The sequence below is a fragment of the Vicia villosa genome, linkage group LG2 (assembly GCF_029867415.1).
Source record: "Vicia villosa cultivar HV-30 ecotype Madison, WI linkage group LG2, Vvil1.0, whole genome shotgun sequence".
NCBI classification, from domain to species: Eukaryota; Viridiplantae; Streptophyta; class Magnoliopsida; order Fabales; family Fabaceae; genus Vicia; species Vicia villosa.
The window spans coordinates 159782661-159854749 of record NC_081181.1 but is presented as its reverse complement, the minus strand read 5'-3'; the positions used below and the strand labels follow the sequence as shown (position 1 = coordinate 159854749).

The 72089-nt window shown below is 35.1% G+C and overlaps 5 protein-coding genes across 5 annotated transcripts in view; 4 read left to right on the top strand and 1 right to left on the bottom strand.

Annotated features, from left to right (window-relative positions):
• Positions 1-15758: 15758 nt before the first annotated feature.
• LOC131652733 (uncharacterized) lies at positions 15759-24562 on the bottom strand. Its single transcript, XM_058922680.1, has 12 exons — positions 18519-24562; positions 17928-18195; positions 17758-17848; positions 17531-17674; positions 17362-17452; positions 17121-17280; positions 16885-17042; positions 16690-16810; positions 16428-16598; positions 16303-16341; positions 16156-16209; positions 15759-16026 (listed from the first exon to the last, which is right to left on the bottom strand). The coding sequence occupies exons 6-12, from the start codon at positions 17217-17219 to the stop codon at positions 15862-15864; spliced, it is 807 nt and encodes a 268-aa protein (XP_058778663.1). The 5' UTR covers positions 17220-17280; positions 17362-17452; positions 17531-17674; positions 17758-17848; positions 17928-18195; positions 18519-24562; the 3' UTR covers positions 15759-15861.
• A 36528-nt stretch (positions 24563-61090) lies between these two features.
• Positions 61091-61591, top strand: LOC131650449 (uncharacterized). The gene has a single exon (XM_058920159.1). The coding sequence runs from the start codon at positions 61091-61093 to the stop codon at positions 61589-61591; it is 501 nt and encodes a 166-aa protein (XP_058776142.1).
• Positions 61592-61876: 285 nt separating this feature from the next.
• LOC131650448 (uncharacterized) lies at positions 61877-63448 on the top strand. The gene has a single exon (XM_058920158.1). It carries the CDS (start codon positions 61877-61879, stop codon positions 63446-63448), a length of 1572 nt encoding a protein of 523 aa, XP_058776141.1.
• A 4707-nt stretch (positions 63449-68155) lies between these two features.
• LOC131647247 (F-box/LRR-repeat protein 25-like) lies at positions 68156-70634 on the top strand. Its single transcript, XM_058917155.1, has 2 exons — positions 68156-69008; positions 69104-70634. Exons 1-2 carry the CDS (start codon positions 68292-68294, stop codon positions 69554-69556), a joined length of 1170 nt encoding a protein of 389 aa, XP_058773138.1. The 5' UTR covers positions 68156-68291; the 3' UTR covers positions 69557-70634.
• Positions 70635-70892: 258 nt separating this feature from the next.
• The window catches only part of LOC131647246 (uncharacterized), a 1254-nt gene continuing 57 nt past the window's right edge, over positions 70893-72089 (top strand). Inside the window, exons 1-3 of the mRNA XM_058917154.1 lie at positions 70893-71327; positions 71536-71604; positions 71750-72089. The exon at positions 71750-72089 is cut by the window's right edge and continues 57 nt beyond it. Coding sequence (XP_058773137.1) covers positions 71253-71327; positions 71536-71604; positions 71750-71866 — 261 coding nt within the window. The 5' untranslated portion in view covers positions 70893-71252 and the 3' untranslated portion in view covers positions 71867-72089. The remainder of the gene's footprint in view (positions 71328-71535; positions 71605-71749) is intronic.

The window sequence follows — 72089 nt, the reverse complement described above, 5'->3', positions numbered from 1 at the left end:
AGTAGTAGAAGCGTGATTTTGAATACTTGGAAAAAATAAAAATAAAATGAAAAGGTAGTGTGGGAAGTGTAAATGGCAACACTTTAATTTTTTGCTATTAAAATTAATTGTAGGGTTTAAATAAATATGAAAAGACATTTAGGGGGATGCAATACCTTTAGGTCCCCGATTATAATTCTCAAATTGGTGATTAGAGGGTTAATTAAAGAATTTATTGTGTAATCTGTTTTATTATATTAAAAGTAGATTTTGTCTTCCTTCTCATCTCCTCGCTAAGAATTTCGGGTTTACCCGTTTTCAAATAAACACCTCTGAAAGAACAACTCGTGATTGAAACTTGAAACGTCTCTCAAGACTTTGGTAAAGATATCAGTAGAAATAGTCTCAAAAGTAATCCTCAAATTTAATATTAATTTTCGACATATGATCAAGAAGCTCTTGAAATTTTTTGAAATAATCTAAAATAAAAGTCTCCTCCTTATACTTTTAAATTTATAAAGTTATTCAACAAAAACAATTTATTATTCTCCAATTTAGAGACATACAAGACTTTATCTTCTCCTACAATTTTTTTGCATGTATTTCTTTTACAATATAATTATAAATTAGCTTCTCACAAAGATAAACTTTTTATAAGTTGAAAACATCTTATATAAATATCATAAATTAGCTAACCTCAAAGGCTAAACGTTGTCACATGAGAAGAAACTAACTCTTTTTTTTTTTCTTCCTTAACTAGTCGGAAACCCGTGCGTACGCACAGGTTCTGGTATGTTAAACCGAATTAATGTACAGATAGTAGTTGATTTACATTTTAGTTTTAATAATTAATAAAAAAAATATTTGAAATATTAGATTGAATAAAAATAAACAATGTATATAATTGGGCCTTTCTGTATAAAACCAAAAGGGCGAAGGCCCAGACCAAAAATTAAAAAAGGGCGAAGGCCCATAAGTTAAATTATTTAACCTTTCTAAAGTGAGGAAGTGAAACGTTTTACAGGATTTACTTTCATTTAATACTCTTGTTGTTTCGGAAACCCATTTTCACATTTAAGAAGTGTTTATCATGTTGTTGAAACCATCCTCTTGCAAATCAATGGCAGGTCCTCTGGGAAACGCATCTGTTTCTGGGTAAGTTGATTGAATCTGTTTAAATTTATTACTTATGTCGTAGAAATGGAAAAAATTTGCAAGTCAGTTTAAACCTTTGCATGTGTTATTTGGTCTTAGATCATCACATGTTAGGGAAAAAGGGAAGCAACCTGCCGAAACAGAAGACGAAATAAGGGTTTCTCCAAAGCTACAAAGAGGAAGGAATGCTCGGGCGACTCAGCATTCCATTTCATCGGATGAAACCAGGTATAAAATATATTTGTAAATTGGTTAATGTTGTGGAACATGCATGTGTATTTTATATGGAAGAAAAATATAATGTTAAATCTTATAATTTCATAAATCTAATATACTTGTTTTATTATGGTGTTTTGTTTTCAGCTTTGATCTTGATGAGCCTGAAATTGTTGAACACAGATGGTGTAAGGAGATAACCTTTGGCTATGTTTCCAAAAAAAGTGTTATGGTATGATAAAAAAGGTCCCTTTTGATCTTTGTCTGAGATTTGCTAAAAAAAATTGTTGTATCTGAAAGTAGCAGTCATTATGAAATAAGTTTCAGAAAGTAGTTCTGAGTATGAATAAAGTTGGTAAACTAAATTTCTGGAATGAGATAGTGTTTTTGTTTTCATTTGTGTTGTAGTTTTTAGATCTGTGTGTATATGTTATTCGTATAATTATATCATTGCATTTTGTAGTTTGCATCTCTGAATCCTGGATGTTGTATATTTGTAGCATTTTCCCAGGTATGTTTCAAGAAAATGGTTAAAGGTGAACCAGAGATCAATTGTTTTTGTTGATGAAGATAGTGGGGAGTCATGTAATGCCAGAATTAAGTGTGCTAAGAGAAATGGAAAGATCATGAAGTTGGAGAAGCATATTGGTCCAGTTTGGTATGCATATGCGAAGAAGAAGAATATCAGAAGGTGTGACATCGTGCGGTTTAGGATTACACCATCTTCCGATCATCTTTATGTGAAATTGTTTAAGAATTCTCTTTAGGGCATGGATGTTGTTGTTGATGAAGTAATATCTTTTGGACATGTTTAAATATTTTGGTTTTTAGAATGAGAAAATGTAAGGTAGTAATCTGTTTTGGGAAATTCTGGAAATCTGTAGTTATAGTATGAGGTTATTATGAAATTGTTATGAAGTTATGTGAATCTATGTTAAAGATGGTATGTAGTCGACCAAGTTATTTATGTTAAAGATCGTACGTATTTTATTATGTTATAATGCTTTAAAGTATGATGTTGACAAACACCAACGAAAGTGTAAAAAGTTAAATGAATATCAGTAATTTAAATAAATTTCGAATGGATGCTATGCATATCATATAAAGTTTGATATTTACCAGAAGGAAGAGAAAAAGTTACAAATAAAAAGTAGTTTGAAAATAATATTTGTTATAAGTTTAGATAAGGAGGATGTTAAACTATTTTTAGATAACTGAATAACATATGGGTACTTATGGTGTTAAATAAGAACCGAATAAAATGATAAAAGAACCTTAAAAAAAGGTTAAATTAAAAAGATATAAACCAACCAACACCAATGGTTAATTTATATAACCATGGCCCAAAGGCCCAACCTCAAAATGTATTACAAGTTGAGGGGAAAAGGTGGGCATTATTTTCTATAAATTAGGTACATCTGCATTAAGATATTGCAGAGATACACCACACTCATTAGTTATTATATAGTAATATTTCTATAAAGGAATAATTTAGTTGGCATAACAAAGTTTGTGGTTACAACATTCAGGTAAATGGTTTGAATCCACCGCATTAGGTAAAATATAATTACAACATTCAGTAAATGGTTTGAATCCACTGCATTTGAAATTTCAAAATATATAACAAAAATGTTGTAATATGGAGTATATAAAAGATGGTAGAATAATTGGCTGCAACATTCAAAACATGAAACATTAAAAATATATAACAAAAATGTTGTAATTTGGAGTATATCAAAGATGGTAGAATAATTGGCTGCAACATTCAAACATAAATGAAAAGTGTAGAAATAGATATAATATTATTGATGTTTAAATGTAATGTTAAAAATAGGGAAATTGATATATGAGATATTTATAATCTATATATCTATATATAGTACTAAGTACAACACAAAAGTCAAAATGTGACCAAAAAAGAAATTATAATAGGTCCAAAACATAAAAATATACAGAGATGACAATAAATTGAGTTGCCCAAAAAATTATTCACAAAAAGACAAATTTTCCAAGAAAGTAATGTACTTTCCATGTTATGTTTTTTTTTAAAAAGGACAAAGAAAGTGGTATAGAAAATGGGCCCAACGATATGCACTTTAGGTTAAAAATAGCATTTTTTGGCCCAACATAGAAACATCTGAAAGTACGTATTAATGTTAGTTTTGTAAGTGAAAAGCCATTACCTCCAAATAGTACGTTAGGGTTTTGCTGCGGCGGTAAGGAGCAGGTTTGCGACGCTGCAAGAAATACATTCCCGGAGCAATGACGTATTCTTCGCCCTTCAATATTCTAGACCGGTAAGTTGCATGTTTTCATCGTTTATGAGTTGCATGTTCATTGTTGTGGTTTATAAGTTAAATTTGTTGCCTTTGCAAAATTAGAAACGAAGAGGAACTTGCAACGGAGAATAACTGGGAAAGACTGAGGAGGGAGGCCGAGATTCGGCGAGTGATGGAGTTGTTTACTGTTGTAGCGGAATGGAGGAAAGGTTGGGAAAGACCCAACCGTAGAAAGTGGAGGGGATGCTTGTGGAAACGTGAAAGTCATTTTAGGGTGATTATCGGTGCTCTTGAGAAAAGACGAACTTCAATCAAATGGAAGGCAGCTTGGCAAGCTCTCAATTCTGGGGTGGGCGGAAATCGATCTGGAAATACCGAAGGGAAGGCGGAAAAACAGGTTGTCCTTGGTGTTGGTGAAAGGAGAAGTATGTCCAGAAGAGAAGCACGACGTACTGTTATTGAATTATCTTCAGATTCAGAGAGGTAAAATGTAGAAATGATTTGTGTTACTTACATATTGATTGGTTTGCTTGTCTGTTATTAGGAACGTTTAGGCTGGACATGTTTTGATGCATGTAAGATATAGTTGTTACTTTGTAGGTAATAGATATTAGCATAAGTTATGTGAAATTAGTTAAAATGTTTATAAGACAGATGGAATAAAGATTTTCACCAAAAACATTCTCACAGCTTTATTAAAAACACACTCTCATAAGTCAGTTTCAGATCATTTAGTTATGACATGGAATAGCAGTCGATTTAACTTCTGTTACTGATGTTGTAACTATTATATTAACCTTGAGACATGTTCTAAGGCTGTTCCTCGGGATGCAGGGATGACAAGTTCGGCAAAGAAAGTGATGATCGCAAGAACCTCCGAAAGATTCATAAAGGACAAAGTTCAGGTGTTAAAGAAAGGTAAAACTTAGTATTTGGTAGTTAGATAAAGTTTTGATTCATGTATGATAAAGACCATAACAATTACATAATAAATAATGGCAATGATTTAGTCATTATAGTTGAAATGTTATTTACAAAGCTTTATTGTTGATTTTCTGGATGCAGGGAGGAGAGGGATGGAAAAGAAAGGAGTTCAGATTGGAAGGGAAAAGCAGTTATGGTAGAGGATAAAGCTGAAGAAGGGTAAATATATTAATTTATGTTATATATTTAGAAGATAAATCATAAAAAATTGTCCAATATAAATACAAGTGTCATTTTTGTAGTAGTATATTCTGGTTTAGTATTATAGTTTGAAATGTTTATTTGTTTAACAAGGAAGCTGATGAGGTTGTTGTAATTGAAAAAGAAAAAACCTGGACCAAGGTGGTTTCAAACCCAAAAGCAATGGGCAGACAAGTTCTTGTAAGTTATTTAGTAAGCCTGTCCCTTTGTATGGATTTAATTCAAGTGACTGAAAGTAATGCGTTGTGTTAACTCGAGTAATTTATATTGAATGTGTAGCAAATTCCTGCTGATGTCATTACTGGATGTGAACTGGAAGGCAAGACTTCCATCGGCCTATACGACACTGACCAATGCAAGGGCTACAAATGTGTCCTTAAGAAGAGAGATGATATGAAGGAAATGTTTCTTTGCAGAGGGTGGTATGAATTTGGGAAAAGCAAGATTTTCAAGAAAGGTGGATCTGGTATTTCAGCTGAAATTATGTTGTCAATATCTGGTGGAGTGGGATACTTGCTTTGTGGATGTAAAAATAGGAGAATATGAGCATGCGGCAACCCCCTTTTTTGGAATTCTATAGTGTAGATGTCTGAAAACCAAGAAAGCAGTTGAATATGAGATGAATGTTTATAGTAATAAGCAAGATGTAGTTGATAAATAAAAGATATCAGATGGGTTAAAAATCTTACAGGCCAGGACTTTTCCAAGAACATGTCGCTTTGTTATGTCAACCATTAGCTCGTCAAACTTCATTTTGAAGACCTTTGAAACTATGTCGGGGCGATCTGCTGGGTTTAAATTCCTCATGGATAGGTGACGTGTAATCTCAGACCATTTAGGATTGCAGGTAAAAGTTAAAAATAAATCAGGGAAACCAATAGCACTGGAAATAGCCATTCCATCGAAATACAACTGATCCATGTATCTCTTTGTTAGGAGTAAATTAATGGTAAATTCATGTGTTAATAGAAGTGATTTAGTCTCCAAACCAATGCAAAATGTGATGAATCCATAGGTTTTTATGAAGAATTGAACTGAATAAGTTTAGTTCATGAATAAAGCAAATTGAATCACTTGTGGGTGTTATTGTTGCAGGTTTTGAGCTGAATTGGAACTTAAGAAGAACATGAGGAGGATATAGGGCTTGAAGTCTCAAAGGCAAAAGAAAAAGATGGAAAGTGCAAAGGGCGCGCCGCGAGAGTTCCTAGGGCGCGCCGCGAAAATATCTCTGTTTGAGGGGCGCGCCGCGCCAGCCCGTTGCCGCGCCGCGGCCTCGGCGTTAAAAGCCCAAAAATTCTGTTTAAAAGCCCTAGCTTCCAAGAGAAAAAGGGGGGTTAGAGAACTTTGTGAAGAGCGAAATTAGGAGAGCATTCTGAGTTTGCAATCAAGAACAACAATTGAAGGCCAATTCTTTACCAATTGAAGACATTCCATTGATGAAGATGAATCCCTCTATTAATTCTTGTGTGTTCTTCATGTCTATGGAGAGTTAAATCCCTCTTGTTGAGTCTAAGGTAGTAGTTAACCTATGAATATACATTACCATTGATTAATTCCTGTGAACAATTGTTTGAATTTATTATCAATAAGAAACCTTGCTTTTAATTTACATCATTGTTGAATCTTCGATCGAAAGAGAGGATTTTTACTTTTGCCCTAGGTTACTATATTGATTCAATTATAATTTGCAGAGATGGAATTGTGATTGGGTTTTCATAATTATCGTTCTTAATTACTATTATCGATATTGATATTTGGAGAGATCGAATCTCATACCGGTAAAAGTTTATCTAATTTGATTTGCAGACATGGAATCTTATTTGAGGATAAGTGAAGATAATGATTCAAAGGATTGTTCTATTGTGAATTAATTGATAATTGTATAGGATTAGGTTGATGAACCCTAAAGGCTCAACATCTTTCTTTATTTGTTAACACAAAGTCCTTTACTTGCTTTTATTTTATTATTTGCTTTTGATATTATTAGAAGTATAAAACAAACCAAACTCAATTTTCCTAACTCAAAATAAACAACTATAGAACGGCAGTGATATTAACCAATCCCTGTGGATACGATATATTACCGAAAATATTTACCCAAAAATACTTTCAACAAATTGGCGCCGTTGCCGGGGATTGGTGTCAATATTGCACGCATTGCAATAGTTCTTATTTTGAGTTTTAAATTTTATTTTCTTTATTTTGGTTGTTTCACGTGTTTGCTAGTTTGTGCAGAAATTCGTGTATGCGCAGCAAAGTTCCCAGTGACCAACTTCTTTTTGATCCCGAGATCGAAAGGACCGCTAGGAGGTTAAATAGCAAAGCACGAAGAAGAGCAAACATAGCAAAAGCAAGAGACAACGCAACCGCGACATCGTCACAACAACTTGAAACCATTGACGAGTCGCAAGAAGGATTCTTCTTTCACGAACTATTCACGGAGGAAGAACCGGAAGTTTTTATACAACCTACTGTTGTCAACATGGCTGCTAATGGTCCATGTGCTAATAGTCCAAGACTCAATCCTCAGTTCGCTAGAACTGCCGCCAACGGGCGACCGACAGAACTGAAGACCGGTATCATACAATTGATTTGTGCAAGTCCTTTCGCCGGATTGGACCATGAAGACCCGTACACGCATCTTACTCGATTCTATGAGTTAGCGGGTACCACGGGTGTTGCTCAAGCTGATGAGGAAGCATTATTTAAGAGGTTGTTCCCACACTCTTTGCTATCTAAGGCAAAAGATTGGTACTTGGATCAACCTGAAGCAGTGATGACTAATTGGAACACATTGGAAGAAAAATTTCTGGAAAGGTTTTACTCTCAAAACTGATTCTTCGAAGCAAAAACAGCAATAGCAGTATTTTCTCAAGGTAGTAATGAATCTTTGAATGAAGCATGGGAAAGGTATAAAGCTATGTTGAGAAAGTGCAAAGGACACGGTTTTACAGACGTCGATCAAATCCATATGTTCCGTAACGGTCTCACAGCTACAAACAAGACACTCTTGGACGCCACAGCTGGTGGTTCACTCATGTCCAAAACACATGAAGAAGCTACTCAGATAATAGAGCGAATGGCTCTAAATGATCGTCAAGGAAACCATGATCGAACGGTAAGAGATAAGAAACCCGGAATGTTGGAGTTGAACAACAGTGATGCTCTACTTGCTCAGAACAAATTGCTAACTTCACAAGTGGAAATTTTGACACAACAAATGTCCAAACTACCACAACAACTTAAGGAGCTGAACGGGATATCCAATTCTTATCAGGTTGCGAAGTGTGAATTATGCAAAGGCAATCATCAAACAGGATTCTGTCCACCAGTCCTAGAAGAAGAAGTAAACTACATGAACAACACTCAAGGACCAAGGCAGAATCAATACCAAAATCAGCCATACCAACAAGGGTACCCACCGAGACATAACAACTAGGGTTACCAACAAAGGCCACCAAATCAAGGATATCAACAACAAGCATTTCAACCATACACTCAACCACCACAACAGCAACAAGAAGGACAATCCAAGTTGGAGGAGACCGTGAATCAGTTCATTCAAACGTCAATAACAAATCAGAAGAACCACGAAGCTGCAATTAAAAATCTGGAAACTCAAGTGGGTCAATTGGCTAAACAAATTGCAGCCACTCAATCAAAGGCAACATTCTCCGCCAACACTCAAGATAATCCTAAAGAGTATTGTAACGCAGTGGTAACTAGAACCAGTCAGAAAGGCGCTGAGAAAGAAGTTGAAATCAATGATACCGAGAAAGAGGATAATAATCAGGCTGCGGAAGATGAGGAGAATGAAATCATAGTGAGCACCATGAGCAAAGATGTTGAAGGAGAAATAGATGAGGCCAAGAAAGAAAGAGGGATGACAGAGAAAAGAAGAAATTCTAAGAAAAAGAAATTAGATCATGTGATACCAAGCCAACATCTACCATACCCCCATGCTCCATCAAAGAAGGACAATGCCAGGCAATATACCAGGTTTATGAGCATCTTCAAACAACTCCACATAAACATACCATTGGCCGAAGCATTAGAGCAAATGCCTAAATATGCTAAATTTATGAAGAACATGCTCACAAAGAAAAAGGGATACATAGATGAAGAAACTGTGGTACTTGATGCTCAATGTAGTGCTATAATCCAAAGAACTACTCCAAGAAAGGAATCCGATCCGGGGCGAGTAACCTTACCATTAAATATTGGAGGTAATTTCACTGGTGATGGGTTAATTGATCTGGGGTCGAGCATCAACCTAATCCCTTTATCCATTGTCAAGAAGCTAGGGAATATTGTGATGAAGCCCACTAGTATGACTTTACAATTGGCCGACAAGTCTATCACTTCACCCTATGGAGTGATTCAGGATCTGCTAATTAAAGTAGACAAATTCTTTTTCCCAGTAGACTTTGTGGTTGTTGACATGGAAGAAGATCAAGAGGTACCTGTGATTCTAGGAAGGCCATTCATGAAAACCGCTCGGATGATGATTGATCTGGATGAAGGGACCATGAAAATAAGGGTGCAAGATGAAGAGGTAAAGTTTACTCTGTTCAAGGCCAAGAAGCATCTTAAGAACAAGAGTGATATCTTCCAAATCGACACAACTAAGGGATCAACCAAGGAAGACAAAAATCAACCTCCAAGCTACTTCCAAGTTGGACAAGAGGTACTCCTGTGCAACTCAAAACTAAGATGTCTCTCGGGTAAAGCAACAACAAAATGGTCTGGACCACTGATAGTAAAAGATATATGCGACCAAGGTGCCATTATGATAGAGAATCCACTGACAAAAGAGAGGAGAACCGTTAATGGAAAACGGTTAAAAGATTTCTTCGGGGGAGTGGAGCTACATGCACCATTTTTAGTTCCTTGAAAACATGAACCGTCGAGCCATGCGACGTTAAACGAAGCACTTCGTGGGAGGTAACCCACACTTCTAATGTTTTATTTTGTTTTGTTTAATTTTATTTCAGGAAATAATAAGGGGACCCTTCTGGTGAAAGCTAGGAAGAAGCAATTGATATGGCAATACCCTTTGTGAGTCAACCCTCCCGGGCTTGTTCTAAAACATTGAGGTCAATGTTTAGTTCAAGTTTGGGGGTGGATTTACTCTTTTGCATTTTTCAAATTTTTTGTTTATTGTTTCTTTTACTCCCAGTTAGAGTAAGTAGTCTCATAACAAAACGAGAATCTCAAGCGAAGTATCAACAATGAAGCAACATGTATGAAAGTGGTAGGAAGTGAATGTTCAAAATTTTTCAGTTTCACTCTCTTTTTCAATAAGTAACAAAGCAGGTATGAATTTTCAAACTCAAACTCTTAATGTGTGCAATGAAACTTAAGGTGTTAGTAAATATTGTCAGAAGTTCTTTATGGTACATTGTTTGTTGGATCAGCTTAGCCTTAACCATTGTGAGGAAAGCTTTCCATTGTTTACTATATGCAGGAGACCATCAATTGTTTTGACTTGTTTGTATCATGCTAAACCGGTTGTTGCATCGTTTGTGGAAATCTGTGAAAGTGATTTAGGCAATTGTTTGAATTTGAGAGTTCTTTGAGCCGACTCCACCGTAAAAATTATTTTCTTCTGTGAGAGTGTGATCCTTTGCTAACCATTCTTTGAGCCTGAGGTCAAGGTAAGTATCATAATATGCACCAAGGAAATACCTGGTGAGGTTTGATCTCAATAAAAAGTTTTGTTTTGGACCATCAACCATAAAATTTGGTGATGTGTTTTCTCTTTGACCTGTTTAGAAAGTAGGGGAGCATTCATATAATCTAAATACAGGTTGATCTCCAAGTTGGGGAGAGTCACATTCAAAAGAAGAGTAAGTATATGTGGCAATTGGTGAAAGATTAAAGAATTCGTAGCTTGAAAAAAAAAAAAGAGAGAAAATTGATAGAAAAAGAACAACGTTTGAATATAACGGTTGTTGAAAAAAAGTGAAAAAGAAAAACCAAGCTACGAATGAAAAAAGATGAACGGGTGAGAGAATTAAAGTTATAGAGAAGAAGGAATGAGTTATGATTTGGATGCTTCCCTATATTAGGAACAACCCTTGATTATCTTCTTTTCTTTGAATCTAAACCGCATAACAACCCTAGAAAGACCTTCTGATTCTCAGATTCCACAGTACTTGATGCTAACAATTCGGTGAACGTATGATATGGATCTTTGTTGATTTAATTGTGTGGATGAGTGTTTAACCCCTCTTTTATTCATCATACTTTTTGATGAGAGTGATTAGTGCTGATTCAATTACAATTGTGTAGTGTTTTGAACTTCTGGAGGTAAGTTGCTTTCAAAGTTTGTTTCATGTGTATATTCTGAGTTTGCTGGTAGAAGAGGAGTATTTGACTTAGTTACTAGATTGAACCACTTGAGAAAAACTTTTTGAAAAACTTGTTGCATGATTGTCGGTAAACTTTGCTGGAGGTAAGTAATTTTGTTTAGGGACAAACAAAACTCTAAGTTGGGGAGAGTTTGTTAGGAGTAAATTAATGGTAAATTCATGTGTTAATAGAAGTGATTTAGTCTCCAAACCAATGCAAAATGTGATGAATCCATAGGTTTTTATGAAGAATTGAACTGAATAAGTTTAGTTCATGAATAAAGCAAATCGAATCACTTGTGGGTGTTATTGTTGCAGGTTTTGAGCTGAATTGGAACTTAAGAAGAACATGAGGAGGATAGAGGGCTTGAAGTCTCAAAGGCAAAAGAAAAAGATGGAAAGTGCAAAGGACGCGCCGCGAGAGTTCCTAGGGCGCGCCGCGAAAATATCTCTGTTTGAGGGGCGCGCCGCGCCAGCCCGTTGCCGCGCCGCGGCCTCGGCGTTAAAAGCCCAAAAATTCTGTTTAAAAGCCCTAGCTTCCAAGAGAAAAAGGGGGGTTAGAGAACTTTGTGAAGAGCGAAATTAGGAGAGCATTCTGAGTTTGCAATCAAGAACAACAATTGAAGGCCAATTCTTTACCAATTGAAGACATTCCATTGATGAAGATGAATCCCTCTATTAATTCTTGTGTGTTCTTCATGTCTATGGAGAGTTAAATCCCTCTTGTTGAGTCTAAGGTAGTAGTTAACCTATGAATATACATTACCATTGATTAATTCCTGTGAACAATTGTTTGAATTTATTATCAATAAGAAACCTTGCTTTTAATTTACATCATTGTTGAATCTTCGATCGAAAGAGAGGATTTTTACTTTTGCCCTAGGTTACTATATTGATTCAATTATAATTTGCAGAGATGGAATTTTGATTGGGTTTTCATAATTATCGTTCTTAATTACTATTATCGATATTGATATTTGGAGAGATCGAATCTCATACCGGTAAAAGTTTATCTAATTTGATTTGCAGACATGGAATCTTATTTGAGGATAAGTGAAGATAATGATTCAAAGGATTGTTCTATTGTGAATTAATTGATAATTGTATAGGATTAGGTTGATGAACCCTAAAGGCTCAACATCTTTCTTTATTTGTTAACACAAAGTCCTTTACTTGCTTTTATTTTATTATTTGCTTTTGATATTATTAGAAGTATAAAACAAACCAAACTCAATTTTCCTAACTCAAAATAAACAACTATAGAACGGCAGTGATATTAACCAATCCATGTGGATACGATATATTACCGAAAATATTTACCCAAAAATACTTTCAACACTCTTGCTACCTACAAATGAGGATGGTAAGACAATTCTTCTTCCAGTTTTAGAATGTGGTTGTTCTGTGGCGCTATCAGATTGTTCATTAAGCTTTGTATATTTCCCAACTCTTAGCTTGAATTGATTTTTTCTCAACCAGTTAAGACGTTCTGATTCCATCATGGTATATCCCTCGACTAAAAACTGTTGAAATAGTCTCCTTGAATGAAGAAGTGTCCTAGCCTCGCTTTTGCATTCATGCAATCGGAAACATAACCAATATTTGATAGTTTGACGATTTTGCTTTGTAACTTCCTTCTCATGTTTATACTTGTGTAGTATATTATCTTTGTATCCATCTTCTCCATATGCAAATATCATCGGATATGATAGGCTAGATAAGCTGAATGAAACTCATCTATCCTTTGTAGATGACCGTCACGGTGTTGAACAATAATGTCTCTCTTAGATACGGTGTCGACATCACCAACGATAAGAGCAGCAACCTCTGATACGGTGGGATGGTTATAGACACGACCATCTGAAGATCGTTCTGAAATAAGTTTCAGTTTGATATCTTGGAAACCTGTTTGTTTAATCATATCCCTTGCCATTCTAAAAGCTTTGGCATGAGGATTATATTCATCTAACATCAACTTCAACTTACTAACAATAGACCTGTCAACATTCTTGCTGTCCCTATCATGAGAAATATACTATGTTAATCTCTAAAAAGAAAGTGAAATGCAAAGAAAAATAATGAGAGAAGGAAATAACCAAACTTGAAACATTTGATTCTGTTGTCGATTTCATTGTCCGTATCAAATATATACAGTTGAGCATATTTTTGTAGTTCTCCTTGTTCAGGAAGCAAGCTGCCGATTCGGTGGCAAGTTTGTCCATGCAATCGTAATGTTGGAGGACCTCCGCCTTCATTGATGGAAGTGTCAAACTTCATTCCAGGGGATGTAAATGAAAACATTGCGTTGTAGGTTCGTATGTTGTTTGGGAAATTGTTTGCATCTTTCAAATTGGGATCAAAGAGAAGAGTGTTAAGAAGTGGTGGTGGTGTTACCAATAATGGCACAACAATTTTGCCTCCCTTACAACATAAACTGAAATTTGGAATAGTTGTATGTCTTGACTTCCCTTTACGCTCCTGATACCACATATAGGCATCACAGTGTTTGCACTCCCATACAGGATCTCCAATATCAGAGTAAACTATATTTGTCAAAGAGGCAAATTTGTTAAAAAAACTGCCAGATTATACAAATTAACATTAACAATATAAGGATAGGTGTGGTAATAAAAATAGACCTTCATCATGGCAATTGACTAAAGGAACCGCAAGTTGACCTCCATCCGAATCAGAATTGTTATCCATAGCATTGTGCTCCTCAGATTGGCTGCAAGAATCGTCGCTTGAGTAATCAGCAACAGCCAATGTTGTATAAAATTGAGACTGTGGGGTACGGGACTGCATTGTTTGTGGTGCTGTCTGGTGGTTGGTATTGGTATTTATAGTTGGTTTATGAGGATTAGTGGTTTTATTGAAGCTGTTTATAAGATTTTGTCTGAGCGGAAGAGTAAAAAATGGTGTCTTTGCAGTGTTTTTGTTTTTCAGGGGACGGCTAGAAGAAGCTGTATGACAGGATTTTGATCCAGTTGTCTGTAAAGGTGCATGTTCCGTGGATGGCATAGTTGGAATGGGAGTAGTTGATTGATTTTGCCTGAAATAAGGGGATACATTTTCCTTATTGGTATAGTCAAATGGAAGGATGTTTCTTATGTGATGGCTAGTTGATACAGGAAATTGGTGTTGGGTTGTGGTAGGAGGTGTAGTGTTAATATTTTGGTATGTTAGCAAATTTGGAAGGGGTGTGAGATGTTGATGAGACGATTGAGAGGAACTAACAATGCCAGAGATGTTTTTCTTTGTGTTCAACGTGAGTCTTCTTCTTTTCCTAGCCAGAAAAGCTGGGGTTTGTTCGTTGGTAAAATGTGGAGGTTCCATTTATTCCAAGAAAGTTACTTCGTTCACAAAAACAGTCAATTTGTTATTGTAAGAATATGACCAAAACAGGAATTTGAGAATGCAAAATAAGCTTGGAAGAAATACCTTATAAGGATACAATGTTGACAATGGAAACCTCCCAAATATTGACTCCAATTGTTAATGAAAACTTGCAGAAGATGTTTGTTCCCATTTAGTTGTTGAACATAGTTGAAGCCATAGTTTTGTTCATATTGGAATGATGAAAGATGAAAATTTGAGTGTTTGACTGTTGTTTTGAGTGTTGGCGGTTTATTGAAAGAATGAAAGATGAAATTTAAATTTTTGAAAACAAAGTTATTTGGATAGTGGGGTAGAGAGGCGGGCAAACCAAAAAGAAAATAACAGTTGACATTTAAAAAGTAGCATTTGGAAAAAGAAAAAAGTGTGACAGGTACAAATGGCCTGCATAACATAAAAGAAGTAAAAAAATTGAAATTAGAATGTGGGGGCAGGATCTATTGGTTATACGTGGCTATTAGAGTAAAGAAAGCTGCATTGGGAACACAAAGAGTACATCCACTCATGAGCTTTGGTATATGCAGTATAGATTATGGTGAAAAGTACCAATTTTGGAGAGGGCCCGACTAAACAGCCTGTATATTTGCATCAGTTGACGTGTAGCTTTGGAGAAGTAATTATAAAATGACTTGAAACATTGTAGTATGATATAATATGCTAAAATTTGGGTATGAAGATAAAAAATGATATATTTGTTATCACATTGTATTGTTTATTCGAAATAGAGTATTACTGTTGGCTTATTAGATAAAAGTGTGTAACACCAGAAAAAGAGAAGTGGAATTATATCTCAGCCATTTTAAAATTGTAGAAATAATTCAGGATAAGAAAGAAGCATATGAGAGTTATTGTGGGCTTATTCAGAAAAAGAGTATTATTGTTGGCTTATTAGATAAAATTGTAAAAAATTTATGATATACTTCTCCACATATATGAGAACCTTGATGAAATTAGATGGACATTATAAAGAGCAAGATAAGCAAGAAGCAAGAAGTACAATATTTGTTTACAACAATATGAAAACATAGATGAGAACCTGGATTTTGTAAAAACTTATAATTTCTTTCTGAAATTAGATGGACATTCTAAAGAGCAGAATGAGATAGAGTATGGTTATAGGGAAGTGGTAATAAAGATTAGGAAATAGTTCTACAACAATGAGCAAGAAGTATAATATTTCACAACCATTGTCTAGACTGAAAAGTAGTTATGTGTTTTGTGGGAACTGAAAACCTCATAACAGGTTACTTAATCATATTACAAAAGAAGGTTTTCACAAAATATTCATGGAAAGCAATCTAATTCTCCAGTTTGATATGTTTTTTCATTTTTGTTGAAGACTGTTGTCCTTCAGGCGTCTGAGACAAAGGAGTAATGTCTTGTGATTCATGCGGAGCAATCCGTTTGGCAGTTGATGTTGGTGTAAGCGGTTCCGACAATGTATTAGACGTAATATCGGTTTCCTGATAAGAAGAAGATTCCACACAATTGGCATATAGCATAAGTCAGTGGAATAATACAAATGTATACATATTAAAGAACGGATTGTATTAAATATTATGCGGACAAAACATCTTTGGAATGGGTATTACCGGAATGATGTCCCAATCGTCCAAATGAGAAGCTTCAGCAACACTCTCATTGTTCTTAAAGAATATAAAAGAAAAAAGAGTGATTTTTTCAAACAAATTAAACATAAATGAGAAATGTCAAATTTAAAAAGGCGTCATTAAACATACCTGTGTTAGATTAGGAGTGGTTATCATCTGGGAATCAGGCTAATAAAAATACACGTAAATTAGGAGTGGTTTATACATTTACAATGATTATATATGTACATTATAAAGCAGCAAAATACACGTACCAATTCCTGGCCAAACGAACGCAGTATATCCCTTTTAACAATGTCATCCTCAAGTATAGACATAACAGATCCATTGTCCCAGTCAGGTTGCCACTTGACTTTGAAAACCATGGTCATTCCAACTAAAGTATCAAGTGCCGCAGGGAACTCAAGAGGGTCCGTAATGCCAGCCTTTGATAACAAATAAATATGTGAGTAAAGAGTTTCACAAATGATAGAAGTCAACGATGTAAAAGCTCAAGGTAGAATGGTATGATAAAACCTCAATCAAGTTAGTGCGCATCTGAGCAGCAGTGACCTTCAAAAGTTGAAAAGCTTCACGGTCCCATATTACAAAGGTAGCTTTAGTTCCAGCATTAAAAACCTCAATTAAAATTTTATACCTGTTGTACATTGAGGTGGTGAGTATACAATTATGTATGAAAATGAAAAAGTCATAGAATAGGTATCATGTTACCTGTAAATTGCAGTCTCTGTTTTGTGACCAAGCGAACATTCATAAGGTGGTAGCATTCCTTTGGCAACCCTAGGACACTCATGACATGCTTGGTTATACCATCCACCTTGAGCAGCTTTCAGTTTGGTGATCGTTGCCACGGTAACACATTGAGCCAGCTGAAAATGAAACGATAGATAATGAAACAACTTTGGCCCAGTAAAAGGAATAATAATGAGATAAAAAGAAGTCAATACCTCCTTGAGTTTTTCAATATCAGCCAAAGGATATACAGTTGCCTTATACATAAGCTTATCATAAAGAATGTGCTGAGAAGAATTTGAGTATTGTGACATAGTTTGGGACTGCAAACTCAAAGCTTGGCTTGAAGATTCCGATTCAGTGTATTTTGGTAGGCTAAAAAAAAGATTAAAAAAAATCAACCATACAGGAGTTTTGATGTTAATCATATAAGAGAAATGGGAGATAAAAAGTAACCTTCCAATAAAATCTTTTATCTGAGGTAAGTCATCATTGACATGCAACCTTGTAACGTTGAAAGTGTTGGAAACAGACAATGGATACTTTCCTAATGTTGAAATCGAAGAATAAAGTTAGTTAGATTATTGTAAATATATAAATAAACAGTATGGTAAATATGTTGTACATGTATAATAAAATGAGAGCTTCTTCCTTGACTTTTGCATATTGCAAAACAATTATGATTGGAGTGGTATCCTTTCGATTCTTACTGAAATCATGGAACTGCACTGCATATCCTTCCCACAAAGTGCAATTCAAAATGTTGTCCCTAAACAAAATAAAAGAATATTCAAATGTTAGTATGACATATAAGAAAGGATTAGCAGCAAGTTGAATAATCGGTTTGCATACGACAAATCTTTCAACAATAGATTGATCTGCTGTTTCTTGCCCCCTTGTTGAAGTTGGATGTAACCAATTTCTGTCACCATTCCAATGACATCTGTTTAAAAAATCACAAAATACAATATAATAAGAAATATGTTGAGTACATCAAGTAAATGAAGTTTATCTGTTCATACCTATTAGAACATCCTTTTTCCAATTCCCAGTCATGATATCAGTAAAAGAAGTGAATTTAAGTGGCTTTGCAGGAATATCATGTTTATTCTTGTCTGTAACAGATGTACCACCAGTAAATGTCAACATAAACTTGTGATCTGAAGGCTTGAAAAGTAAATCATTAAGAGAGACTTGGAAGTTCGAGATTGTATAAGTGTTGTCAGCGGTTAATAGTGAATCATAGGCTTGTTTAAAAGGATGTGGAACTTTGACATGGATGTCACAACCCTGCATGATAGACGAAAAAGCAAACATTTAAAGAGCAACAATTAACGAAAAGTGGAAACACATATGAACAAAGATGTTAGTTGAAGAAAGTTACAAAGATAAACCACAAGAATGTTGGATATCAATATTTCTGTTTCCATCTTAGAGGATGTCAAACCGGGTTTGCAGAAAAAAAAAACAGAAACATGATATAAAATGAACAAAAAGCAGTGATTCATATAAAATGGAGGTTAAAAAAAGGACCAATACAAAGAGAGTTAATGATATAAACCCAACTCAAAAAATGCAAAAACATAAATAAAAAAAACGATAGAGATGCTTACATCTTTGTCAACGACAACCAACTCAAAATGTTCCTTGTTCTTATTAACAACTGTCCATTTGTGATGGATACGAACAACAAGTTTCCAAAGCTCCTTCGTATCATTAATGTTCTTCACCAGCTCAAACGGTCTAGCCATGAAAATCTACAAAACCAGCAAATGGGAAAAGTGAAAAGTGAAGGAAGAAAAGAGGAAAGAAAGAAAGAGAAGAGGAAAGAAAGATTGATACCTGTTATAGGTTTTTTGTGTTAGGTTTGATCCGGACAGACCAGGTAGATAGGAAATGTGAAGAAAGAGAAGAGAAAAGAAAGAAAGAGAAGGAAAGAAAGAATGATACCTGCAAACAGTGTATTCATTGGGAAGACCATGACTGCTGTTGCTGTTTTGCAGAGAAAACTTTTCTACTTTTTCTCGTCCATATGCAACTGGTTAATGGCTAGAATAATATAAAATAATGGCGGCAGCGAAGGAATGGCACAAAAGGTCCCAATTATGTAAATAATACCATCTAATTGCCTGACAAATGATTACTTTGGACCTAATTTGCCCCCATAAGTGAGATTTGTCACCTAATAAAGCTAGGGTTAAGTTGTATAATCCGGCACAATTTTCTTTCTTATATTATAGATTACACAAAATCCAAACCCTTAACCCCCTATAAATGATCCAAAATCCTTATACTCAACATTCTTATCAGTACACCAACTATAATGAATTGAAAAACTCTTACTCCCACAACTCTTACAACCCTCCCAAACAAAACACACGTAATAAATAAAAGGGATAATAAACATTTATCCCCTGCTATATAGGTAAGATTCGGGTTACTCCTTATTAATTAATTTATTTTTGAATTACTTCCTGTATTTTTAGGGTATCCCCTAAGCGTGTAAAAAATAGTGAAAACCATGGGGTAAATCAAAAAAACAACTTTACACGGAGTCCTAGGGGGTAAATCATAGAACTTTTCATATTTTAAGGGAATAATCCAAAAAAATAAATTAAAAGAGGTAACCCGAATAAAAACATCTCCTAAAATCATAAACCCACAAATACACACACATTCATAGAAACTCATAAAAGTTGAAAACTCACAAGCAAATCCCAACATGATGCTACTCAACAAAATCCATGTTCCTATTTTTATGTTGCGATCCTTCGAAGAAGATCGGTTGGGTCGAGATAATTTATGGTACAACTTTGACCAATGGTTCAATAAAAAGGAAGACGAAAACTCGGATGTAGCGAAGAGTGTCTGGAATTTTAGTGAATATGATAGGCTTATCAGATGTACATTTTTGTTATTGATTTCTGAATCCAAAATGAAGTTTTTATAGGCCACTTTAGTATTGTTTCATAAGGTAGCGACCCTTCCTGAAACGATTCCTTTTCCAAAAGTTACAATGCTTAGCCTATTGCAACATTTACCAAGAGTTGCATGTTTTCATTCTGCAACACTTCACGAAGTGTTGCCTATTTTTGATTCAAACTACAAACATCCTATTGCAACACTTCACGAAGTGTTGCCAATTTTCATATTCAAAATACAAACTTCACATAGATATTTTCTTGTCATTTTGGAACACACCTATGGTGATTAAATATTATTAAGTATTAATAATTTCCAATAATCCCCCACTTGTTCTAATAATGACAAGATCAATTCCAGAAAAAAGCGAAAAAAAGAATGTTAATACAATTAAGTATCTTTCGATTTTAAACTTAATCTTAGTAAGGATAACGCAAAGTCTAAATGCTTTTAAACCATTAATCCATATGATTATACCGGCGTTATGTTACACACATTCTTTAAGGGTTCTTTGCCTACATTTCTCGCCTAGCACTTATTTATGGCCATATGCTATCCCGTTTCATGAATTTTTCATGAGAGAAACTCCAACTCTCACTTTGAGACGACACCATCTCGAAATTCACATAGGTGAAGTTCATATTGTGTCTTTTTCCATGAGACACATACCCTCGGTTTTGAACTTCATCAAGAGTTTGAAATAAAACTCAACCCTCGTTTTAAGGTCAATATTACCACGAAATGTTTGACAATTATCCAAATCAACGACTTGTTGTTACCCATTGAAAATCTTGAGGTTAATGTTTTGTTAACGTAAGAATCGTTGCCGCCGTTGTCGGAATTCTTACTCAAGGAGTTTCAACCTCCTACCTCTCGAGGTTGTTTTTACTAAGTCTCTGGCCAGTGGCTTAGTAAATGAATTTCTCAAATTATAGATCAATCGTGTAAATGCGAGTAAATGATTACATCTTTAATAAATTTTCTCACGAATGTCTAAGGCCTCAGTGCCCAGACTTTCCATTTTACACTTATCTGAATTATCTTGCTAAATTGGCTTGAATAACACAATGTGTTAACACCTTTGAAACATTGTATTTAGCCAATGGAACTTCCGATAGAAGGTCCCTCAACCATTTAACTTCTTTGACCAGTGGAAGCGAGATCCACACACCATGGCTCCATGGTCAAGAGAGTGATGCATGTTTGTTTCTTGCTCTTCCAAGAAATCTCACCTCCAACTAGTGTAAATATCCACTCAGTTATAAATTTATGATCTCCAACACTCGATATCCAACTCATATTGGTATATCCTTCTAATATGGTAGGAAACCTACCATGATGGAGGTCAAGGTTTTGATTTTTTTTTAAAAGATGATCGAAAATCCTTGTGATGGCCTTCCAATACTCACTATTTGATTTCTAGTAAATCTACTCATTTACTAATTGCAACTGCTATATTGCATATAGTACATTGCATTATAAAACCAATTTCACTTGTGTATTCTAATATAGCCACAACTCTTCCATCATCATTTTGACACTAAGATCTAATTGAATATTCACTTTTTGAAACGTGACAATTTGAACTTATCAAGAACTTTCTCAACAAAGTGTATATGACTAAGTTCATAACCCCTACTATTTTGGCATTACTTTGATCCTCAAAAGAGTGTCAACTAGTCCAAGATCTTTCATCTTGAATGTGTTCGATTATGTTTTTAACCCCAACTCTTTCGCTTTACTTTGATCAAAAAGAGTGTCCACTATTTCAAGATTTGTCATCTTGAATGTGGAAGCTAGAAACCTCTTTATTTCTAAGATTCAATTTATCTCATTGCTAATGATCAACATGTAACTGTAGATGTTTTGATTGGCTGCATTTTGTGGTAAAACATTCATGTGTATTCTGTTGTCTTGACTAAGGTCATGATATGTGGTGTGTAATACGGTGAACTGACTTTTTATCGATCGAAATGTCGCGGTAAGCAAGAGTCGCCACCGACTTTTATTTTATCCAAACTAAATCAGAAAGGCAAAAAGAAACAGAAAAAAACCTTTTAAAAGAAATCTAAGTTCGGGGGGTAATTTATGCAAAGGGAAGGTGTAAGGCACCCTTTGCATCCATGGTTTTCCATAGGCTCTTAATTGCTTTGCTTGCTCGTTTGTTTTTAGAAAAAGTAGATGAGAGAGATAGGGACTTTAGCTTGTGAATAAGCGTTGCCCTTTTGAAAAATTATGAGAAAGAATATAATAAAAAGGTTTGAGCATTGCAAGGCAATTAGGGGCAATTACCTTAAACTCAGATGATAGGTCTCTTTTTGCCTTTCAGAATGAAAGGGTCAGTCCTTGCCATAAGAGGGCAGGAAGCCTTTCGTTTGGAGGTAGAAGGGTCATCGAATTATCATTCGCTCAAAGACTGACCCATGCCATAGAGAGGCAGGTAGTCTAAGGGGAAGGATCAGAATAGCCTTTCGTAGGCAACCAGAAGATACCTCAGCCTTTTCCGTAGGCAACTTCCGAGGGTCGAGGTCATGTTAGTGTATCGAAGGCAGCATCATTAGGGACCATGACCTTTAATCGAGGCAACATGGCTGAGGTATCCTCGTATTCGAGGGACTGGCTATTCTGCAGAAAATCACAAGGCAACATGCAACAGGCAACAGGCAACAGAGAGGTTACCCCAAAAGTGTGCGTGGGTGCAACAATCACGTGATTAAATTCAGTTATTTATCTTATAATTAACTATTCTAAGTTGATTACAGGCTTGCACTCCCTAGAATTACTAACCACGGCAATTAATATTAACAATTAAAATAATAATGGGGAAAGGGAAAATGAAACCAGCGGGGGAAGGGAAAATGAAACCAGCGGGGGAAGGGAAATCGAAACCAGCGGAATAATAATGCTATAGGTCTAACACAAGTAATAATTAAGATCAGGGTTTAGGGTTACCGACTATTCGAAGCTTTGGCATTTGGCAAACCCTGAAAGGTGGGAAAAATAAGAAGCAATAGTAAGGTGAGTGCATTATCGGTTCAGAGGCAAACATTATCAACTCTTAAAAAACAAAAGAATAAAGAAATTAAAAGTAAATGAATGAAGAGTACTTAGCTTGGCATTTGCCCTGACAGGGTTGGTGGGCAAAGGTTTTCCTGAAGCATTGACTCTGACCATCTGAGAATTGACAGAAGAAATAACAAGGCGTGAGTGTACAGACAGTTCATTGATATTTAAGAATGAACCCTAATTAAATAAAAGGAAGGAAAGTATTTAAATAATTAAAGATTAAGACTTAGCTTTTGAATTCGACGTGACGCGTTGTCGGAGTGAACCCTGTTGATAACCCTGAAAAGGCACATAAGAGATATTCAGTGTATTTGAATGTTCGTCACAAACCCTGATCAGGGCGCAAGGGCGCAAGTTAACTACAGTTAATAGAATAAATAAAAGTCCAATTAATTAATTATTGGTTTTCAACCTAATTAAATAAATCGGGAAAAATAAAATTTCGATTACATTTTCTAATCCTGAAAAGTATTTTGATTAATTATTTAAAATATTTGTAACTAATTAGACAATTTAAATGATTTAAATCAAAAAAAATAAAATAGTTAACAATAATTAAAATGAACATTTTATTTTAATACCTCCCATACATATATATGAAAAGAGTTTAAAAATAATTTTTGTTAAGAAAAAATATAATTAAAAGGATAAACAAAATAAAAAACTAACATATTATATAATTAAAAGGAAGAGAAAGTTGGAAAGCTTAGCTGGAATTAAGTGTGGTATGTCTTTGATGGTGTATGGTGGTGCTACGCGTTCCCAGGCGTTTGATCTGGGTAGAGGGAGATCCAATGGCCTATACATAGGGGTGTATCGTAGACCTTCGTTTAGCCAGGCGCGCTGGATTCTTGGGAAACGTATACTGCAAAAATAAACAAATGAGTGGCGCCTTCAGGAATCGAACCCAGGCGCCTTGGGTCGTTCCTTTGCTTTGCCACTGCGCCAAGCTCAGTTTGGTGTTATTAACACGAAAGCATAAGATAATATATTATAAAAACGTCATGCCCAGATTTTTGAAAATACATCCGCGCCCAGCAACTTCATCCTCTTCGTAGAAGCTTCGTTTTTCTTCACCCCTGTGCATACTCATCTATGGAAATAGAGTGGATAAACAACATATAATGACACGAATCGAACCAAAATCGCATACCGAAGTCAATTGCACTCTTATTACGGGCCAATTTCATCTAAATAAAAAAATCCTAATTCAAAGCTTGGAACCCTAACAATGGTGGATTCCGTATGCAAGCGAATAAACACAATTAAATTTCCAGAATCACTCATGACATCATTGTAAACGCAAATATGCAATTCAAATTCATTTATAATGCATGAAAAGTCGAAATCGGAATTGGATAAAAGTGGTCAAACCGAACAGAATTGGTGACGATTCTTGATGTCTCAGTGCACGAATATGATTGCAAAACGTTCAGCCACGCTTCAGGAATGTTCTTGGATCTTCAAAACTCTCTGAATTGATCTGTAACCACAACAAAGATTTTGCAATTTCTTGAAATTTTGAGAGCTTCAAAACCCCCTCTTGCTGCAGAATTCTCGTCCCCTAGGTTTTTGTGACTGTTAGGTACTTATAGGAATGCATTTAGGGTTGAATAAACTTGGCAAAATCCAATCAAATCTTTGTTAACAATTTTTTTGGAAAATATGGTGAAATATGTTTCCAAATTAAGCCAATATCAATCTTTTTTCTCAATCCATTTTTGTCACTGATTTGTTATTGAAATATTGAGTATCTAATCATTGATGATGATTGGGAATTGGCTTTTTGTGAGATATTTGATTTTTTATGATTTTCATAAATTAATTATCATCTTTAAATGATAAAAAATTCACATAAAATCAAGTAAAAGCCAAATTTTCGTGGGAATCATTTTATGGGCCCTCAATGTTATAAGGAACAAGTTTGGATCCTAAAAATATAGGCCCAATAGCAAGAATTTCAAAATCCTTTCACATTTTCCCTCCAAAATAGTCCAACTTTGACAAGGTCTATCTCTCTCAATTTTTGTTCTTTCCTTGATGAACCATGATCAATTCTTGATCAAATGGTGAATGATACTTCAATATGAGGATGTTGACAAAACATCAGGAATTTTGACTGTGGTTTGACCATTGTTTGATTTTTAGATCAACCAGTCGATTATTGATTGTTTGGGCCATTGAGTGAGTAATCTTTTGACTCATAGTTTGAAACTTGGAATGAGGATTATTTGGAGCATGTGAGAGACCATGAAGTCCACTGGAGATATCAGAACCTGACTTTTCTTTGAGAAGAGCAAAGCCCTAGTTCATAGGCACTTGTTTAGGAGATAGGTAGCTTTGAGCAATTGAGGATCTTTGAGCATTTGAAAGGTGAAATGAGATGGGCAAATTTTGGGGTATGACAGTTGCCCCTGTTCAATCTTCTTATACCTGAAGATGTAGATTGGTTTGTGTGTGTCATACCCCAAAATTTGCCCTATAATTTTTAATTGTGAACTAAGGTCAACTTGCATTCTATGCATATTCATTGAATTAATTTAATTGATTGATCAGTTAAATAATTGATTAATATTTATTAAACAAATTTTGTTAATTACCAATTTTTATTGGTCGACTAAAGTCACTACATCTTTTATATATTTTTTGTTTTATCAATTTTAATTTTATTTCATTAGCTAATAAATGGAGTAATAAAAAGGGTTTAATCAAATTTTGGTTATTTCCTTAATTAATCTATTTTATTTTGATCACACACTATGTTTTTTTTCTTTTTTTTTTTTTTTTATTATTTTTTTTTATCATCTTTTTTTTATATATATCCATAATGTATAAATTGGTCAAATATTCTCTTTTATGTTATTTTAATGATTCAAAAAATTATTAAAGAGAGAATTATGGGGGAGGGACGTCCATCTTAGTTTTGTTTTATAGAAAAATTCCATTTAATTATTATGAGAATTGTAATTGGTCAAACTAATATGTCCCTTCATTTTAGCAACTACTTTTATTACATTTAATAAAAATAAAAATAAAAAAACTATTTTTGAGTGAGAATTAAGGCATGGAGCAAATCGTGTTTATTCATTTAACTTTTTTTGGTTTTTTTGTTATATATTAATAATTAGATTTCTTAATTTTGTCCCATACTGACTAAGAATATTAGTTAGTAAACAATTTTTCTTTTTAAGATTAATTGGTTAAATAATTAACTATTTGAAATTAATTAATAAATTAATTGATTAACCTAATGTTAACTAAGTCAAAAAAAAAATTAGGGTTTCTAAACCCTATTCATCTTCTTCCTCTTCACCCAAACGGCGGCCGCCCCTCCTCCAAACCACCAAACCCTAGTTCTTCAAGATACTTCAAGCCCTCAAATCAAATAAGGAAGAAACAAATTCGGAAATAAATCAAATATAGACATAAACGAAATTGATTGTTTCATTTATCAGTAAATCAAAATCTGATTACAAACTTTCAAAATTAGAATAATAATCGAATCTCACATTAAAACTCATGAAAACTTAAATCCCTAATTTTAAAAAGTGGTACAAAATCAATTCTGTAATATATACAAAATCAAATCCCTAAAATCTAAATCTAGAAACAAATCAGGTACAATAAAAAAATTTGAAAAGAATCGGATCTACAAATTAATTCAATTGATTTGTAACAACAAAGACTTAAACTATTTCCTAATTCATCAATCCTAAAAACTCTATAAAAGCAAAACCTAAAATCTACAGAAGGGGGGGAAAAAGATTGAGAAAAAAAAAAACAAAAAAAAAAACTCTTGCTACACCCTTTGTCTTCGATACCTGAAAGAGAGAAGGAGAAGGATTAGATCGGATTCAAAAATCGGAGAGGAAAGCTTTACGAAAAGAATTTCTGGAAAGAGGTAAGCCGAAAAACACATAGCTTAGGATTTTTTTTCGATGAACATGCATTTGATTTATGGATTTTGCGTTTTAGATTGTTGAAGGGTTAGGTTTTTTGGGTTTGATGTTCATAGGTTCTGGGTTTTTATGAAGATGAGAAAGGAAGAAGATGAAGATTATCAAGATCTTCATCTGGGTTTCATTTTCTGGTTTTTTCGTTTGCAGAGAGTGAAAGAGAGAGACCGTGAGGTGAGAGGAAGAGAGGATCGTTAAAAATAAAAAAATGAAATTGTGAAAAACAAAATTACAATTAACCCATCTCAAGTATGACTGTGACACGTGGCCACTTAAAGGCCGCGTGATTGGTCATGTGTGTGGTTCCCCATATAATCTTATCATACTCCCTCGTTTAAAACAAATACATGCAGACCATTAGATCGTCCCATTCTGAATCTACGCCTCAGATCGTAACTCTGTGAGCCATTAGATTTGGATCAAACGATCAGTATTTTGCATCACATCGTAACACTCTGAACTCACCCGTACCATGTCCAGCGGATCTTGAGTCTATTGGGCCAGGCTTGTATCTATTAACACCCTATAAAATTACTAGCAAACATAAAACGCACCCATCGGATTTTAATCAATTTTTCTATTATTTATTTAATTGATAATTGATAATCTAAATAAATAATTTAACTAATAGTAATATTTATTTAATTGATAATTGATAATCTAAATAAATAATTTAACTAATAGTAATATTTATTTAATTTTTATGGATAAATAATTTAGATAAAAAATATAATAATTATCAATTTTACCTAATATTCTATAAATACTTGTCTATATAATAATGGTTAATCTCTACCAATTTTTATTCCCAACAATATGTATTTAATAATTAAAACTAATTAGTAGTATATTCAATAAATAAGATAGCAATTAAAATAAATTTATTTAACTTAATATCTAAACACGATTTGTTTTATTAATAACTTATAAAATATATATTTTAATAACTTATAAAAAGTATTTTATTAAAACTAAGTATAGATAACATTTGCTTTCTTTAAAATAAATTTCTTAAGTTATGTTTTATTTCACGTTATGCAATCACAATTATAAAAAAATACTAAGATGATACTTTTTCTTACTAAATAACTTCCACTAATGATATTAACGATGATATTAACATTTAAAATTAGTTTTAATTTCTCTAAAAAAGGGATGGCTTCAAACTTTTTTTTAATGTCCAATTTATCTAAACCACAAACTTAACACACTTAATTATTCAATACACAAAAATATAACAAATAGGGATTGTATACAAAATTGTTTTTTTAAACAACTACGAAAAACTGCGAACTACGTAAAACACATTCAACATACAAAATAATGTACAATCCCATAAAAAACACCAACAAAATTACGAACTACGTTGACTCTGATCCTCCAATAAGGAGGTACGTAGGCATTCGGACAACCGAAACGAGTCCACTTTCCCTAAAATTAAGTAGGTTTGAGATCTTATTCTCTGCCCTACTTTTAACCACAATTTTTTTTATAGACCATAAACCTTATCGTAATATTCTTATAAACCTTAGAGACATTTAGAAAACCTTAAGGAATGGTTAAGGGTGCCTAACACCTTCCCTTGACCCTAATTTCTCAACTTACCCAATCTCTTTAATATTAGGTTTTTCTCCCATGTTTACCCTTATCCTTAGGATAAAATAAAAACATAGGTGGCGACTCTGTAGTTTAAGTTTTATAACTTAAAATTTAAAGCCGGTCGTAACAGCTGGCGACTCTGCTGGGGATTTTAAGGCAGAGAAGCACTTAAGGTTTAGGGCATGGCTCTTTGGTTTAGATTTTGGGGTTTATGGTTTATATTTATTTGGTAATTTATTTTTTATATATTATCCTTTACTTTATTTGTTTTTTAAATGTTAAATATTATTATTTGAAATATTTGTTTGCCTTATTATTGTTGGGATATATATATAATTGTTGTTAAACCTTAAGTGTGGGAATTGTCACTAAGTAAGAGGAGACTTGCATCGCCTACGAGCTTTAGTGACAATTCCACTCAGAGTGGGTTGAATTCCGAGAAATATCTTAGACGAGGCTAGACTTTGTCAAGGGTAGGATGCGGAATTTAGCTGATCTCTCTGGGAACTTACCCCTAAAATTCGAACCTTATGGATAAATGAGTTGTTCTAAAATCCAAAGAGACGAAAAGTCTCGGAGGCTACGAACGGCCCCATGAGACCCTTTTTAGAACATACCTATGGGAAGGGTAGGCTCCCTAAGCCGTTACGTCGAACCTATGAACCTAGGGCTTATGTGCTTATGTGTTTAATTGTATGTTTTCATTATTTTTTTTATATCATATAATTGTTGCATTCATCACGCATCGTGTGCATTCTTGCATCATGTCTTATCCACAAAAAAATAAGAGAAATAAAAAAGAGGATTTATTATATAAACGTGGATAAGACATAAATACGAATAAAGCATATCATTCATGGCATGCATATCATTTTCATGGCATTGAAAGAAGATTTCTCTTTTACCTCTAGAGCAGGAAACCATTGGGAAGGATAACCTAATATCCCGACCGTCTTACCAAACCAGATTTCAACAAAAGAAATCAATGGATCAGCTAGAACAGAATCAAGCCGCCCTTCGTGAGGAGGTGAATCAACTGAAGGGTAGTGTGGAAGAGGTTAAAGGAGGTATGGCCCAGATGCTAGGATTCATGAAGGACCTCCTGGATAAACAAGAAAAAGCAAAAGAGGTTCAGTCTAGGGAAACCCTGGTTCAGGATGAGATCCCCAACGACGAAAACCCGCTGCTAGGATTCGTGACAGGCTTCGGCCCTGCTAAGGACAGACCCCAGGTCCGATACGTCAGGAGAGCTATCCAATTCCAAGAGAAAGGAGAGACCTCTCAAGAAGTATTTGTCCCCCCTCCACAGACGAAAGGGACATCCCGCACAGTTCACATTCCTGCTAACAATATCCCTGAGGATGACGATTACCTGGATCTACAATACGGAGCACAAGAGGTGGATAACACAGACCAAGCACCTCAGACAAAGCAGTCTATTCCTAACTCTGGGGAAGACTCCAAGGACAGTGAACAAATCAAGGCGCTAGAAGAGAGACTAAAAGTGGTAGAAGGATACGATGTCTTCGACGTGGATACCTTCGAAATGAGTTTGGTCTCAGACTTGACTATCCCACTCAAATTCAAGATTCCCGACTTCGAGAAATACAAAGGACTCACATGTCCGAGGAATCACTTGCGCATGTATGTGCGAAAAATGGCTGCTTATGCTCACGATCAAAAGCTGATGATACACTTCTTCCAAGACAGCTTAAGCGGAGCATCTGTTGACTGGTACATGCAATTGGAGAAATCCTATATCCGAAGCTGGAATGATCTTGCTAACACATTCTTGAAGCAATACAAGTACAACCTGGACATGGCACCAAACCGAATGCAGTTACAGAATATGTCACAGAAAAAGGATGAATCATTCAAGGAGTATGCCCAAAGGTGGAGGGAAATGGCTTCTCGAGTCCAACCTCCCTTGATGGAAAAAGAACTAGTGGACATATTTATGAGCACTCTACAAGGACCGTACTACGACAAAATGGTCGGAAGCATATCTTCAGGGTTCTCGGACTTGGTAGTCATTGGTGAGAGAATTGAAGATGGGATCAAAAACGGGAAGATACAAGGGGCACCCTCAGGTTCCTATCACACAAAGAAGTTGTATGATGGAAAAAAGGAACCCAACACTGTGGGGGCAATCCTAGTTAATCGGACACCAGCACTTCAACAGAAGGATCAGCAAAAGCAACAGGGTGGCCAACGCCCCTGGAGGTCCAAGCCAAAACGATCATTTACCCCGTTGTTCATGCCACTGTCTCAAGCTTTGCAACGTCTGCTCAGTCAGAACTTGGTAACTCTGCTACCTCCATACTCAGCTCCAGCTAACCCCGCTCCTGGGTACAAGCATCATGCTAGGTGCGCTTATCATTCAGATAGTCCTGGTCATGACGCAGAGGATTGTGGGCCGTTGAAGCACAAGATCCAAGATTTAATTGAAGAAGGGCTCATTGAGTTCGAAGATCCTCGCGAGTCTAATGCCATAGGTGGCTAGAAGGAGGATTTCTTAGATCATTAGTTTCATTTTCATTCGCAATTTCTTTCCATTTGTTTAAACATTGGTCTTACGACATATGCTATGTATTTTACAATAATCATTAATGCATTGCTTACGTTTGTCTTGATTTATTCCTAGTGTTTTCACTATATTTAAAACTGTGTTTTTACTTAGTTTTCTTATTTGTGATATTCAACTTTCGTTCAAAGATGTGTACCTTTAGAGGGAAAATGACGAAAACGATACCACGATTTCATACGTTACGCTTTCGAACGGACCGTGTTGACGATGTACAGGCATTGTTTCAATTCCCAAATAATGGAGATATAAGGATGTTAATCCCTCGTCAACCCCTTTGAGCCCAAAGAAGAAGGAGTTTTCCTTCGTATAAAATAAAACCCTTAATACATAACCTGGGGAAGGGTAGCTGCTCAGTTAACTTAATTACTCCAAAACTGTTCCTTTGAACATAATCACCGATGGTTCTCCGTCATCATTAAGTCCGGCAATCAATAGCCGCAAAGAAAAAGAAAGCAATGCAAGGGCCTGCTAAGTCAAAACCTATTAAGGAGACTTAGGCAAAATTGAGGCATCCCGCTGACTGTAGTTTTAAAATGAACAGTTCAGGCAAAAGTTAGGGATAACAAAGTCGAAAAGAGGTCACTACATACCCTCGACAAAAGGAAAATATTACAAGAGAGGAGGATTGACTGCCTTTCCAAATAAACCTTTGGTTTTTGAACCATCATGAATATCAGTATTCCCAAAGTCTTTTGGAGCTTAAACGTATAATTAACTGAGCATAGGACTGGAGAACATCACGAAGATGGGGATGGGTACAAATAAACTTTGAGCCACTATCCTTTGCTTCTTAAAACCATGAACCAGGCCACGTTACAACCCTTAAAAGCCCTAACTGAAGCATAGTTAGTTCGAAAGCATACCGTTACCAAAGGTATCCCGACTCCTTAAGGTCTACTATAACTCTTGAGTTGATATCACTTTCTTTTAAAAAAAAACTTCGTTTTACTCAAAAAAAATGTTTTTAAACTTTCAAGACAGACATATGCATTCGCATCTTATGAATTTCATTACAAAGTACACTTGTCCTATGTGGATTCAAATGTTTAAACATCAGGGAGAAGTTGCATGGGGCATGGCTAATGACTAAAAAAATCCTACCGACAGGAGAAATAACTTTAAAAGCTTATCAAAAGAAGAAGCATCCCTTACGCACGACTGGGATGGCTAATGTGTACATAGGGCATAACCCGTCATTATCCCATTTACATGGGGCAATCTGATCAAGATCCATAAAATTTCTCAAAGACGCTGAATAGCCCATGGGGCAAGTTCATCACCTGGGGGCACGCTTTAAAGGTCACTCAGTATCAGATGGTGTCAATACCACTCTCACATCCTCTCCAGGAACCTTTTTAGATAGTTTTCTTTAAAACATCTCTTAACCTTCTCAAGTAGTCTTCTTTAAGACGTGTTCAAATATTTCTTATCCTTTCTAGGAGCCTTGTTCAAATAGTCTTCTTTAAGACACATCTTCTCGTCCTTTCTATGAACCTTTCCAGGTATTTCTCATGATTTTCGAGGATCTTTACAGATAGTCTTCTCTAAGACATATCCTTTTCTAAGAACCTCTTTAGGTAGTCTTCTTTGAGACACTCCTTACCCTTTCTAGGAACCTCTTCAGGTAATCTTCTCCAAGATATCCCTCATCCTTTTTGGGAACCCCTCTGGGTAACCTTCTTTAAGACATCTCTTAGCCGTTTCAGGCAGTTTTTTTTTTCTAAAAACATTTCTCTTATCCTTCCAAGAACCTTGTCAAACTTTGTTTAAAGTACAGTCTTCTTTAGGACAATCTCCTATTCTTTCTAGGGTAATCTTCTTCAAGACGTCTTTTCTTGAGTTTTGTTTAAAACACCATATTCCTTAAACCAGTTTTTATCCTCTACAGGAATCTTTTGACCCTCTTCACAAACATGTCTCCCCGAGCTTTGTTTAAAGCACAGTCCTGTTCGAGTCAATTTCCTATCCTTTCCAGGAACCTCTTCAGGTAATCTTCTAGAAGACATCATCTCATTTTGAGTACTCAGCAAATTACTGTCCATCGGATGCGACCAAAACGCGTGACTCATTCTGAGAAGCATCTGCTTCACATTCAAACCAATACTTAGCATCAAGGAGAGTGGTTTAACCAAAGGCGATCAAAGACTCTTGAATGGGAAACCACGCCCAGAGGGTTCTCCTAAACAGGGGCAAAATCTCGAGGATTACAGGGGCATACAATCAAGGATCCTATCGACTGGGGGCATATCTTTCAAGAATTCAAATACTGGGGCAGTGCATATCAGGTTCGTGACATGACGTGGTAAAATTCGAGCTCCTTCTAAGGATATTTCCTTCAGGTTAAGGGGTACGTCTCTCAAAATTTTTGATGTTGGGGAAATCACGCTAGTATCACATAAGGAGCATTGTTGCGTAATTGGCCTTCCTATGCCTGTATCATTTACGACCTACAATGCGGAATCGTTATACATACATAACATACAAGATTCTCATTTATTTTGAGAATCTCATTACATGACACATGCATCATGACATTGCATAAAATTAACGTTACCTTTTCAGGTCATTTCATAATCAAAAGGATATTATCATCCAAGTACGGTGCAAATACGATCGTATCAACGATTCAATCTTAACACTCACAGATACAATTCTGATACTTCATCCCGAAGGCAATTCAGAGACAATCAAAGAATTTCTTATCCTACCTAGGAACCTTTCTAGGTAGTCTTTTCCGAGACGCTTGTCATCCTTTCTAGGAATCTTTCTACGTAGTCTTCTCTAAGACCTCTCTTATCCTCTTTAGGAGCCTTTCTAGGTCAGTCTTGTTTAAGACATATCTAGGTTAACCTTGTAGTCTTATTTAAGACGTATCATATCCTTTCCAGGAACCTTTCTAGGTTAGTCTTGTTTAAGACATTTCATATCCTTTCTAAGAGCCTTTCTAGGTGAGTCTTGTTTAAGGCATATCCCAACCTTTCTAGGTCAGACTTGTTTAAGACATATCATACCTTTCTAGGTAATCTCCTAAAAACATTTATCCAATCCTTCCTAAAACATCCCTTTCCCCTTTAGGGAGCTTTTTAGTTGGTTTTCTCTAAGACATTTTTTTCCCGAGCATTGTTTAAAGCCTAATCTTCTGTACATCAATCATTTATATACCCTACCCAGGAACCTCTTCAGGTAGTCTTATGTAAGACATTACTTCATCTCTCCTCAGATACAATCAATGCGTATGATCCAGGTATGAAAAACATATGTTTTATACACGCATCTTGTCAAACAATTGGATGTCATCTTTAAGCTCATCTCCAAAACTGCTTCCTGCACCAGCAAGCGCAAATTTCTGGGTATTCTAGTGTTCAATCCTCTTCCACCGTCATACTCCAACAGACATACTAGCCAATCTACATCATCCGGTTTAAGAAGATTGAACAGGGGCAGCTGTCATACCCCAAAATTTGCCCTATAATTTTTAATTGTGAACTAAGGTCAACTTGCATTCTATGCATATTCATTGAATTAATTTAATTGATTGATCAGTTAAATAATTGATTAATATTTATTAAACAAATTTTGTTAATTACCAATTTTTATTGGTCGACTAAAGTCACTACATCTTTTATATATTTTTTGTTTTATCAATTTTAATTTTATTTCATTAGCTAATAAATGGAGTAATAAAAAGGGTTTAATCAAATTTTGGTTATTTCCTTAATTAATCTATTTTATTTTGATCACACACTATGTTTTTTTTCTTTTTTTTTTTTTTTTATTATTTTTTTTTATCATCTTTTTTTTATATATATCCATAATGTATAAATTGGTCAAATATTCTCTTTTATGTTATTTTAATGATTCAAAAAATTATTAAAGAGAGAATTATGGGGGAGGGACGTCCATCTTAGTTTTGTTTTATAGAAAAATTCCATTTAATTATTATGAGAATTGTAATTGGTCAAACTAATATGTCCCTTCATTTTAGCAACTACTTTTATTACATTTAATAAAAATAAAAATAAAAAAACTATTTTTGAGTGAGAATTAAGGCATGGAGCAAATCGTGTTTATTCATTTAACTTTTTTTGGTTTTTTTGTTATATATTAATAATTAGATTTCTTAATTTTGTCCCATACTGACTAAGAATATTAGTTAGTAAACAATTTTTCTTTTTAAGATTAATTGGTTAAATAATTAACTATTTGAAATTAATTAATAAATTAATTGATTAACCTAATGTTAACTAAGTCAAAAAAAAAATTAGGGTTTCTAAACCCTATTCATCTTCTTCCTCTTCACCCAAACGGCGGCCGCCCCTCCTCCAAACCACCAAACCCTAGTTCTTCAAGATACTTCAAGCCCTCAAATCAAATAAGGAAGAAACAAATTCGGAAATAAATCAAATATAGACATAAACGAAATTGATTGTTTCATTTATCAGTAAATCAAAATCTGATTACAAACTTTCAAAATTAGAATAATAATCGAATCTCACATTAAAACTCATGAAAACTTAAATCCCTAATTTTAAAAAGTGGTACAAAATCAATTCTGTAATATATACAAAATCAAATCCCTAAAATCTAAATCTAGAAACAAATCAGGTACAATAAAAAAATTTGAAAAGAATCGGATCTACAAATTAATTCAATTGATTTGTAACAACAAAGACTTAAACTATTTCCTAATTCATCAATCCTAAAAACTCTATAAAAGCAAAACCTAAAATCTACAGAAGGGGGGGAAAAAGATTGAGAAAAAAAAAAACAAAAAAAAAAACTCTTGCTACACCCTTTGTCTTCGATACCTGAAAGAGAGAAGGAGAAGGATTAGATCGGATTCAAAAATCGGAGAGGAAAGCTTTACGAAAAGAATTTCTGGAAAGAGGTAAGCCGAAAAACACATAGCTTAGGATTTTTTTTCGATGAACATGCATTTGATTTATGGATTTTGCGTTTTAGATTGTTGAAGGGTTAGGTTTTTTGGGTTTGATGTTCATAGGTTCTGGGTTTTTATGAAGATGAGAAAGGAAGAAGATGAAGATTATCAAGATCTTCATCTGGGTTTCATTTTCTGGTTTTTTCGTTTGCAGAGAGTGAAAGAGAGAGACCGTGAGGTGAGAGGAAGAGAGGATCGTTAAAAATAAAAAAATGAAATTGTGAAAAACAAAATTACAATTAACCCATCTCAAGTATGACTGTGACACGTGGCCACTTAAAGGCCGCGTGATTGGTCATGTGTGTGGTTCCCCATATAATCTTATCATACTCCCTCGTTTAAAACAAATACATGCAGACCATTAGATCGTCCCATTCTGAATCTACGCCTCAGATCGTAACTCTGTGAGCCATTAGATTTGGATCAAACGATCAGTATTTTGCATCACATCGTAACACTCTGAACTCACCCGTACCATGTCCAGCGGATCTTGAGTCTATTGGGCCAGGCTTGTATCTATTAACACCCTATAAAATTACTAGCAAACATAAAACGCACCCATCGGATTTTAATCAATTTTTCTATTATTTATTTAATTGATAATTGATAATCTAAATAAATAATTTAACTAATAGTAATATTTATTTAATTGATAATTGATAATCTAAATAAATAATTTAACTAATAGTAATATTTATTTAATTTTTATGGATAAATAATTTAGATAAAAAATATAATAATTATCAATTTTACCTAATATTCTATAAATACTTGTCTATATAATAATGGTTAATCTCTACCAATTTTTATTCCCAACAATATGTATTTAATAATTAAAACTAATTAGTAGTATATTCAATAAATAAGATAGCAATTAAAATAAATTTATTTAACTTAATATCTAAACACGATTTGTTTTATTAATAACTTATAAAATATATATTTTAATAACTTATAAAAAGTATTTTATTAAAACTAAGTATAGATAACATTTGCTTTCTTTAAAATAAATTTCTTAAGTTATGTTTTATTTCACGTTATGCAATCACAATTATAAAAAAATACTAAGATGATACTTTTTCTTACTAAATAACTTCCACTAATGATATTAACGATGATATTAACATTTAAAATTAGTTTTAATTTCTCTAAAAAAGGGATGGCTTCAAACTTTTTTTTAATGTCCAATTTATCTAAACCACAAACTTAACACACTTAATTATTCAATACACAAAAATATAACAAATAGGGATTGTATACAAAATTGTTTTTTTAAACAACTACGAAAAACTGCGAACTACGTAAAACACATTCAACATACAAAATAATGTACAATCCCATAAAAAACACCAACAAAATTACGAACTACGTTGACTCTGATCCTCCAATAAGGAGGTACGTAGGCATTCGGACAACCGAAACGAGTCCACTTTCCCTAAAATTAAGTAGGTTTGAGATCTTATTCTCTGCCCTACTTTTAACCACAATTTTTTTTATAGACCATAAACCTTATCGTAATATTCTTATAAACCTTAGAGACATTTAGAAAACCTTAAGGAATGGTTAAGGGTGCCTAACACCTTCCCTTGACCCTAATTTCTCAACTTACCCAATCTCTTTAATATTAGGTTTTTCTCCCATGTTTACCCTTATCCTTAGGATAAAATAAAAACATAGGTGGCGACTCTGTAGTTTAAGTTTTATAACTTAAAATTTAAAGCCGGTCGTAACAGTGTGCCTGTCGGAATCTGAAGGTAGAAGAGGATTGAACACTAGAATACCCAGGAATTTGCCCTAGCTGAAGTAGGGACTTCTTGTAGGAGATGGGCTTAAAGATGCCATCCGAGCAGAGTATTGTCGGAGATGGGCTTAAAGATGCCATTTATCTCGATAAATTTTGAAAGTCAGAATGAATCGTACGTTAGATTATATCTGAATTTGAAGTGTTGAGAAGTAGTTTGTTTGAGTGTTGATCGTTACGAAACCATCCGAGGTTACCGCTTTTAGATTTTGAAAAGTTGATTGTTTAAGGAACCGTCTGAGGTATCGACTTAAATCTGAAGGTAGATCATTAAGGAACCGTCTAAGGTATCGACTTAACTCCCCAGGTAGATCACTAAGGAACCGTCCAAGGTATCGACTTAGATCTAAAGGTAGATCGTTAAGGAACCGTCCAAGGTATCGACTTAAATCTGAAGGTAGATCATTAAGGAACCGTCCAAGGTATCGACTTAACTCCCCAGGTAGATCACTAAGGAACCGTCAAAGGTATCGACTTAGATCTAAAGGTAGATCGTTAAGGAACCGTCCAAGGTATCGACTTAACTCTGAAGGTGGATCATTAAGGAACCGTCCAAGGTATCGACTTAACTCCCCAGGTAGATCACTAAGGAACCGTCCAAGGTATCGACTTAGATCTAAAGGTAGATCGTTAAGGAACCGTCCAAGGTATCGACTTAACTCTGAAGGTGGATCATTAAGGAACCGTCCAAGGTATCGACTTAAATCCAAAGGTAGATCATTAAGGAACCGTCCAAGGTATCGACTTAGATCTGAAGGTAGATTGTTAAGGAACCGTCCAAGGTATCGACTTAACTCTGAAGGTGGATCATTAAGGAACCGTCCAAGGTATCGACTTAACTCCAAAGGTAGATCATTAAGGAACCGTCCAAGGTATCGACTTAGATCTGAAAGGGTTTTGAAAATGTTTATTTGACTGCAGCAGTAACCTGAAAAACGTAAAGTTAGTTTTTTTTATGCCATGTCATGATGCATGTAATGCATTTATCTGACGGGGTTCTCAAAATAAATGAGAACCTCGCATGTTATGTACGCACTTGTCGCGATGCTTTATGTATTATGTATGAACATGTATGCAATTGTATAAATATGTTTATGATTTATGACGTATGACTATGATTTGCGCTATTTGACACATCTTTATTGAGAAGGTGGATCTCCATGTCATTGTAACTTTGATGTTTGATCCTATCTTGAAGATGCTCAGCTGGGGATTTATGATTTCTGCTTGGGGACGATCAGTAACTTGATGTTCCCTGTTTGGGGATAAAGACATTAATACGCCATGTTTGGAGAAGAGCAAAGTGTTGGAGAAACGTCAGTGTTGAAGATGTAAACTCTGTTGGGGAGCCATGTCTTTGTCGGGACGAGAACATTTGAAAATATCTTCTTAATGATTACTCTGAGTGGATATGATATTGTGAACCTGGCTCTATGGAGAGATGTGGGTGTCTTGAAAGTTACCCCCAGTATCATAGTAACTTACTAACTTGATTCAGGACACGCCACTGAGTATTGATCAAGATGTTGAACTGGACTTGCATAGATTTGCCCCAGTTAGCAGGAACTTTAGAAAGATTCGCCTCGCGAGGACTTTGTGAGATGTACACTATGGGCGATATGCCCCCCAGTAATCGTAGGCTCAAGACAGTGTCCCATGTTGATTGGGGACTAGCTTTAGATATACTTGGATGTATGCTCCTGATTGTTCGAGCATCCATGAGAGATTCTCGGGATCTTGACTTGATTGCCCCAGACTGATTGGGAAAAACATGTCATGCCCCTTGTATACGTAAGAGACATGGCTTCTTGGAGTGATTTTGTTTGTCGGGATAACTTTCAGTCATTAGCCATACCCTGTGCAAATTTATTCTGATGCTAACATTTGAAATTACGTAGCAGAATATGTTTAATAATAAATTCATGAGATGCAATGCATACGTTTGTCTTGAGTTTTTGAAAAACATTAAAACAGGAGATGTAAAAGCGTGATGTTTATAAAACGTGATGTTTGTAAAAATGAAGTGTCAACTCAGCATTTGTGGTAAACTTAAGGAGTCAGGATACCTTTTTGGTGACAGTATGCTTTCGAACTAACCATGCTTCAGTTAGGACTTTTAAGGGTTGTAACGTGGCTTGGTTCACGGTTTAAGAAACAAAGGATAAAGGCTCAAAATTTGATTGTACCCACCCCTCTTCGTGATGATCTTCAGTCCTAAGCTTAGTTAATTCAACTTATGCATTCAGGTTTCAAGAGACTTTTGGATTTGCCCCTTTGATCATGACGATGGTTCACAAGCAAAGAGAACCTTTGAGATGGCAGTCACTTCTTGCTTTGGTAGTCACAACATTGTGTTGTTCAGGAGTTTATTGACTTCTCTGTTTTCATCTTTTTGATATCCCTAACTTTTGCCTGAACTGTTTATTTTTGAGATTACATTCAGCGGGATGCCTTGATTTTTGCCTAAGTCACCTTTTTGATTTTTGACTTATCAGGCTTTTCTTTGCATATATGTTTTTTTCATTTTTTTCTTTTTGAAAGATCTTGGCTGCCTTGCTTGATGATTGATGAACCATCATTGGCTTTTGATTGACATCTCCAACACTTCTTTGATGTGTGTGGATGTTTGTGATTGAAACCTTTGTTAAAAGGTGTACTGAATGATTCTCTTAAAATAGAATGCACAGCCAAATTAACTGAGAACTACCCTGCCCCAGGTTATGATCAAAGGGTTTTGATTAGTACAAGAAAGAAACTTCTACTTCTTAGGCTCAAAGGGGTTGACGAGGGATTAACATCCTTATATCTCCACTGTTTAGGAATTGAACAAATGCCTGTACATCGTCAGCATAGTCCGCTCGAAAGCATACTGTATGAGGTTGCGGTATCGTTTTCGTCATCCTCCCTTAAAAGGCTTACAACTTAGCAGGAGTTGAATATCACAAAACACATGCAAAGTAAAGACATAATTTAAAATGAGTGATAGCGAAATAATTTATTCAAGACAAATATATGCAATGCATTGATGATGATTATTAAAACAGATAATGTCTATCATGAGTCAAATGTTTAAACAAACAGGAAAGAACTTGCAAATGAAAGTAGATCTAATGATCCAAAAGTTCGTCCGTCGAGACGTCAATCAATCTTGTCATTACTAGGCATAGGAGCGGTGATCACCACAGGGGTTTCAGGATGGTTGGATTTGATTTCTCCGTCATTGATCATATCTTGAATCTTATTCTTTAATGTCCAGCAATTGTTTGTGTAATATCCAAGAATGTTGGAATGGTACGCGCACCTCGCATTGGGTTTATAGTCAGGAATGTAGGTGTTAGAATTCGTTGGCTCGATTGCCCTGAGCGTCTGGATCATATGAGTGAATTGATTGTTGTGACTCAGTTGTCGTGATTCCATTATCGTGACTGAGTTGTCATGATTCCATTATCGTGACTCAGTTGTCGTGATTCCATTATCGTGACTCAGTTGTCGTGACTTTGTTGTCGTGACTCAGTTGTCGTGATTCCATTATCGTGACTCAGTTGTCATGATTCCATTATCGTGACTCAGTTGTCGTGATTCCATTATCGTGACTCAGTTGTCGTGACTTTGTTGTCGTGACTCAGTTGTCATGATTCCATTATCGTGACTCAGTTGTCGTGATTCCATTATCGTGACTCAGTTGTCGTGATTCCATTATCGTGACTCAGTTGTCGTGACTTTGTTGTTGTGACTCAGTTGTCGTGACTTCATTGTCGTGGTCTTTTCTGATTTGAGTGTCATGATTAAATCTTTAATCGCACGCTTCAGCGGCCTACAATCCTTTACACCATAACCAGGATTATTCGAATAATAAGCGCATCTCGCATTGTAATTGTACCCCAAGAATAGGAGTGCCTTCAATTCTTCTTGCCCCTTGGGTGAGTTCAGAATCAAAGTCTGGGATCGGGTATTCCGAGCCTGGAGGTGTTTGACAGATTGCTCGAAATCCATTTATGCTGAAGTAAACAACAAGAGATGATGAGATACCTGTTGTGAGAAACCTGTTATGCGATGTTATGAATGCAAATGCAATCTTTTCAAGGATCTTTAGGAATTTAGTTAGCAACATTAGAAAATGGTTTGGTCGCGTCTTTGTCTGAAGAATTCTGACTTTTGTCTTTGAACGTCCCTCTTTGAGAATCAAGCTCACCATATCGAGTGGGTCATCGCCTCTGATTCGGGATACTTCTGAATTTGCAAGTGTATGGTTAGAGGAAAATAAATCCCCTTGCCCCTTGATAGGTACTGAGTCTCTGAATTGGAAGGCATGTGGCTAGAGGAAAATAAATCCTCTTGCCCCTAGATAGGAATTCAGTCCTTGATAAGAGCACATGAAATTGCGCGCCCTAAATTTCTAAGATCCTTGAAAGGGTTAGTTAAATCATGTTATGCTTATGATGTCATGATGCCATGATGTTATGCGAATGCAGTTCATTAGACTTAGTGTGAGATGGTAAGGACAAACAAGTCCTTTTAACAAAACCTGCGAGGAAACGAAGGTTAGTAGCAAGCATAAGCAAGTCACACAAGTCACACAATTTTTGGCTTAAGGCTTGCATGGAGTCTGATCAGGTGTCCTTCCCAAGGGAATTTCTATGGGTAAGGAGATTTCAGCAACAGGTTCTACAAGTTATCCAGAATTGTCAGCCCTTCTAAAGCACCCTCGGACATGATGCATTCGCACCATGCAATGATACTTTGAGAGAGAACCTATCTGAATTGTAGCATCGGGTAGCGACTAGTTCTTAACATTTGTCAAGAGTAGTCCCCCCACTACGTTCCTAAAGGCCAGGATGGGTTAAGGGTAACTAAAGGTCCTTGAGCTCCAGCGCACCCACAGACACATACATAGACCCCCCTCATTTGAGAAAGGTGTGCATATGCTATGGAGTCCTAACTCAAGTGTGAACTTCATATTGACTCATCTCCCACATATGTGAAAGAGGTCGCCATGACTATGCCACTCCTAATCTTAAGTGTACTTGAATCCGGGTGTAGGATTCGTCCTTCAGTTAATTCCCAAAACAACCCTGAAAAATAAAGCAAGCAAAGCAAACAATAGAATACAATTAAGTGATCCTAAACTTTTAAGGTAACCCCTCTTTTAATTTGAAAGCATCCCCAGCAGAGTCGCCAGTTCTGTAATACGGTGAACTGACTTTTTATCGATCGAAATGTCGCGGTAAGCAAGAGTCGCCACCGACTTTTATTTTATCCAAACTAAATCAGAAAGGCAAAAAGAAACAGAAAAAAACCTTTTAAAAGAAATCTAAGTTCGGGGGGTAATTTATGCAAAGGGAAGGTGTAAGGCACCCTTTGCATCCATGGTTTTCCATGGGCTCTTAATTGCTTTGCTTGCTCGTTTGTTTTTAGAAAAAGTAGATGAGAGAGATAGGGACTTTAGCTTGTGAATAAGCGTTGCCCTTTTGAAAAATTATGAGAAAGAATATAATAAAAAGGTTTGAGCATTGCAAGGCAATTAGGGGCAATTACCTTAAACTCAGATGATAGGTCTCTTTTTGCCTTTCAGAATGAAAGGGTCAGTTCTTGCCATAAGAGGGCAGGAAGCCTTTCGTTTGGAGGTAGAAGGGTCATTGAATTATCATTCGCTCAAAGACTGACCCATGCCATAGAGAGGCAGGTAGTCTAAGGGGAAGGATCAGAATAGCCTTTCGTAGGCAACCAGAAGATACCTCAGCCTTTTCCGTAGGCAACTTCCGAGGGTCGAGGTCATGTTAGTGTATCGAAGGCAGCATCATTAGGGACCATGACCTTTAATCGAGGCAACATGGCTGAGGTATCCTCGTATTCGAGGGACTGGCTATTCTGCAGAAAATCACAAGGCAACATGCAACAGGCAACAGGCAACAGAGAGGTTACCCCAAAAGTGTGCGTGGGTGCAACAATCACGTGATTAAATTCAGTTATTTATCTTATAATTAACTATTCTAAGTTGATTACAGGCTTGCACTCCCTAGAATTACTAACCACAACAATTAATATTAACAATTAAAATAATAATGGGAATAATAATGGGGAAAGGGAAAATGAAACCAGCGGGGGAAGGGAAATCGAAACCAGCGGAATAATAATGCTATAGGTCTAACACAAGTAATAATTAAGATCAGGGTTTAGGGTTACCGACTATTCGAAGCTTTGGCATTTGGCAAACCCTGAAAGGTGGGAAAAATAAGAAGCAATAGTAAGGTGAGTGCATTATCGGTTCAGAGGCAAACATTATCAACTCTTAAAAAACAAAAGAATAAAGAAATTAAAAGTAAATGAATGAAGAGTACTTAGCTTGGCATTTGCCCTGACAGGGTTGGTGGGCAAAGGTTTGCCTGAAGCATTGACTCTGACCATCTGAGAATTGACAGAAGAAATAACAAGGCGTGAGTGTACAGACAGTTCATTGATATTTAAGAATGAACCCTAATTAAATAAAAGGAAGGAAAGTATTTAAATAATTAAAGATTAAGACTTAGCTTTTGAATTCGACGTGGCGCGTTGTCGGAGTGAACCCTGTTGATAACCCTGAAAAGGCACATAAGAGATATTCAGTGTATTTGAATGTTCGTCACAAACCCTGATCAGGGCGCAAGGGCGCAAGTTAACTACAGTTAATAGAATAAATAAAAGTCCAATTAATTAATTATTGGTTTTCAACCTAATTAAATAAATCGGGAAAAATAAAATTTCGATTACATTTTCTAATCCTGAAAAGTATTTTGATTAATTATTTAAAATATTTGTAACTAATTAGACAATTTAAATGATTTAAATCAAAAAAAATAAAATAGTTAACAATAATTAAAATGAACATTTTATTTTAATACCTCCCATACATATATATGAAAAGAGTTTAAAAATAATTTTTGTTAAGAAAAAATATAATTAAAAGGATAAACAAAATAAAAAACTAACATATTATATAATTAAAAGGAAGAGAAAGTTGGAAAGCTTAGCTGGAATTAAGTGTGGTATGTCTTTGATGGTGTATGGTGGTGCTACGCGTTCCCAGGCGTTTGATCTGGGTAGAGGGAGATCCAATGGCCTATACATAGGGGTGTATCGTAGACCTTCGTTTAGCCAGGCGCGCTGGATTCTTGGGAAACGTATACTGCAAAAATAAACAAATGAGTGGCGCCTTCAGGAATCGAACCCAGGCGCCTTGGGTCGTTCCTTTGCTTTGCCACTGCGCCAAGCTCAGTTTGGTGTTATTAACACGAAAGCATAAGATAATATATTATAAAAACGTCATGCCCAGATTTTTGAAAATACATCCGCGCCCAGCAACTTCATCCTCTTCGTAGAAGCTTCGTTTTTCTTCACCCCTGTGCATACTCATCTATGGAAATAGAGTGGATAAACAACATATAATGACACGAATCGAACCAAAATCGCATACCGAAGTCAATTGCACTCTTATTACGGGCCAATTTCATCTAAATAAAAAAATCCTAATTCAAAGCTTGGAACCCTAACAATGGTGGATTCCGTATGCAAGCGAATAAACACAATTAAATTTCCAGAATCACTCATGACATCATTGTAAACGCAAATATGCAATTCAAATTCATTTATAATGCATGAAAAGTCGAAATCGGAATTGGATAAAAGTGGTCAAACCGAACAGAATTGGTGACGATTCTTGATGTCTCAGTGCACGAATATGATTGCAAAACGTTCAGCCACGCTTCAGGAATGTTCTTGGATCTTCAAAACTCTCTGAATTGATCTGTAACCACAACAAAGATTTTGCAATTTCTTGAAATTTTGAGAGCTTCAAAACCCCCTCTTGCTGCAGAATTCTCGTCCCCTAGGTTTTTGTGACTGTTAGGTACTTATAGGAATGCATTTAGGGTTGAATAAACTTGGCAAAATCCAATCAAATCTTTGTTAACAATTTTTTTGGAAAATATGGTGAAATATGTTTCCAAATTAAGCCAATATCAATCTTTTTTCTCAATCCATTTTTGTCACTGATTTGTTATTGAAATATTGAGTATCTAATCATTGATGATGATTGGGAATTGGCTTTTTGTGAGATATTTGATTTTTTATGATTTTCATAAATTAATTATCATCTTTAAATGATAAAAAATTCACATAAAATCAAGTAAAAGCCAAATTTTCGTGGGAATCATTTTATGGGCCCTCAATGTTATAAGGAACAAGTTTGGATCCTAAAAATATAGGCCCAATAGCAAGAATTTCAAAATCCTTTCACATTTTCCCTCCAAAATAGTCCAACTTTGACAAGGCCTATCTCTCTCAATTTTTGTTCTTTCCTTGATGAACCATGATCAATTCTTGATCAAATGGTGAATGATACTTCAATATGAGGATGTTGACAAAACATCAGGAATTTTGACTGTGGTTTGACCATTGTTTGATTTTTAGATCAACCAGTCGATTATTGATTGTTTGGGCCATTGAGTGAGTAATCTTTTGACTCATAGTTTGAAACTTGGAATGAGGATTATTTGGAGCATGTGAGAGACCATGAAGTCCACTGGAGATATCAGAACCTGACTTTTCTTTGAGAAGAGCAAAGCCCTAGTTCATAGGCACTTGTTTAGGAGATAGGTAGCTTTGAGCAATTGAGGATCTTTGAGCATTTGAAAGGTGAAATGAGATGGGCAAATTTTGGGGTATGACATGGTGTATAGTGTTAAAGGTTATGCAAGTTCTGGTTGTGTAAGCTAATACATGTTGTGTTAGTTGGATGTCATGCCCGACGTCATGACATCAGTATTTGACAGCAGTAGCTCTTACGTTTTCTGTTCTGTTTCTATTATGATTCCTTATTTATCTCAGTCTTTATTTTGGGAAACTAAAGATTATGTTGATTGTACATCAGTAATAGAACAAATCATGGGCTGTCTTTTTGGCACCCTGATATGTGAGAAGCACAGAATTGAAGTGAAGAATACTGTTTGCTGTGATTTATGCATAACAGGTACAGCATCAAGATGTTCTATGGAATGTCACGGCATGCTCTGTGACATCAGTATTTGACAGCAGTTATTGTTATATTTAGCTGTCACGCGCCTGCTGAGCTGGAATATAAAGATTCAGTAAGTACTCAAAAGATGCAGAATATTCTATGGAATATTATACAATCCTATGTGGCGCAGGTTTAAAGGTCAAGAGAATCAAGATTAGAATATTCGAGAATTATGCAGTTTCTAATTATGAAGATAAATTAGGAAACTTATGATTGAAGACCTTGTTTTTAGCAGAAAGTTTTCTGTGATTTGTAACAGCAAATAATGTTGTGATTGTAAGCCCAAGTCCAGTTGGGAATAGGTTATAAATAGGAAACTTTGTAACCTAGTTTAGTGAGCTAGCCGTCGTTTAGAAAGATGTAACCATTAGGGTTAGCCGTGTACGTGAACCTCCCGGTTTGTGGGAAGGTCACTGATTTGTGCCTCGAAGCCTGTAGGTAAGAGGTTTATTGTATTCACTCAGAAGCTGTGAAGCAATGAGTGAAGATTGTGTTCTTGGAACTACTCCATTATGTATATTTAAATTGTTGGTGATTAAGCTGTCGATGCAGTGGCTGAGTTGTTGACTGCTAGACATCATTGCTATGATTGGGAGTGGAATGGAGATATTCCATATCTAGGGAGAACCTAGGTAGAGGGGTCATTGGGTAGTGATTAAGTGAGGAGTTGTAAACTGGGAGTTTAGCTCTGAATTGATACTGCTGATAGTGGACTTCATCCCTGGCTTGGTATGCCCCCAGAGTAGGTTGATTGAACCGAACTGGGTGAACAATTCTGATGTGTTATTTATGTTTCTGCAATGTTTTATTTTTCCTACCTGGTCTGTTTTATAATGTCAGATCAGATGTAACGACATTCAATATGACATCAGGGAATACTTCCAAAGCTTGTGCTTTTACAGAACCACCTCAGATAAAAATCTGGTTGTGATAACTGAGTTATCACTATGCATAAATGGTTCCAATATTATTATGATTGTTTAGCATACTGGTGTTGAACCATAATTAAAGATCATCCTATCCTACCATTGCTGCGTTTATAACAGACCAGATGTCACGACATCGTATAAGACATCTGGGTTCTGTCATACCAGAATTTCAATTGGTATCAGAGCGGGCATCCTATTCTGTTTCAGGATGAGATCGAGGGATGATACTTTCTGGTGCAATGGTAAAGGAGAAGAAGAGCACTTGATTAAGATGTAAAGTCTGACCGGTTTGATCTCTGTGTTAAAGAAGTGATTAGGAGACGACTGGTTTTTACTAGAGGTTGTATGACATGGAAGTTTCAGCAGATTTAAAGAAGACACATGGTTTATTTTTCATCTCAGAAGAAGATTTTTCTGCAAATCTGGTATTGAAGATCAAGTTGTCCAGGATTCGTATTCTTTTTTAAAGGAAGAAGGTGAAGCTATAAGTGTTAATATCAAATTCTTCATGCGGGAGTGAGGATCTTGATAAATTATCTTTTAAACTTATATGTGGTGACCTAATTAAGAGAATCTTCGTGATTATGGCGTCCAATATAATCCTGATATATCTGAAGATGAACCTTGTGAAAATTTTCTCTAAATTGAAGAATCCTCATCAAGAGAGAAGCTGAAGGTGAAATGTCACCGTTAATGTCATGACATCGTAAGACACTTCACCAATTTATTATATATGATCAGTCAAGACTTGTCAGGTTGAAGGTGCTATGAAGTATCACTGGATCTATGTTCTATGAAGCTGGGGATGATGAAAGATTAGGGTATTAATCTTATTCTGGTCTCTAAAATGCTTGAGCTTATTTCTCATGATCTTTGAGTTCTTCAAGAAGGATTAAAAGGAGATCCGTGCTTAATGGCAGAAGCCGACGTAGCTGAAAAATCTGCTGAACAAGGAGGGTTCATATGATTGTTTGAATGGTTCCTAGAAGGTGAAGGATGGACCATTCATGACAGGGTAAGAATGAAACCTACCAGTTGTTGTATTCCAAGGGAGCAGCTATGTTAGTAAGTTATTGTTGTTTGGAGTTTGATTTAATTTCAAACCCAACCTAGTGCACCTGGATTGATATGTTTGTGCAAAGGTTATTGTTTTAGGCCTGAGGTTTATTGAGGATAAATTTGAGTTGTTTTCCGCTGCATGGTATCTCTGTTAACCATGGTTTATATAAGTATAGTATCCTCAACTAGTGTATGAAGTATGTATAGGTATAACTCATGGAGTTAGTTGCCTCTAGTAGGGATGTTGTATAATGAGACTTTTATGTACAATGCATGGATAAGCGGTGTGGAGTTTCCATGATTGTTTGTTTGAGGGGGAGATTTGGTTAACCTCCCCACGTCTGATTCAGCCTTGTGTTTAGTTGGCTATTGAACGGTGTCACATGGGTTCTGGTTGTTGTGTGACACATTTGTAAGGAAAGATTCATCTCTCTCTTTCCTAAGGGTGAATCTAACTGGGAAAGGATTTAAGATCAATTGTTATTTGTGCAAAGTACAAGTATTTAATTGATTATCCTTGGAAGTTCAAGATAACTGATGTTCTTAAAGATGTTGGAACATCTCTTCTTCAAGACCATGTACAGGAAGAATAGTGCAATTGTTTTAAGATCTATCTCTTTGGTGGCAGCAGAAGCATATGATCTCTGAAAAAGGTTTCCTGGCAAGAAACATGTTCAGCTTTGGAGTGCACAAGAAGAAGAAGACATCATAATCTTGATGGTGGTTACTTGGATCAGTTTATTTCTGATCTAGGTAAGGAAGTGCATTGGCTAATGCACACTGTGAAGTCAAGAACAAGTGGCAGTATTCTTGACATCATGGAAATAGCTTTGCTCAAGGAAGTGGCATCCTTGGTACAGCTAGAGGATTAGTCTCTAACTAGTCCTTCTGATGACTCATGCATCAGAGTGTCTGATGTTGTTGGAAAAGAAGCAGGGATTCATAAAAGTGTGAGCTTGGATGACATAACTGCATAACTGCAGGATGGAGATTGCGTACTCAAACTTGGTTTCACAATCAGGTCTATGAGAGCATTGAACTCTGGTTCTGTAAAGGGAGGAAGTTCTTTCAAGTGGCAGAAGAAGGAGCTGAATTCAACAGCTAGATGTTAAAACACAATGTGTTGACATTTGGTTCAACATCAAAATCTTAGTTGATGAAGTGGAACATCAACTTATGATAAGAAGATCTAAAGAGTTGAAGATTGGATACTTCAAAAAGATCGCTCTCATTGCAATTCTTTGGAATTGCTGGGTAGAGAAGATGTTACATGTTCTTGTCTTAGAATATCCAAGTTTTTTTTACATGTAGCTTGAAGTTCATGTTTCACTTGAAGGGTCAGAATATCCTTGAGAGAAGTCTGATAAACGTGGAGAAGTCAAAAAGTGGCATTTGACATTTTCATATGAGGATTCATGAAGGGGGTAATCAAACAGTGGCATTTGGTTCATCTCAGAAGTGGGTTCGAAGGATCAAGATAATCAACATATGGCAGCTGATTATTCTTGAGGATAGTCTTAGACAAATTACTTTTGGGCAGAAGAGTAATAAGTTGAAGACAAAAAGGAGGTGTTTTCTATTCACCTCTTGGAGCTTGTGGTAGAAGTTATGAGCTATCTATGAAAGAGTGCATCTTGTAATGTAGATCTCCCAATGTGGGTGACTTATTGTATTCTAATCAAGCTGGTGGCGAAGTGGTATCTAAAGATTATCAGATGGTGTTTTTTGTGTGTGTCGTGGTCATGTCATGCAGAGTAACTTTTAAGGGGGAGATGTACGTTGCTTTGGCAACATTTATGGCCAAACAGGGGGAGAAGAGATTGTCACCCCAGATCATATTGAACAATTTATTTCTATTCATGTTATGTGATAGTGTAGCTTGTGGAACTTATTCAGCAGGTCTGATGTTTTGATGTGCTTTAGCAACTCTGCATAACTGGTAGTTTGCTAGTTGTTTTTGTGCTGCTGTGATGACAAGATGTTTTAGCCAAAAATTTGCCAAAGGGGGAGATTGTAGATGTTTTGATTGGCTGCATTTTGTGGTAAAACATTCATGTGTATTCTGTTGTCTTGACTAAGGTCATGATATGTGGTGTATAGTGTTAAAGGTTATGCAAGTTCTGGTTGTGTAAGCTAATACATGTTGTGTTAGTTGGATGTCATGCCCGACGTCATGACATCAGTATTTGACAGCAGTAGCTCTTACGTTTTCTGTTCTGTTTCTATTATGATTCCTTATTTATCTCAGTCTTTATTTTGGGAAACTAAAGATTATGTTGATTGTACATCAGTAATAGAACAAATCATGGGCTGTCTTTTTGGCACCCTGATATGTGAGAAGCACAGAATTGAAGTGAAGAATACTGTTTGCTGTGATTTATGCAGAACAGGTACAACATCAAGATGTTCTATGGAATGTCACGGCATGCTCTGTGACATCAGTATTTGACAGCAGTTACTGTTATATTTAGCTGTCACGCGCCTGCTGAGCTGGAATATAAAGATTCAGTAAGTACTCAAAAGATGCAGAATATTCTATGGAATATTATACAATCCTATGTGGCGCGGGTTTAAAGGTCAAGAGAATCAAGATTAGAATATTCGAGAATTATGCAGTTTCTAATTATGAAGATAAATTAGGAAACTTATGATTGAAGACCTTGTTTTTAGCAGAAAGTTTTCTGTGATTTGTAATAGCAAATAATGTTGTGATTGTAAGCCCAAGTCCAGTTGGGAATAGGTTATAAATAGGAAACTTTGTAACCTAGTTTAGTGAGCTAGCCGTCGTTTAGAAAGATGTAACCATTAGGGTTAGCCGTGTACGTGAACCTCCCGGTTTGTGGGAAGGTCACTGATTTGTGCCTCGAAGCCTGTAGGTAAGAGGTTTATTGTATTCACTCAGAAGCTGTGAAGCAATGAGTGAAGATTGTGTTCTTGGAACTACTCCATTATGTATATTTAAATTGTTGGTGATTAAGCTGTCGATGCAGTGGCTGAGTTGTTGACTGCTAGACATCATTGCTATGATTGGGAGTGGAATGGAGATATTCCATATCTAGGGAGAACCTAGGTAGAGGGGTCATTGGGTAGTGATTAAGTGAGGAGTTGTAAACTGGGAGTTTAGCTCTGAATTGATACTGCTGATAGTGGACTTCATCCCTGGCTTGGTATGCCCCCAGAGTAGGTTGATTGAACCGAACTGGGTGAACAATTCTGATGTGTTATTTATGTTTCTGCAATGTTTTATTTTTCCTACCTGGTCTGTTTTATAATGTCAGATCAGATGTAACGACATTCAATATGACATCAGGGAATACTTCCAAAGCTTGTGCTTTTACAGAACCACCTCAGATAAAAATCTGGTTGTGATAACTGAGTTATCACTATGCATAAATGGTTCCAGTATTATTATGATTGTTTAGCATACTGGTGTTGAACCATAATTAAAGATCATCCTATCCTACCATTGCTGCGTTTATAACAGACCAGATGTCACGACATCGTATAAGACATCTGGGTTCTGTCATACCAGAATTTCAGTAACCAACATAGAGACAAAGGAATATCACAATATTCTTACACAACTTTGTGTACAAACACTTGTCACAAGATGTAGATGAAGAAGGTCTTTAGATACTCATGCATGATGATGCAAGAAGATTTTTTAGATGAAGTGAGAGATAAAATTATGAGAAATTTAAAGTAGTATAGTATGAATTGCAATGAGTACCTTAGTTATGTTCACTTCTCTCAAATTTTCTCTTGAATTTTTATGTTAAATTTTCTTGGTCAACTTCATCATTGACGTGCATGACACTTTTGATCTTTTCTTTCTTTGATAATCTTTGTCTTCATCAAAACTAGATATAAGATGTATTCTTCACAATCTCCCCCTTTTTGATGATGACAAACTCTTTAAATTCTTGTTTTGATAAGATTGAAAATTCTTCCCCTATGTTGTGTGTCTCCTCTTTAATTTGTGAATCTTGCAATGATAGAATCAAACCTTTGGTGCCATTTTTTGGGTGCTTGTTTTAATTCATACAAAGATTTGATAAGCTTCCACACCTTTTGTTCATTACCAAGAAGCACATAACCTTATGATTTTTTCATGTAAATCTCCTCATCGAGATCTCCATTTAGGAATATTGTTTTGACATCTATTTGATCAATAAGATCATGCAAAGAAACTAATGTAAGCGATACTTTTAATTATCACCATCCTTGTTGGTGGTGCATATGTGTTGAAATAATCAACACATTCCTTTTGTATAAAACCCTTGGCCACTAATCTATCATTGTAGGTGTCTAGTGTGTCATCACTATGATACTTCCTTCTCAACATCCATTTTCATCCAATGGATTTTTATCCTTTAGATAGATTGGCAAATTCCCAAGTGTACTTTAACATTATTGATTTCATTTCATCTTGGATAACATCATTCCAAGAGAAGTCCCTTGAAATTACATCTTCACTGTAACTCTTTAGGATCATCTTCCACTCGAAGAATAATAGGAATCTTACGAACAAAATTCTCACATTTTTCTTCTACTAGATACAAGAAATATGCCGACAATCGATTTTGTTCGGTTCTAGATCCTCAGCCTTTTAAACTTTCTGCTTAATCCAAGTTCGATTTGTTTTTAACAATCATTGACGAACTTTCGGTTTGTGTTTCAACAATCCGCGGAGAACCTTCCTCACGAGGTTCTTTATTTGTGGAAATCTAGAATTTCTTATCCTCCGCGATAAGGTTCTCAAAATTCTACATCTCGTTATGAATCATCTTTATATGTCTTATAATAATAAATTTCATAAAACACAAACAATTAATCTAACATATAGATCATAATTCAATTGCATAATTGAGAATTATAAATTTTAATTAATTTGACCACTTTAATGATCAACCAATTTTAACTTATTCAATACAATAAATTTACATTATTTTGTAAATGATCTTACTATTTTATATATACTTTATTCAACAATGAATATTTAACCATATATATATATATATATATATATATATATATATATATATATATATATATATATATATATATATATATATATATATATATATATATATATATATATATAATGCAAACATACTATTGTTTTCTAATATTCATATACTATGGAAAACATTTTACTCTAGCTTGCATTTTTCAGCATCTTTATTAAAACAATGTGTCAATGGGGTAAGTAACGGTTGATGTAATTCAAATTTTACCAAGTACCAATTTATAATATAACAGCATATGCATATATATGTAACAGACTGACAGTGAAAGTTCATTAACACAGTGCTATATATTTGATACGGTATGAATTCTTGAAAGAGTGCTATCTAATTGCAGTACAATCGCAAAATAGCCTTTTGGAATTTGACTTCATGTTTTACAACAACAAAAATTAATAATAATACATATTATACAAGCATATTCATATAATATATAATTTTGCATAAGCCGAAAATATAGTTACAACGTCACAGGAGTTTTAATTAATGTATCATTTTTAAATTTTTGGGATCAGTTTGATTAAACAGTATCTCAAATTTTATTTTATTTAAAAAAAAAAATCATAATATCCGTAGCCGAACACTCATACAAACGGTAACAAAAAACATATTTAGATCTTGAATTTATGACTTTCACCGCACACTAATCTCTATAAAAATTAGTAAGAACGTATCCGGGTTCATGATGACGATTATTATTCTTGTGTATAGAGTGTGTAGTTTACGACATAAAAGTTTATCCTTTGATGCTTGAAACAAAAGCCTCAGTTGTCATTCTTTAAAACACTTATAAGATTATTAGAAAATTAATTTAAACCGATCGATGCTAGAATCGTGAACGGAATCACTTTCCTTATAAGTATTTCAAGTACTCTCAATTTGTCTTAGAGTTGGAACGCAGGTGTCGCTACCGCGAAAATTAACAGAGTCGCCACTAACATATTTATCCTGAAAAGGAAGGGAATGCCAGCAAACCACAAAACAAAACAACGGTCTCACGACCAGAGAAAAAGGGTAAGGGAGTCGGTTACGCGAGGGGAAGGTATGAGCACCCCTCACGCCCATCGTACTCGATGGTATCCACGCCTGTGTCTAAATCTATGGGTGTGTAACAAATCTACGCTAATCTGGACTAAAATGAATGCAGAATGTAGGGAAAATAAAGAATTGTGCTCGCACGGGCCCTACCCCGCTGCCTACGTATCTGTTTTGCAGAATCAGAGCTATCGTAGCTCGGCTAACTAATTTCTGTTTGTTTTGTGTTTTTTAGGTGAACGAGTTACATTCACACTCCGCTGCTCGACCTTTGGAGACTTATGCTGGGAATGGAGCGGAAATAACAAGTTCTTAAGAAAAGAAAATCAAAGAGTGTGGTTTGTGTTTTAAAGAATGCATGAGGAAGACCTAAGCTAAGGGGAAAGCTTGCTACCTAATGTTATCATACAAAGGGTACAAGTCTAAACTAAACTAAACAACCTACGGGGAAAAAAGGGAAGCACACAATAAGCACACAAACGAGCATCCGCTCGTAAAGCAAACAAACCAACGGTACTGACCGAATGGTAGATAAGCGGTCCCGCCATAGCCAAGGGGAGCAGCTCAACCCAAGTCAACCAAGCATTAGACCTCGTGAAAATGATCGGGCCATAGACAAGAGAGCGGACCCCTCTCAGCAACCAAGCCGTCACGGATCATAAAGGAAAACGGTGCGTGCGTACACCGAGCATCAACGTCGAGCGACGCGAGCTGTAAGAAAGGCGGGGGTCCGGCTGCATGAACCCTTTTCCTGACATACTCGATAACAGGATCTTTTGCACGTTCGGAAGCAAGCAACGCGAGGCGTGCGCCTACCAAACAGACTCGATGAGACTAGGCGGGGGTTGATTACGAACCCTTGACCGCATGCCTTCCATGAGGACTTAACGGAGTGCCATATAGGACTTATTACACCGTGACTCCCTGCCGCAAAGCACAAATGTAAACACACCAACAAAAACAGAGCCTCTTTCGAGGGCTTGGCCAGATGCATGTCTAGGTCCTACTTCTCATGTTAAAGGATGATGCGAGAAAGCGATAAAGTACAGAAAGAAGTAAAAGGGAATAAGGAGCGATACCAAACGGATAGCAAATCCGCAATGAGCTAGCACGCAAGCAGAACTAAGAAACTTCATGTAATCTAACATCCAGCAAAGCCAGGAGTCCAGCATAAGCGTCAAAGCGATGCGGTGTGAAAATAAATCACGACCACTACGTGGTGCGTATAAAACACAACCACACAAGCAACCTGCAAGAAATACAATCCAGACAATACAGGAATATACATCTCGATGAATGAGAGATCAGGTGAATCGCATCGGGAATAAGTTCGTGTCCCACAAATAAAGTGGAACACAATGCAAATCAATCGCACCGGAAGCGAATTCGTGTCCCACAAGTAAAGTGGAACACGAAACAAGTCGAATCGCAATCAAAGGCTCTCTCGAAGTACCTCGCACATCTCAACAACCAAATCAGTAATAACAAGGAGGCACGCACCCGCCATAGAAAATAATAGAAATTAAATTCTAAGTAAATTCTAAAACAAAATCTAACAAGAGCTAAATTGTTTTTTTATGGCATTTTTAACTCAAAGTAAAAGAACAAAACTATGTACAAAACAATTAAATTCTAACAAGCGAAAGATATTACATGTTTTTATTCATTTTTATCATGCAAAAGTCTAACAAAGATCATTGTTTTTCATACATTTTGTTATACTAAAAAAAAAAAAACTTGAAACAAACTAGTACAAAAAACAAATTTAATGTAGAAAATTAGGTGGACAGGGGGGTGAAATGTGTGAAGCTCATATGCTATGGTAGTAGGGCGCAGGGCCCAGGGAAATGGCCCAACAGCAATTGTTTTTGTTCAGTTTTTGTTAGGTAAAGAGAGAGGGACGTGATTGGGCTTCTATGGAGCTACAAAATAGCAATATCGGTGATAGCCCAAGGGTTCATGGAACAACTATTTTCAGATTTTTGTATCAGACTTTATGATTCAATTAAATTCTAAACTCACAATTAACCTTAATTAAGCACCAGATCTCTACATCAAATCTCAATTAACATCAACTAATACCATTAAACAGAAATCAAAAATAGAAAAGAGGGATTAGGTTTTAGGTTTGATACTTGTGTGGCTATTGAGCTTATCTCTCTCCTCTCAAGACACAGCAAACGGCGCCGGTGCTAGAACTTTCTCCGGCGAGCCTCCGTCTGCCTCCGGTGAGCGCGTGACCTTCTCTTCTCCGACTGAATCGCCCCGTTCCTCCCAGGATCAAAACTCTCATCAACAATCTCTCTCTTTCACAAATGCTAACGGCGCAGCGGCGGAGATCTATCTCCTTCTCACTCCGAGCGATCGACGCTCATTCACTCCGTCCACTCTCTCTGATTCAACCTCCGTCTCCATCGATTTCAACTTCTCTCGTCTCCGATCTCATTTCTCACATTCCGGCGATAGTGATAAGAAAACCAGAGAAGATGTTCGTCATGAACCGGTGAGTTCCTTTGCTTCTTCCTCTCAATCTTCTCTTCTGAGTAGCGATGTCAGCGTTGTTGCGTTGATGATGATGCGATGATGATACGTTGATGTTGTTATTGTTGAATTGATGCAGTTCGGAGAGAAAGCAGAGAGAGTTTCTTCGGAGTTGTTGTTGATGAACGCGATGCTGAGAAAGAAGATGAAGAGCGGTGATGATGATTGAAGGAAGAGAGGATTGAAGAGTTTGCAGATTCGAGAGTTTCAAGATTGGAGAAGATTCTGAGATGACGCTCGAGAAAGAGGAAGTTTTGTTCAAAGTTTGTTACGATTCTTTTCCTTCTTTTTCTCCGTTTTTCTGTTGTTGAAGATGAATAGAGAGAGTTGATTGAAGATTGATTTTCGTTTCCTGCAGATTTTTGGATGAAGAGGTATGGAGATGATCGAGAATTGAGATTCAAGAGAGAGTGAAGGTCCTCTGCAAAAGTTTGTTACCGATTCAGTTACAGGTTTTTTTCTCTGTTAGAGTTTTTTCTCTTCTTTTCGATTCTGAGTTTCTTTTGTGATTTTCTGTTCGGTGAATGAATGATGATGATTGCAGAATTGGATATCTATGAAGCGTGATGAAGATGATTGATGCAGAGATGAAGGAAGGTTTGAAGAGGATTTCTGTTCTCAGAATTGTGAGGTGAAGCTGATGGAAAAGGTGATTGAATGAAGAGTTTCTTGAATCGAATCCCAGAAGGTTGAAAAGAGAACCCCATTCTCTTATGAAGTTTTTCTTCTATATCTGTTATCCTTTTTCTGGTTTCTCTTTCAACTGTTATGCTGAGCTTGGTCTCTTTTTTGTTCGAACCGCCGGTTCGGTTTTGTTGGTGTAATACAATTGATTTTTTTTTTTTTAAGGAACATGGTTTTGAATTTTGTAATGAATTATATGGACCTTGGTATATAATTGGACATTTGAGTATTCTTTTTGTAATGAATGAATTGATGAATATGGTTTTGGATTGTAACTTGAACATTTGAATCTCTTTTTGAACTTCCAAATTTTCTTGGCAAACATGAACATTTGTATGGTCTCGAATGATTTGCACTCGTGGCATCAAGTAATCACCAATAAATTCGAATCTTTTATTTAATGAAAACTTGTCTTCAATTCTGGAACCATAAGTGACTTGAACTTCATAACCATAACGCTTTGAGGACCTCTTTAATGGAGATAAGGATTGAGACATAGAAACACCTCCTAACATGAAATCCAGTCATTCTATGTAGACAAACTTGTAACTTGAAGAAGAAGTCCATGAACCAACCCTATTTCACATTTCAACGCACACAGAAGAATTGGTTGAAACAAACTTGAACAAAGATGAGAAACTCTTTTATTATTTTCTTCAATTTTTTGAATGGCAAAATAAATGCCATTCATAACTTATAGCACATAAAAGAGGGCAAATTTTGGGGTGCAACAGCAGGAATACCCAGGATAATTCAGTATTTTATCGAGTTTGCGTAAGACCGACGAAAACTCGGATGTAGTGAAGAGTGTCTGAAAATTTTAGTGAATATGATAGGCTTATCATATATACATTTTTGTTATTGATTTCTGAATCCAGAATGAAGTTTTTATAGGTCACTTTAGTATTGTTTCATAAGGTAGCGATCATTCGTGAAACGATTCCTTTTACAAAACTTACAATGCTTAGCCTAGTGCAACATTTATCAAGAGTTGCATGTTTTCATTCTGCAACACTTCACGAAGTGTTGCCTATTTCTGATTCAAACTACAAACAGTCTTTTGCAACACTTCACGAAGTGTTGTTTATTTTCATATTCAAAATACAAACTTCACATAGATATTTTCTTGTCATTTTAGAACACACCTATGGTGATTAAATATTAATAATTTTCAATATATATATGGATGGTGATGAGAGATTTGAGGAGTTGAGTTTGCTTAAATGTGGTTGAGTTATGAACATGAAAAGTGAAAAGCCCTAAGGCTTGCTCTATTAGACAAAAGTTGCACTACCATGACAACTATATTGATAACTACTCCTGTAGATGTTGTTGATTGGCTGTAATTTTTGGTAAAACTCATTGTGATATTATCATGTCAAAACTGATGTCATGACATGCATTCTACTGTAGTGAAGTCTTTATTTGTGCAGGCCTTTACCTGATGTCAAGGCCGATGTCATGACATCCGTAGCTGTTACATCTTATTCTGTTACTAATTCTGTTTGTGTGATCTGTTAAGATCCTATGCGCCTTACTTGGAAATATTGGACTGCGCCTTACTTGGAAATATTAGATTATGATCTGTTTGATCTTTTCAAGGACGTCTTTAATTGCTCTTATTTTGGTTCCTTGATTTGTGGAAATTAGTTTAATTAGGTTAAAGACTAATTTGGATCCAAGGCCCAGCTGCTGCGTTTTGAAGGCTATATATATTATGAAGAAGCTGCAGCCCGTGCACAGATTTTGAAGAGAAGTTTTAAGAGGTTTTCGTTATTAGGGTTTTTAAGTTCTAGCTTTCTTGTGAGCCAAACAATCATCATGATGATTGTCTTGGTCTAGGCGTTTTTGTTTGAGTTGTAAGAGGTACTTGAAGCTTTTAAGCAAGAGTATCATTGTACTTGATTGAAGCTTTTAAGCAAGATCAAGTTGTGTCCTTGAAGTGTGTCTTCTATTCATATTCGTTGAGTGTTATTCATCACTGCTGTGATTGAGGGGGAGTGAGTGGAATCTCTGATCTAAGTAGTATTAGGTTGAAGTTGTATTGGGTAGATATTAAGTGAAAGGTGTAATCTTGAACTGTATTACTCTAAATTGATACTACTTATAGTGGACTTCCTCCCTGGCTTGTTATTTGTTTGTTTCTTTCTTGTTCATTGGTTTAAAATTATTCAGATAGTAGTGTCGTGACATCCTATTCGACATCACGTATCTGACTCCAGAATTTCAACTCCCACCATCCAAATGGCAGGATTTGGATCAGTTGGAATTCTGGTAACACTGAGATCTATATGGAACAATGTATTGACCAGTTTATACATTGTAGAGTCTTGGATCTACAGGGGAAGCTAAAGTTCAGGATGACAGTGGTCTATGCAATGAATACTCTTGATAGAAGGAAAATTCTTTGGCAAGAGATTGAGCAACTAGCAGGACAACACAGTGAACTTTGGTGCATTGTGGGGGACTTTAACAATGTCCTCAGAAGTAAGGATCGAATAGGGGGAAGGATGGTTGTTGACTCTGAATTTAGGGATCTTCAGAACATGATAGATAATTGCAATCTGGCTGAAATGACAAACCAGGGAGGCTATTATACCTGGCATAACAAGCATGAGAAGGACCCAATCTACTCAAGAATAGACAGAATTCTTGGCAACATTATTGCTTGGTTCCAGGGACTTGACCTACAGCTTGATCACCTACCCCCTAGTGTTTCTGACCATGTGATTCTTTACCTCACTAGTCAGACCTGCAGTAGGCCTCTAAAGAGCTCCTTTAAGTTCATTAATTGCACCACTGAGCTTGAGGGGTTTCAGGAAATAGTGGCTAATAGCTGGTCTGCCCCTATTCATCTTATGGGAGAAATTGAAGAGATTAAAGCCTGTGTTGAGGAAGATGAGCAAACCTCTTACTAATGTGCAGAGGCAAATTTTGGAAGTAAGAGAAGAGCTGAGGACTGTCCAGCAGAAGCTTGCTATAGATCATATGAATGCTGATCTCATTCATAAGGCAAAGGAGAAAGCTGATGAAATCATGAAATGGCAAGACATGGAAGAGAAAGTCCTGCAGCAAAAATCTAAGATCGAGTGGATCAAGTTGGGGGATGGAAATAATCATTTTTTACACGCCTCCCTTAAAGCCAAAGCTCAATCTAAGAGAATGATGAAGGTCTGTCTTGATGATGGAACTGAAATCTATGATAAGCAGGGCATTGAAGAGGAAGTGCTCAATTTCTATGGGAACCTCATGGGGAAGGATGATAGGATTCTTAACCAAATCAATCTGCAGACTATGAGGGAAGGTAAATGTTTGAATAGTGATCAAAGAAGAGATCTTATTAAACAGGTTAGTGAAAAGGAGATTAAAGATGCCTTATTTGAGATGGGTGATAATAAAAGTCCTGGTATTGATGGTTATAGTGCCAAATTTTTTAAGAGCTGCTGGAGTGTGATTAAAGAGGACTTGATTAGAACCATCAGATATTAGTTTAGAACTAATACAATGTTCAAAGGTTTTAATAGCACAGTCGTCACTCTGATCCCTAAGAATCCTGAGGCAAAGAATCTTTAAGACTATAGACCAATAGCTTGTTGCACTATTGTCTATAAGATTTATTCCAGGATCCTTACTGCCAAAATTGCTAAAATCATTGGGTCCATTGTGAGCCATAGCCAAGCTGCTTTCATCCCCGGGCAACATATTCATAAACATATCTTACTGGCTACGAAATTAATTAAAGGCTACAATAGGAAACATGGTACCCCTAGATGCATGATCCAATTGGATCTACATAAAGCATATGATATGCTTAACTGGTCTGCTCTTAGAAATATCCTTACTGAGATTGGTTTTCCCAGCCAATTTGTGAATTGGATTATGGCAGGTGTCACTACTGTTTCTTATCGTTTTAATATCAATGGAGATAATACAAAGAGAATGGAGGCTGCAAGAGGAATCCGGCAAGGAGACCCCATATCTCCATTCCTTTTTGTTATTGTGATGGAGTACTTCAGTAGACTATTGTTCAAGATGCAGCAAAGCCCTGAGTTCCATCACCACTCAAAGTGCAAAAAGTTAAAAGTAACACACCTGACCTTCGCAGAGGACATTCTGCTATTTACCAGAGGTGATACCGTCTCTGTGAACTCTCTTACGTCGACTCTGCAATCTTTCTCTAGCTCCACTGGTTTGATTGTAAACCCAGCAAAATGTCAAATTTACTTGGGAGCTGTGGATGAGGTCACGAGCAGAAATATCTTGGAGTCTACAGGGTTCAACAGGGGACAGCTTCCCTTTAAGTATCTTGGAGTTCCTCTCTCGAGTAAGAAACTCTCCATATGCCATTACCTTCCTCTAATTGACAAAATTATGTGCAGGATCCACCATTGGAGTTCAAGATTACTGAGCATAGCTAGTAGATTCCAGCTTGTTAAAGCTGTGAGTTTTGCTATTGCGAATTATTGGATCCAATGTTTCCCTATCCCCAAAGCCGTTATCAAGAAAATCAATGCCTCCTGTAGAGCCTTTGTCTGGAAGGAGGTGTGCAAGCCTAAAAGGAAAGGTGGGTGGAATGTTCTTGACTTGGAGGAATGGAACAAAATAGCTATGGTTAAGCTGTTGTGGGATTTGGTCAAAAAAACTGATAGTATGTGGGTTTTATGGATTCATACTTACTTTATAAAAGGTAAAGATATATGGACCATTGATAAGAGTATGCAGAACTCCTGGATTGTTAATAATGTGTTGAAAGCTAGAGAAAAGGTTGATGCTGTCCCTCACTCTTGGCAGGCTGCCATGGATACAGGATGTTTTAAGATGAGTAAATTCTATAAAGAGATTCTGCAGGATAATGTGGACATGAATTGGAATCCTCTGTTTGATTGTAACAAAGCTAGACCTCGTGCGTTGCTATTCCTTTGGTTGGCTTGTCATAGGCGTTTAGCTACTAAGGAGAGGATGGCAAAGTTTGGTTTCATCACTGAGTTGCAATGCTGTTTTTGCAGGTCCCCTGAAAACATTGATCATTTGTTCTTTAGTTGTGTTGCTATGAATGATATATGGGCCAATGTCTTGAAATGGCTCAATATCTCTCACTCCCCTCAATCGTGGAATCTGGAAAGTATCTGGCTTATTAGATGTTGCAAGGGCAAGGGTGTGAAAGATGGTATCTTCAAGATGGTGGTAGCAGAGACTATTTACCATTGTTGGAAATGGCGCAATGATACATGTTTTGATAAAGGTTACAATAGTGATAAAGTGGTACATAGTATAAAAGAAGCTACTATACATAGAGGATGGTTATATAGGAAATATAGAGACCATATAGTTAAATTGTTGATGTAGATTTGTTCTTTTGCTAGGTTGGATCATTGTGATCACCTTGTACTTACATGTTTTTTTGAATTATAATAAATTCTTTATTTGTTCAAAAAAAAAACATGAAAAGTGAAGAGAGAGGATTCTTCTAGGAAATTTGTAAGATGCTTCGTTGATTTTTCTTTCATCATATTATAAGTATTATACAACGAAACATGAGAGAAATTGCAATGTTGGAAACCTAAGTTTTGTGAAAAAAATGGAAGTTTCGTTTTTAGACATTTGAAAAGTGAGTATGACCCACATTTGGATTATCAGATTAACAGGTTTAATGAAGAATATTTGCACATGGAAGGTGAGAAGGACAAGTCAAAGCTTTCGCTTTTGCAGGATGCTGCTAGCAAAGAGAGTTAGAAGAAGTTAGAAAATACAATGAAATGTTAAAAGCTTTTGAAGTTGTTGTTGTTGTCAGATCAAAGGTGGACAAGCTTTGTGAGAGGGTGAATCCATCTTTCCCATATTATTGCTCATTACAGAAACGTGATAGCCGAGAACTAGAGAATGAATATATTATCCATTATGCAAGTGTCGGCACTGGAGGTGGTTGTGGATGGAGGGACCAAGGTATCCGACAAAGAGTTTGTACTATCCACAAAATCGGAATCTTGAATGCTTCAACCTCATTATATTGAATGTTGAAAAATACCGGCTCAGCAAAATCACTAAACCATGGTGTTGCAGCTGTTGGATACTGGACAAAATCACTAGACCATATGAACAAAACCACATATAGCGGAGTAAACTACATATAACGGAGTAGGTTTGCTTCGGTGTTGTGTTTTCTTGAAACCATCAAATGATTATACACATGTTCTGCTCTTTTCTTATGTTTATTTTTCTTAACATTATGTAGTGGAGTAGGTTCGTTTCGGCTTAGACAGCGGTGAAGCTAAATTTTATGCTGAGAGGTGAGAATGCCGAGATTTAGGCTGGGTTGGAGCAAGGGTCGGTGTTGAACCGAAACTCTAAATAGCTAAATCTGACCCTCTAGTATGTTTAAGTGGAGGTTAGTGTGTTTAGTACTTCATCTATGCCTTAGTAATTTTAATATTATGAGTTTGAATTTGAGTTATTTTATATGGTTATCTTATTTTAACTAACTATGCATCCATTGATGGTTGCAAATTCTCATGTTCGAACTGTGTTGTAGTTTGTTCAAAGTAAGGTTGATGATTCTTTTGTTGAAGTGATAGATACATATCCAACAAAAGTATAAAGTATTAATATAAATGAATTAAACAATATTTACATGTGTAATTCAAATTGGGCATCATTATATTATTCTATTTATTTATGCAAAAACATCATAGATGAATTTGAGAATAGTAAGAATTTGAAGAGGTAATACATGTCTATTTATTTATGCTAAAGTGAAATGGAGTGTGCAGGTCTGTTTCATATTGATGAAGCTATTGGTTTGGAACTTTCTGTTGATGACAGTGACAATTAACCTGATATGAATGTTTAATTTTTTATTGTTTGATATGAATATTTAGTTTTTTATTGTTTGTTAACTTGAATTGGTTAATTAGAAAATGGTTAACTTTTTATTGTTTGATATGAATGTTTAGTTTTTATTGTTTGTTAAGTTGAATTGGTTAATTAGAAAATGGTTAACTGGATGTTGGTCAAATTTCTGTTGTTGTATGTGTATACAGGTACATGGCCATATCTATGAATTTGGTTTGTTTTGGCTAGCTACGATTAATTTGTGAGTTAAGTTTGTTTTGGCTAGCTCTGATTAATTTGTGAGTTAAACAGACTGGACTGCCCATCTTTTATTTATGCTAAGTGGGGAGTGGGGACTCCTAAATATATATGTCACAATGGCTTCTATGTATGTTAAGTGTTACTCCCTCCGTTTTTTTACTATATGTAGCTTTAGTTTTTTTACACGTGCTAAGGAAATCTTAAAGTTTTGCTAATTTTATTAATAGATTATAGGATGTTCCAATATTGCCGTTTAAAAAATTTCTTATTTTAAAATGAAAAAATAAAATTCACTTTATTATTTTCGTGAAAAAAATTTTGCTAATTTTTTTAATACTAAATTAATCATTGATAATGAAATATTTAAATGACAGTTACTTAATCGAACAAAAATATACTTTTTTTTTTAATTTATCACCATTAATAAAAAACTTTTTATTTTAAAATATAAAAAATTAAATTCATATTATTATTTTCTTTCAATTGAATAAAGTCATTATACTATTTTTTTTTACTCATCATCTCTTATTTTTCTCCTCTGAAACTAAAATCCACCATTTAATTTTTTCCCTCCAATATTTTATTAACTATTTAAACCAATTTCCTAGAACTCTTCATTCAATTTTTTTTTCTTCAAATTTTCCTCTAAATATTTCAAAGTACTTCACCACATATTTTCTTATAATTTTTTTTTGGCTAATCTTTTTCCTATAAATTTAGACTAACTCCATCACCTATTATAATATTAAAATGGCTTTAAATCACTCTGATCTCAATATTATTCCAATGGAAGATGAAGAATATGTTCAATAACAAAATGCAAATATAGTGCCTAATCTACCCAATTTAAATCTCAACATTGTAAATAATACTGATCTTAACAACATTCCAAATATATGCAAATATCTCAGGTGTGTTTGGAAGAAGATACTCATGACCCCCATTGGTAGGTAACAATATTTTCACGCTTTTATGCTTATTTGTTTGTTTCTTCATGATAATTCATGACCCATAAAAAAAATCTCTAAAATTTAATTGGTTTATATGTCTTATTTATAGTGTGATTTTTGTTATAGTTATTTTGCAATTTTTGTTTGAGTTTTCATTTTTTCTAATTGCATATGGATTTTCTATTTTTTCTAATTGTTAATTGAGTGTTCTTAAACAAAAAAATAAATTGTTATGTTCATTCCTTATAAAATTACTCACGTTCATTCTCTATAAAATTGCTCTATAAATAAAAATGCTAAAAAAATGTAACTATAGTAAATAAAGATTTTAACTTATTGAACAAATCTCTTTAAATCAAAAATAATCATTTCAAATCCAAGATACTTATAACATGATAGAAAGACAGAATTTTTTTTAATTTTAATAAAATTTTGAAAGATAAACCTTGCGTAACTTCTTGCATTCTTTTTTGTATTGTTTCCTCGAGTTTCATCTTTATCATTTTTTGAAAATTTCACAATTTTAAACTAAATAAAAAATTATAACTCATTTTTAATTATGAATCAGAATAGAAATATATAAATATATAATAATAATTATTAATTTTGTAAGTGAAATATATAAATATATAATATATAAATATATAATAATTATTATATAAATATATAAATATAAATAATTATAATATATAAATATATAATAATTATTATATAAATATATAAATATAAATATATAATTATTATTATTAATTAAAACACTCATTTTTTTAATTTTTATAATTATTATATAAATATATAAATATATTTATAATTAATATATAATAATTATTATATAAATATATAAATATATAATAATTTTTATAAGTATATAATAATTTTTATAATTATTATATAAATATATAAATATATAATAATTTTTATAATTATTATATAAATATATAAATATATAAATAAAAAATTATAACTTATTTTGTAAGTGAAATTATTTTAATTTTTTTAATTAAAATATTTTAAATTTTAAAATATGAATCAGAATAGAAATATATAATAATTATTATTCATAACTCATAAATTATATCAAAATATATAATTATTATTATTCATTACTCATAAATTATATCAGATTTATGATATATGAATTAATTAATATCCTAAAATTAATTTTTTGGATTTTTAGATTTTTCTTTTTTTAAAATTCTAATTTTTGGGATTTTTTCGGAAATGCACTCTCGAAGTCTGGAAAAATTTAGAAAAAAAAAATATTTCGGAAATGCATTTTCGAAGCAGGTGTAAAGTGGCGTTTTCGCTGAGGTGACCCCATAAAGAGGTGGGTAAAGAAAAAACCAGAAAACAAAACATATCAGAATCCAGTATTACCTACTTTATACCTAGGTGGGCAACAATTTTTTCCAGAAGCACTTTGATTTCATATATATCTGATGCATTCTTTTATTATCACGCCCATGCTTCTTAATCATATCTACAATTGTTATATCTTTTGAACTTTCCGAATTTTCAGTATAGTAGACACTCTTAGTATCCTCCTTATTATATCTACCATGGTAAAAGTTAAGCATTGTTGTATTGGAAAAACAAAAAGATTATTATTATAAAAACAAAATATTATTTTTGGTCAGTTATGTTAAATTCGGAGTTTATTTTGGTCTTTCAATTTCAAAAAATGTCAGATTGGCCCTTAACTCTTTAAAAGGTCTTATTTTAGTCTTTTTGTCATATTAGCGACTGAACCAATTTTTGAGTTTTAAGGACGAATATGACACCTTTGAAGTTAACATAAAAGACAAAAAAAAAATATTTTGCCATTTATAAACAATTTTTTAAAACAAAGACAATGAGACAGAGAAAATATATTATATAAAAAAAATTATTAATTAGTCATGTCACAAATAAAATAATAAATAAAAATTATAGTTAAAAAAAAAAAAGCAACAATTTCCCTCCTTTTGTTTTACCAAAGCCAGTACTCCTGCTGTTTCCCTTATATAAAAAAGCGAGTTCGTCCCGCCGCGTAGATCAATTCCAACGCCACCGGGTAACGAAACAAATTACAGCCCAAAACCCTAATTAGGTTTTGTGATCGATGATAATCCTCTCCTCTTGCTTTCTTGCTCCATTCACCATTAGCGATCATGTCTTCTGGCCGTTCAATTCCAACGCTCGATAGAATCAGCGACCTGCCGGACTCAATTCTCTGCCACATTCTCTCTTTCCTTCCAACCAAATTCGCCGCAACCACAACTGTTCTCTCAAAGAGATGGAAACCCGTATGGCTCTCCGTCCTAACTCTTACTTTCGATTACCAATCATTCAACGACTTTCACACATTTCGCGAGTTCGTTTACTCAATCATGTTCTCTTTACGAGACAAAAAGACCTCAATCCAATCGTTTACCTTGACATTAGGCCGCTCTTCTCACTTCAAGCAGAGGGAATTCAATAGAATTTTTAAATTTGTGATGCAACGAGGAGTCAAGAATCTTGACTTCAACATGTCTAATAAACCGCGTTGTATCAAATTACCTCTCGGCATCCTCGATTGTAAGAAGCTTCGAGTTCTTAAATTGGAAAATGTAAAAATGTGGGATTTTGGTCGAATGGATTTTCCTTGTCTCCAAACTCTTCATTTGAAGAGTGTTGATTTTAAATCTCCTAATTATTTTGTCAAGTTTCTATATGGATGCCCTATTCTAGAAGATTTGAATGCAAAATCACGTATCACCCCGAAATCAATTGATCTTATGGAGAACTTGAATGCTTTACCTAATTTGGTTAACGTAAGGATTTGTTCGAATAAGGATATTCCGATGACTTTGATTTGTAAGGCGAGAATTTTGCATATAGAACAGGTACGAGTATTATGCTCCTGAATATTACACTGTTTGAATTGATATTGAATATAAAGTATACATTGTTAATGTTCTATTGTATGCAACTCACGCAGATATGGGAGATGACTTGGAAACCGCTTTCCATGTTTCACAATTTGACTCACATGGAACTTACGTTTTATCATAACTTACTGAAGAGAGAGTGCAGGTCGTTGATAGAAATACTCCCACATTTTCTCAGTCTTCAACATTTTAAAATTCGGTTGATATTTATGAATAGTTTGGGTGCAACGTATATTTGTTCTGAATGTTTGAAGGTTTCAGCCAATTCCACCATTGCTCCAGAATGTCTTTCCTCACAGCTTAAAACACTTAGCATTCAATGCTCCACGGACTCAGAAGACATCAACAGCTGTGAGTTCGAATTTGTAAAATATATTATGCAACATTCAAAAGTACTAGAGACCGTGAGAGTCAAGAGTACCTGTCTTGAAAAGAACCGAATGCTTATGAAGTTATCTTCATGCACAAGAAGCTCTGCAACATGTAGACTTTTATTTGGTTGATGATGACAGTTATGTCGTGGTTTTCTTTTGGAAGAATGTGTAGTGGTTTTTCATGAAAGAAATTTTCGGGAGTAATGTCATATACTTTCTCTTAGTGTAAAGAGAGAGAGAAACCAGTCCATGTAATCAAAGTTCTACTTTTTATTTAATTTATTGTATGGTGTAGTCCGGTTGTTGATTCTATGAATACTGGCGAAATCTATAACTATGATGTATTTTGATTGTTAGATGATTGCTTGAAACTTGAAAATGTTTGATTTTTTGCTTGGTTATAGGTGTGTTTTGGTGTATGAACATTTAATGTACCTATTAAATTTTATTTAAGGTAAGCCATTAACAGTGTTTTGGTGTTTATGTAAGATGAAGTATAACATAAGCTGTTAGATTACAAAAATTGAAATGGTTTTGAAATTGGTGGTTTGTGAAGTCTTTTAAGTTTTTTTGTTAGGTTGTAATGTGAAAGGTTGGTGCAGTATTGTCGGATGACTGTTACTTACTCAATTTTGAGTCTTAGGTTGTTGTAAGTGAGAATAATTTGATGAGGAGGGAGGGTAAGGATAGTCGAATGTTTTGTTTCTTATATGACTGTTGTTGAGTGCTAACTAGTATTATGCATCATCGGTTCTTTATGTCAGAATTTTATTACTTGGTCAGTGTTTTTAAAATCTTGTTGTGCACTAATATGCTAAAAGGATTGATTGAAACAATTTATTTGGATTTTCATAGCTGTTGTATGCTATGTCTTTTTGATTCTGAACTCTTGAATCACTTATATGCATTGGCTTTTAGCGCGAGAAGTGTTCAAATTCATTAGTTATTTAATGTAGTTTTTTCCATTAGAATTAATAGTTAACACTTCAACTGCTACAAAGTCGTTCATTTTTCGGTGAATAAATTTTTTATGGATGGAACATCTATTATTGATATCTATAACTGCAAGCAACATTAGTGATGTTGCCTTTTAAGGAAACTTTTCATTCATAAAGTCATCATTGTTATGCACTATGTTTTTCAGCTGCTACTTACATTCCATACAAATTCAATACAGCAGTACAGTTATGTTCAAGTCACTGGCTCTTCTCAACGATTGAGCCAATCTTGTTGGCATTCCTTCTGATGATGTCCTTCTTTAATGGATTCAAGCTCTGTAAGTCCCTTTCTCATTCATCATCATTTTCATCGCTATTGAATTTCATCAATATTTCATTTCTCCTTTGCTGTCTCAGAAATGAGCGGAAGCAATAGATGTGAGGGAAATGGGTGGGGTGCTGGTTTTTTATACAGCATATCCAAACTGTATTGGATGGAACAATGAGATGTATCTATTAATGAAGTTGTTTGCTGTAGACCCCAAATACCAACACAATGCTTGAAATTAGTCTTGTAATGGGGATATTCAACTTATCTATTGCTGCATGTTTCATATGTTTTATAATATGCGTTTTTCTTCAAACCATTTCAATGTAACGACACTTTTTATTTTATGGTTGGTCCACTCTTGACCACTTTGTCCAAGTGTGTTAGGTGAGTAGAAGTTGTTGATTGATCCATTTCAATATAAGTAGCGCGGCGTTGGTGAAATTGAGCATGTTTGAAGGCTGCATTTAAGGAATTGAAAAGTGATGGAGATTGATATTGTAGTTTGTGCTTTTTTGTTTTGTAGAGGGATTTGACTGATTCAACTGTCTTAAGGAACATGGGTGTCAATTTTGGTTATTCTCTTCTTGCATATAAAAGTACACTTCAAGGAATTGGGAAGTTTCACTTTCAGGTATGCAATCCAACACAGAATTTCTGTTACTTTTCTGTTAGATTCATTATATATAGATAGTATACTGTGTATCTGAGAAGTTGCAGTCACCACCTATTTGCAAAGTGCAAGTTTCTCACGTTTTTTTATAGTTAATCTAAAGAAAAAACCACTTTCTTTTTTGTTTATTCATTGAACTTCCTTGTAAATATTATAATCCACAACTTAGGTCAACGAATCTCGCTTGAGCGAAGATTTGAACCAGTGCTGGGAGGTACTTGCTGAACCAATACAAACGGTATGTATATGCTTTCGTTTTTAAGCGATTATCTGGTTTAATTTTTTTTTATTTTACATTGAATGCCTAAAATATATTTGTAACTTGATAGAATATTGCAGTGCTTGTTGTGGTTGCGAACTGATATAGCTTGCTTTTTCTATAGGTTATGCGAAGATACAGTGTTCCTGAGCCTTATAAAAAGTTAAAAGAGCTGACTAGAGGGAAAACAATTACCAAGGAAAGCTTAAGAGACTTCATTGAAGGCTTAGACATTCCATAAAATGCAAAGACCTATCTCTTAAAGTTAACACCGCATACTTACGTTGGAACCGCCGTTGAATTGGCCAGAACGGTTGAACACCAAGTGAATAATATTTTGAATGGAGCAATCTAGGAAACAGGTGGTTTGAACCTGAAACAGTTTTACAGAGGTTTCGATTAGTTAACGAGATTACTTTACTGCTGCGAATGCGATTTTTCGACCTGGTTCTCGCCATTGATAA

What these genes read in the sequence shown, in the direction of transcription:
- LOC131650448 (XM_058920158.1), top strand. Translation starts at nt 61,877, where the DNA reads ATGATCCAATTGGATCTACATAAAGCATATGATATGCTTAACTGGTCT.
- LOC131647247 (XM_058917155.1), top strand. Translation starts at nt 68,292, where the DNA reads ATGTCTTCTGGCCGTTCAATTCCAACGCTCGATAGAATCAGCGACCTG. An exon ending in GAATTTTGCATATAGAACAG is followed by an intron (nt 69,009 to 69,103) that starts GTACGAGTATTA and finishes CAACTCACGCAG; the next exon opens with ATATGGGAGATGACTTGGAA.
- LOC131652733 (XM_058922680.1), bottom strand. Translation starts at nt 17,219, where the DNA reads ATGTCACAATACTCAAATTCTTCTCAGCACATTCTTTATGATAAGCTT. An exon ending in ATATTGAAAAACTCAAGGAG is followed by an intron (nt 17,043 to 17,120) that starts GTATTGACTTCT and finishes TTTCATTTTCAG; the next exon opens with CTGGCTCAATGTGTTACCGT. An exon ending in ACGATTGGGACATCATTCCG is followed by an intron (nt 16,027 to 16,155) that starts GTAATACCCATT and finishes TCTTCTTATCAG; the next exon opens with GAAACCGATATTACGTCTAA.
- LOC131650449 (XM_058920159.1), top strand. Translation starts at nt 61,091, where the DNA reads ATGAATGCTGATCTCATTCATAAGGCAAAGGAGAAAGCTGATGAAATC.